The sequence below is a fragment of the Vitis vinifera genome, chromosome 1 (genome assembly GCF_030704535.1).
Source record: "Vitis vinifera cultivar Pinot Noir 40024 chromosome 1, ASM3070453v1".
NCBI lineage: Eukaryota > Viridiplantae > Streptophyta > Magnoliopsida > Vitales > Vitaceae > Vitis > Vitis vinifera.
Window position 1 is genome coordinate 13224719 of NC_081805.1, and position 60296 is coordinate 13285014.

General features: G+C 36.1%; 2 protein-coding genes and 2 long non-coding RNA genes across 4 annotated transcripts; 1 reads left to right on the forward strand and 3 right to left on the reverse strand.

Moving 5' to 3' along the window:
* Positions 1-11576: 11576 nt before the first annotated feature.
* On the forward strand, positions 11577-12568 carry LOC109123573 (uncharacterized). Its single transcript, XR_002031350.2, has 2 exons — positions 11577-11985; positions 12297-12568. It is a non-coding gene; the product is annotated as an uncharacterized LOC109123573 (long non-coding RNA).
* Positions 12569-23692: 11124 nt separating this feature from the next.
* LOC100262561 (phosphate transporter PHO1 homolog 3) lies at positions 23693-27992 on the reverse strand. The gene is made up of 13 exons (XM_002264868.3): positions 27352-27992; positions 26839-27193; positions 26692-26740; positions 26428-26499; positions 26166-26295; positions 25946-26066; positions 25374-25632; positions 25176-25280; positions 25042-25086; positions 24796-24945; positions 24293-24574; positions 24054-24190; positions 23693-23943 (listed from the first exon to the last, which is right to left on the reverse strand). Exons 1-13 carry the CDS (start codon positions 27935-27937, stop codon positions 23844-23846), a joined length of 2391 nt encoding a protein of 796 aa, XP_002264904.1. The 5' UTR covers positions 27938-27992; the 3' UTR covers positions 23693-23843.
* Positions 27993-45170: 17178 nt separating this feature from the next.
* On the reverse strand, positions 45171-49698 carry LOC100257438 (phosphate transporter PHO1 homolog 3). Its single transcript, XM_010655591.3, has 13 exons — positions 48726-49698; positions 48215-48572; positions 48075-48123; positions 47788-47859; positions 47441-47570; positions 47184-47307; positions 46821-47079; positions 46625-46729; positions 46500-46544; positions 46243-46392; positions 45842-46120; positions 45611-45747; positions 45171-45501 (listed from the first exon to the last, which is right to left on the reverse strand). Exons 1-13 carry the CDS (start codon positions 49309-49311, stop codon positions 45402-45404), a joined length of 2394 nt encoding a protein of 797 aa, XP_010653893.1. The 5' UTR covers positions 49312-49698; the 3' UTR covers positions 45171-45401.
* A 4626-nt stretch (positions 49699-54324) lies between these two features.
* Positions 54325-55650, reverse strand: LOC109123578 (uncharacterized). The gene is made up of 2 exons (XR_002031357.2): positions 55620-55650; positions 54325-54576 (listed from the first exon to the last, which is right to left on the reverse strand). It is a non-coding gene; the product is annotated as an uncharacterized LOC109123578 (long non-coding RNA).
* Positions 55651-60296: the final 4646 nt, after the last annotated feature.

The following is a 60296-nucleotide window of genomic DNA, read 5'->3' on the forward strand; positions in this document are numbered from 1 at the left end:
TACTTTGAGAAAAATGTCCGTGCCCGCTTTCTACCCAACCTCGTCAACATCTTTGTGCCCGGGGAAATAAGGAGACATGTGAAATGAGATGACGTTTAAGAAAAATTGGCAGCTATGACAATCCCAAGTACGATATATTTACTTAGTATTTTTATTTATATGATGATAAGTGGATACTAACAAATTGTATCAACATATTCTAGATCCCTATATGGGTTATTAAAAATGGAGATGAAGGTTAAAAATAAAAATAAAAATTTGAGCATGGAGTCATGATAGATAACAATTTATTGAAGAATGAGGACATATAGTGTGTTGGATAGGGGAGAAAGTTTTTTACATTATATAATTATGAATCCTTCTTAATTATGTTGATGTTTTTTAAAGTCGAGAGAACCCTTTTACACCCAGATGGATAATATCTACACAATTGGGTGTGAATCACTACAAATAATAACAGGATCGATTCCTGACCCTGATATGGGGGTTTATTTGACCCCGTTGAGAATGTTTGTCTATTTGACCTTGTAATCTCGTGGGATACAACGAGCATGTTGTATTTACATGGAAGGTATTTATGATATTTCACATCGGATATGAGAAAAAGTTCATAATACTATATAAGGATGAATTTTTTTTATGCGTTTTAAAGTAGTGAACATCTTGTAAACTTAAAATAGACAATATTTATATTGTTATATATATAAATATGCCGCATGTTAACAATGATGGAGTATTATGCCAAAATTTTTTAATTTAAGTTGGGAAAGTTTTATTAAAGTTTCCATTGAAAGGTCTTTTTGGGTTCCATTCCAAGACAATGAGTGAGTTATTATATCTAAGAACATTTTTTTATATACAGTTTACTTATAAATACTAGTCTCAAATAATATTATTTTGTTTTGTAATCTATATTAGGTAGAACTGTGGAATGCATATCATGAAACATATGCGGATGTTGAAACAATTAGAACCTACTTCAACTTGTAGTATGAATTCCTCCATGTTTGTGTCTGAGCTGATGAAAAAAACAAAGAAAAAGAAAGGATATTACTGGCGGGTCTTTGATAAGGATGAAAAATATAGGAACATGTAAGGTATTTGTTTTTCCTTCCTTTTATTTTATACGTACATAGGCATTTTTTGTGTCCCATCCTTTCCTCCAAAACTTTGACATGTAAAAGCCAGCAGAAACTCTACACCCCTTCATGCTTTGTTTGAGATAGATGCATTGCAAAATAAAATGTTATTCAGCTGATAAATTCTCCAAGCATCATAGTATGCATGAACATCAATTCGTCGTGAGTTGGGCACCTCTTCAGACATGCAGTTCCCCGAGTGTGAAGTTTGGAGAGGAAAAGCACAGCAACAAATTCCGAGCACTGGTAATTTTAATGGCAATCCTAAAAAAACACAAGAACAATAGAAAATGTTGGTCCCTTGGTCTAAATATATATACATATATATTTTTAAATTAAAAAACTGTTTTTAACAATTTTTGAACCTATTTGGTCATGCGAGTTTTTTATTTTTTTATTTTTTATTATCTGGATTTAAAAAATATTATTTTTAATAATAAAGTGTAATGAAAAACTGTTTTTAAAAAACAAGTTAAAATTATTTTCACATGGTTTTAAATATGAGAGGAAAATATGGAAATATATATATATATATATATATATATATATATATATATATATATTTAAAAAACTATAAAAATTAAAATAGAATGTAACCTTTTTCTTTCTTTTTTTTTTTTTTCATTTTGTCTATTGTTAAATACTAAACAATTTTAAACATGATCTCTCTTTCAAATATACATGTTTTTCTAAATTTTCTTTAATTTCTCTAAATTTTGCGTTAGAAAAATATATGACAAATCAAACAACACTTGATACATAGAATTTACTAATTAAAAGAATTATTTAGAACTAAAAAGTCATGTAAGAGAGATCAATTCAATTACTAAGAAAGTAAGAAACTAAGACGATGTTTGGTAAATCAACTTAATGACTTAAAGTAATTTAACAACTTAATTTAAGTTATTAAGTAAATCAAGTATATTTAGTAAAATAACTTAATATCACAACATAAAGTTAAAATAGCTTTAAGTATTAAGTTAAAATAGTTATCTTATTCTTAATCCTATTTTTTTTTGTCTTATTTACCCACATGAAAATATATTTAACAACTATGACATCACTTTCATTACTCTCTTTTATGAGAATAAATATTAGTCAAAAGCTTTAATAATAAATATTAATTACAACTAATGAGGATAAATATGTCAATTTAATAACTTAAAATAAATTTTAAATTATTTTTACCAAACAACTTTAATACTTAAAGTAAAAAATAAATAATAAGTTTTAAATTAATAACTTAAGAATAATTTAACCTAAAGTCAACTTAAATTATTAAGTAATAAGTCTTAAGTTTTGCCAAATACTCACTAACACTCATCCTAAACGACTTTGCTAATATTTTTTTCATATATAATTATTGTGTCCCCCTTCCACTTTGGATGGTCTTTGAAAGGTGCAAATATGAACATAGAATGTTGGAAAAGTAGGGGGGCGATTAAGCCTACCTTTCTTCAATGATCAAGTCAACCATGGTTAAGAGAGGAGGATAACAAATAAAGAAAGTGTGAATTTGTTTCACATGTCTAGCTTTGGAATGCAGTCATTCTTTTATAGTTGTTTCATAATGGTGATATTCTTCAGTTACATATAGGTATGTAATTTGATTAGCATGAGTCACTTCGATAGTGGTTACTAATTATATTGACTGCCTTTGGTTGTTACACCCTTTAATGGAAGAGTTGTCTTTTAAACTTTGATGAGGAAAGAAGAAATCAAACTTTGATGGATATATATAGTGAGATCGATGATTGATTTCTCATTATTTCTCACATCCTTTTGAGGATATTATTGGGAATCATTACCTTTATAATAGGATCATTATAAGGTGTTTGTTGATGCAAATGTTAGATTTTTTTATGAAAAAAATATAATGAGAAATGAGGCAAGGAGTGATATAGACTGGAGAACACTACAAGATAGTTCCACATTGCACAAGATACTATAGATCCAAAGGCATAAGCACTTATCATTTCCATTACTTTTAGTACATTAGTATCTCATCATATATAGCAGGATTTGTATTCCACGGATTAGGATGAAGGAATTAGCAGTACTGATGCTCATTCTTGGCAATGAGCTATGAGAGGATAGTTAGAATCCTTGTATTCTAACATAGTCTTGGTTCTCGTAAATGCACTTGAAGCGATAAAACCCATAGTGTAAGTTAGTTTATAAGAGGAATAAAGGAGTAGATGGAAAGTTTGAGATTTATGTGGCTCTACAACTAAAGGTTATAGTTTGAAACATTGTTTCAACTATGGAAAACCTTTTCAATAATAGTCATACTCAAATCCATTGGAGTGCTTCTATCCATTGTGATGCATCTCATTTATGAAATACAACAACTAGATATTTTCATAGCAAAAGGCCTTGTGTGTACAAGAAGGCGTAAGAAAGCATGATAGTCTACTCATTGCGAATGATGTAGGGATATTGTTGTTAGTCAAGATTTGGTTGTTTACTTAGTTCTAGATGAAAATATAGAAGAAGCACAATATATTCTTGAGTTTAAGGTCTTTTGGAATTGCAAGAATAGGAAAATTACGCTATATGACCTACACTAAAAAGCATTTGGTGATCAACTACATAATGAAGGACTCCAAGAAGGGTTTGCTACTTTTAAGTTTGGAGTTGTATTTCTCAGGATCAATGTCTTTGGACATCTAAGGAGAAAAATCACATTAAGGTAGTACTCCATGTCTCTACAATGGGTAACCTTATGTATGTGATGTTATGTGCTAAACTGGATATTTGCTTTGTTGTAGGGATGGTAAGTAAATATCAGTCCAATCTATTATTAGAGTTTTGAGCAGATGTCAAGTATATGCTCAAGTATCTTAGGAGAATAAAAGAATATGTGCTTGTGAGTCTTTGCGATGAGTTGGGACTTCTTAGGTATTGATAATTAGACTTTCAGTCTAATGACCACTCTTGCAAGTCATCCTCTAGGTATATGTATACTCTAAATGGCCTTTTTTTGTTGCTTTTGAAGCAATAAAGGAAACTTTTTGGCTTAGGGGTGGTTCTCTTGATTATATCATCCAAGATGCTATTGTGTGAAAACAGTAAGGTAGTGACACAGTATAAAGAATTAAGGTACCACTAGAAAAGAAAATACATAGAGAAGAATTAATACCTTTTATGTGAGATAGTTTAGAGAGCTGATGTGATTGTGGAGCAAACTCTTTATACGGTGCCTAGTCTGCTTATGGGGCTAGTGGGAGTTTATTGGGATTAAGTCCCTAAAAGCAAGACATGATGTAACAAAATTATACTTTATTGTCCCATTGTTATTCCTTTTTATGCCTTGACATTATTTTGAGCATTCAACCTATATTACTTGCATAAGACATGACTTGGGTACATTAGGAGTTGCACAAAGGATATAAGTCACGAGTTCCTTATAAGATGATAAGTTATTCATAGTCAATTCATGGATTTATGTAATCGAGTAGAGACTATAGTGCACTACCTCATAATTGTTGGAATGGTCCTTGGTTGTTAGGATGAGGTTCCCATTGTGAGTACACTAGTATGTATGATTACACATTGAATAGGACTTATGGTAAATCATGATATAAGGTTATAAAATAATCATGATTCACCATGTTACTATGTTACATGAACTCTCAACCTTAAGAGGTATTGAGTTTGTACTAAAATCAACAATAGGCTTTGACTTATGGGTAGGACCCTAATGTGGTCATATATCCTTACAGATTAAGTTACTATAAATGGAGGCTGGTCACAATAGGTATCCTAAATAGAGATACCATGATATCTCATGAGATTGAGATCATGTGTCTCATTAGGTGATTCAAAAGACATGTGATCATGAATCTATGACCACAATGATTTCTTTAGTGGAATTTGACATATGCTCCTTGGAACCAAAGTATGTTAGTTGATCATTGATTAGAGACACAAATTGTGCTCTAATGGCACATATAGAAAGGGATTATGCAAATATAAAGACTCAATTCACCCAACTTAACTTGAATTGTTGCTAAGACCCTACTCATGAATCTAACATATATCTTGAGCTAAATCTTAGTTTTAAATGATGAAAAGAATGCAAGTTGGAGAAGCCATTTTTAGTCATGGTAGAAGTGAGACTAGATATGATTAGAATGAGCTCCAAGAGTGTGAACCATGAGGAAAATTTTGATAAATAAAAGTGGAGAAATTTATAGCATGAGAGATAAAAAATAAAGGTTATGAAAAGAGTTGGAGAGCAAGCAAACACAAGAAAAAAGGTTGAAGAATATGGCGTAAAGTTCATACATTCCAATTGGAACTCAAATTCTAGAAGCAACATATACTATCAATTTGAGGTGATATTTAGAGTACTTATTGAGGTCATTTTTAGGTATGCTATATATCATTTTGGAGCTCAATAAATCAAGAATCCAACACTATAAACGATGTGCAAATCCGAGTTGAAATGAAGAAGATATGGATGATTGAAGAGAACTACACAAAGAGGAATCTAAGGAGTGTTAGTTTCACATGAATGTGCGAAATTTTTGCATGATCATGAGAAATGGAACATAAAGATTGTTTTTTCAGCAACTTGGAAATAAATTTGGCATGAACATGCGATTTTTTGCTCGACCATGCCTAATGCGCCAAAATGACATTAGAATGTTGCCAATCCATCTATATTTCGCATGACCATGCAAAATGGATCATCCTCATGCGAAATCAACATCTTTTCATTAAAGGCTCTCATGATTCAAATTTTTACAACTTTTATTGAGAGCCATTGATTTGGAAAGAAGATTTTACATGTTCTCTAGGATTTTGTCATGTGTCAACTTAACTTTTAGTTTGTAAATAGGACATTAAAATTCTTTTTTAGGTGTGTTGGAATTATTTGATGTTCCTGGATTCTCTTAGGAAAATAAGATGACATTGAAGATTCTCGGTTTGTTTTCTTTATTTTAATAAATTGTTTCTAATTTCTTTTATTCAATAATGGTTATTTATTATTCTTTTATGGATTGTGTGAATGAAATCGCCACCATGAGAGGCTAAAAAACTATCTTAGGGTGTGAAACATGAAAACCTAAGGTTAGAGTCAAAGGAAAATAATGGGTAAAATCAAACTAAAAATGAAATGAATGAAAGGTTGAGGCATAAAAAAATGAAAATATAAATATGTTCTCGTTTTAGTTTGAATTAGAGGATAATACAATAGTCAATTCCTTGATACTAGGGATTCTTGGTAATTCTTAATCCTTAATTATATGAGGTTTTGCTATTGTTATCTACCTTAAGACAAATCTACACAAAGTGGTAAAGGCTTAACTCCTAGACATAAAACCAATTTTCATACTTATTTATCTATTTGGTATTTTAGTAATGGAATGAAATATTAAAAGTTAGGATATAGATGCAACTCTAAGTTATGGAACTCATGTTGATCTCGTTTGACCCCATATTTTGAATACCCCATATTTTGAGTTTTGCCTGAGACCGCATACCCAAAGTTGGATTGTGGAACCCCCAATCTTGAACCATTTGAATTAGAAATCAATCATTTTTTTACAATTTTTTTGAAGGTTTATTTTATTAAATTCAATTTTTTTCAAATCAAATTTTTATATTTTTCCAATTCAAGAATTTAGCAAAAATCAATCTTTTAGACCTAGTTTGACAACTTCCATAGGTCCTTGAGAACAATACCCAGAGTACTAAAATAATAGTAGTGACTCTTTCTCTTGTTTCCTTAACCAGAGTTGCTAAGTAATTTAGGCTTGGTATTTTAGACAATAGAGAATCGCGGTCAATCACATAGTAGGAGGATTTGTAACTCAAGAATTAGAGAAGTAATCTTGATAGGTTGATAGCACTACCTTGTTAGATTATAAAAACCAATTCATGAGAAGTTTGCATGCAATGAATAGTAAGTAATAGACTCAAGCTTTATCTCGTTGTGATTTCGTAGGATACTAGAGTGCAATTGACTCTGTTTAGTGAGGTGTTGAGTTAACTTCAGAATTTGATTATGAGAGAGCCAATATTTTCCTATGGGTCTAAGTGTTCCTTACTTGAGCTCCTAGTTCATGGTGACATGTTTTAAGGGTATTTTAGGTATGGTATTCATAAGTGTGCATAAGAGCGTTTTGGTAAAAATGCAAGATTGCATTAGATTTTATGAATTGACTTTTTAGAATGGGTTAATTAATTAATTAGAGGTCATTAGGCTAATTAGGACTCAAGTGGACTGGATTATGTGACCCAAACCCAATTTAGGCTTAAATCACTTAAGCTCATAAGGAAAAGTATACAAACCTCCTTAGGGATTAAGACTTTAGTCTTCTTTTTTTTTTTTCAATTTTTTGAAATTCCAAATAAAGGAACCCTAACCACTCTCAAAGAAGGGAGAAGTGAGAGAGAGAGAGAGAGAGAGAGAGAGAGAGAGAGAGAGAGAGAGAGAGAAAGCTCATAATTTTCTTGTGCCAAAAATCCTTGGAGGGAGAAATTAGGTCGAAGAGCACGGGATAGATGAGTTCTACAATGCCTATAACATCTTCATTAGATGGGATTTGATTTAGGAACATCCATATTACAAGGATTGCGATAATATGTCATCTAGGATGATCCAAATGGCATGTGATCAAGAAGACTATATTCATAACAATTCTTTTAATAGAATTTGATGTTCTTTGTGAGCTAGAATAAGTCAGTTGATCACATAATAGGAGTATTTATGACTTAAGGATTTGAAAGGTAATTTTGATAAGTTGATAACACTAGGTTATTAGATTACGAACACCACCTTATAGGGTCTATATGCAATGGATAGTAGGTCATCGACTTGATCAACTTTGCTTGATTGTAATTATATAAGATATTGGAGTGCAATTGATTCTCTTTAGTAGAATGTTGAGTTAACTTTAAAATTGGATTATGAGGGAGTTAGTATTTTCCTATGGGTCCTAATAATCCTTGCTTTTCATGGTGGCACGTTTTGTTTGAGAGATTCTAAGTTTGTAATTCACAAGTGTATGAGGACATTTCAGTAAAAACACAAGTTGCACTAAATCTTGTGAATGAACTTTTTGGATTGGGCTAATTAATTAATTAAAGCCCATAAAGCTAATTCATTAATTAAGACCTAAGTGGGATGGATTAGGTGACCAAACCCAATTTGGGCTTAAGTTACTTAAGTTCACATGGAAGCCTATAAATACCCCTTAAAGGATTAGGATTTTAGACTTTTATAACTCGTTTTCCAAAAAGATATAGCAAACCTAGCCATCCTTAAGAGAAAGAGGGAGAAACCCACCTTTCTCAAGTGCTTCAATTATTATTTAATTTGAATATTTTTTTAAAAAAAATAATCAACCTATTCATCCCAACTCTTGGGTGTTTTCCTTAATCAAGTTAATTTTGTTTCACATGATTATCACCTTGTAAAAAACCCATGACTTGGATTTTCTATACAACTTCTAATGCACCCAAGTCATATACAAATTCAAGTGATATTGTCATGAATACTTAACTAACCAATTAATGCATAAGGGATGATAAAAGGAACCAAAAACATAAATAAATAAGTTTATTAATGAATCTAAATTCTATTACATCATTTCGTGTTTTTTAGGGCTTTATCGTAATAAACAAAAATCTCAACATCACTGTAAGTCCCATCCAATGTGTAACTATACACATTAATACACTTACTACTGAAAATCTATCCCAATGACTAAGACAAGTCGTCCATCCAATTAGGAGGTAATGCGTTATAATCTCATATAGATTGCCTAAGTCCATGAATCGACTATGAGCAACTCATCAACTTACAAAGGAACCCGTGACCTAGATCTTCCGTATTACTCCTAATGAACCTAAGTCATCTATAATGTAAGTGATGTATGCCTAAATGCAAATAAGGACAAAGTAGTTAAAATTAACTTTTTTTACATTATGTCTTGCTTTTAAATGTTTTATTCCAACATTTTCCTGGTTTAGGAAGTTCCTCATGGGACTAGGGGTAGTTACCTTGGTTGTATTGCTCACGATCTTGTTTTGTGATAACAATGAGATGGTGGTACAGTCCAAAGAACTAAGAAACCATTGGAAAAGAAAACACATAGAGAGAAAATACTACTTGATTTGTGATTTAAAATAGATGATATGACTGTGGGATAGGTTCTTTCTATGGTGCCCAATATGCTTTTAGGGCTACTGAGAGATTGTTAAGATATAACCCTTAAAAGCATGGCACGATATAACAACAAATGAATTTCATTAATATTTATATTATAATTCAGGTTCTTCTTTCACTATTCCATTTATGCATTATCTCTGTTGAGCATTCAGGTTTGTATCACTTGCATTACACATAACTTGGTTGAAACATAAAGATTATAGTTTTTTTTTTCAATCACATGAACATTATACAAATTTTCACTATTTGTTTTTATTAAATTCACAACAACCAATACTCTAGAAAAATAATTAGAGATTGATTCCAAATTTTTTATATTCAAACTTCAAATTATCCTTTAAGAGTTTGGGGATGAATTTTTCTTGTTTATCAACTCTTTTATGTATGTTTTAAAATATCTTCTAGGCTTTCTTGACAACAGTTGCACTTGAAATATTTTGAAAAGTATTTTCATTCATTGCTTGATAGATGATGACAAGAGTTTATTGTCTTTTTTTATCATATTTTTTGTTTTATAAAAAAAATCCTTTTGATTTAGGATACAGTGGTTTCATCTTGTGGCTTTGTAACTTTCCTCTATAACCTTTCATGCATCTTGTGAACCAAGTCAAGTCTTGATCATCTTGATACTCCAACTATCGTAATTGTCTTTATTGAGTTGGGGTGCTTGAAACAAATATATCCCACTTGTTATCTTTTTCATGTGGCTTTGATACTAATTTGCTAGAGTAACAAGCTTGATTAAATATACAAATAATTATATAAATGTAGATAAGTAATTGAGTAGAATTAAAAATTTATTATCTTCTATTGCTCTTATTCAAATATTACATTATACTTAACAAAACAAAAACTCCGAAAAAATATATTGAAATTTTGTAGGAATAAATTAAAATTAAATCAATAACTCAAAATAAAATATTTTCTTTGACTTTTAGAAACTAAATCTAATTCTAATTTTTAGAAACTTATTGAAGTTTAAGGGTGATAATTTTGACATGAAATGTTAACATGACTTAAAAACAATACAAATTTTAGTGGTTTGGATTAAGTATATTCACACCGTAATTGTCTTAACCTCTATAACTTGTTTAATAAACGAGATGTGTTCGGGTTTAACTATTCAACCCATTTAACCTAAATATTTAATCATGTTAAAATAACCTATTTATTTAATCATGTCAAATTTACATATTTATGTAAATGGGATGTGTTCTGATTTAACTACTCAACCCGTTTAACCCAAATATTCCAAATGACATATTTATGAGTCAACCCATGTATGGTCAACTCATATAAATTTATTAGTTTCATGTATTTAAAAATTATAAATATTAAAAAAAAATTAATTATAAGTAACATAGAATTAAAAAGTTTAAATAATTAACTAAGTAAAATTTTATATATTTGATTATAAAAATTAAAAATATTTTATAATTAAAAGACTTAACAAGTGTAGAATTAAAATTATAATTTTTTATAATATAAATATATTAGAATTAAACTTATATAATTAAATTAATTAAGATTTATAAAAATTAAAGCAACTAAAAAGTATTATAAAATAATACATTTATAAATTTTAAATTTAAAATCAGTTAAAAAATGTGTTAATAGGTTTAACAAGTTAAAACTGTGTTAATGAGTTTTCCGTATTAATTCTTACTCAGATCAACTTAAACGATTTATTAAACAGGTTGTATCCTATTACTTGTGTAATAAATGGGTCGGCTTGTTAAGAGTAATAAACAAGCATGTGAGCCTATTATTATTGGGAGAATTGTGTTGAGAGGTGAGATGAGCCTCAAAATTGACTAAAGATCCATATATTATGCACATTTAAGCTCAAGACTCAAATAAAGTGTAAAAATTAAGTCGATGAATATTATACTTTATTAATCCCTCAAATACCCTTAACCCCTACTGTAAACCCCAAAATTCGTCTCATACCCATTCTCACTTATTTTATTTTATTTTTATTTAATATTATTTATTTATTTATAGAGCTTATTTTGATTGTGTTTATTTAAGCTCATTCCATTTTAATTTTGGCCCAACCCTAGGCCCAACTTTCTATAACCATATGTGAGAACTAATCCCATTCTTTTTCATTTTTAATCTCCACCATCCATTCCAAAAGTCAAACCCTAAAGGCCATTTTTTTTCCCCATTCTTCCGCCCACTCACAGACTTCATCCATTCCCACTCTTTTTCTCTTTCATTTTTCTTCTATTTTCTTTCTTTCTTTATATTTTCTTTCTTTCTTTATATTTTCTTTTCTCTTCCTTCCCATTTTCATACCCACGACGCTACCCCTCTCACTACAGGCGACACCACTATCGGCGACACCACTGTCTGTGGCATCAGTGCTAATGGCGCCACTGCCAATTGTCAATCTCCTCTAGTCACACTTCTTTCTTTCTTTCTTTCTTTCTTTCTTTCTTTCTCTCTTTCTCTCTCTCTCTCTCTATCTATCTATCTATCTCTCTATTTTCGTACATCTTTTCGCTTTCATTTTCTCAGATTTTCTGATATGAAATATTGCATCCATGGTTTCCGTAAAGAGCGTTCATCCCTTTTTACTTCCAGCCGAGTGACTCATGGCTGCCGTGCCGCTCAACTCTATCGTCATCATTTCTACCATCGTTGTTTGGTTTCAAGGTGAGATTAATGGTAAAAAGGAAATTTCCATCTTGATTTACATAGTAACTGTTTTAGGCTTGAATTCGGGTTTGAGCCTACTTTCAATATTATTTGGGCTTTGGTTTTGTTGATATTTAGATTGCATTTTAGGTTGGACCTATTTTCTTAATTGGACTTGATTTTTTTATTTGAGATGTTGGGCTTGCATAGTTATTGATTTAGGTTGCTAACTTATGTGATTTGGGCTTGTATATTTTGGATATTAAATTGGGCTTGATTAAAATATTTTCAATGGGCTATGACATTTCTTGTATTTCTTTATGTTTTAGCATTGTGTTGAGAGTGGGAAGAGCAAAATGAGAGCAGTTGGGGTGGTTGAAGTAGGGTATGGGCATGTGCCGAAAGTTGGTGGAACCTGATTTGGGATAAAAGGATCACTGGCAACTTGAAAGGAGGTGGGGGGATATGGCTCTAAATTCTCTCGATCTCTTGGTATTTTTTTGAGTTTCTGTGTGTAGTGAGGTTGAGAAATTTTGGTTTGTATTTTTTGAGCTTTGTTTGGGGAGTTATGGAGAGCCAATGCTAATGGGATTGCACTGCACTGTAAAGTTGTATGTTTATCCATATCCTCCTATTTATTTATTAATTTTTGTATATATTGGTTTTATTCTTCTTTTTAGATAAGGTTATGTTTTTAATAAAAAATAAAAAATAAAAAAAATAAAATAAATAAAATAAACACATTTTGGTAAATAAAACATGAAAAATTGGTTTTCTTTAAATAAAATCGGATAAACTCTTATTTATTTATTTATAAAATCCAAATCTTTAAAGACAAATAGAATCAAAGTTTTATTTATTCATTTATTTATTTTTATTTATTTATTTATTATTATTATTGTTTTTAAGTTCTAATAAAATTGAAAAACTTTCCTTTAAATCAAATAAAGATAAAATCTCATCTTCAATCAATCTATTTTTTTTTAATAAAACCAAATAATAATGTTGATAAATAAAAAAGGGATTAAGACATTTCTCTTTTCTATTAAATAATTTTTTATTATTAAAAAGGTTGGATTGAATTTTAACATTTTTGTAAATAAAGCTATAAAAGTCTCTTTTTTTTTAATTAAAAATTCTTTTGCAAATAAATTTATATATATATATATATATATATATATATATATATATATATATATATATATATATGATTTGTATAAGTTACTTTTCTTAAATGAAAATAAATCAAAATAATTTTTTAAATTAAATTGTAAAATTTCATTCCTTTATGGTAAAATCAAGTAAAAATAATTTTTGTTGCCAAATTGAAATTTTGTAATAGATTCTTTTGATACAATAAGTGTAAATAACTTTTTTTTTTAAAAATTAAATACAAATGAAATTGAATCAAATTACTTGAAGAAAATATTTTATAAATAAATAAATTGAAATCACTCATTCAAAATTGTTTTTAATAAAATCCTTTGAAATTTTCAAAAAACTAAATTTTTTCAATTTTTTTATTAATTCAATAAATCAATTTGCATAATTCTATTGTCATTTATTTTGTACATTCTTGTAATTTTGTTTTGTCATCATCTTTGTGTATATTGTTTCGTTTATTCAATCTTGGTATCTATGATCAATTAATTAATTACCACAAATCCCTTAATTTGTTTAGTAGAGGTTGTATGTATACGGGCTTAAAGAGGTGCTCCGACTCACCACCGTACCTTTCCAATAGGTAACCTGATCCCTGGACCCGACTTTGGTTTTGGTTTTTCACAGACTGTCTTTCCGATTAAGGAGTCACAATTAGGGTTTTCTTTCTTATTGTGTTTTCCCTTAAAAAAAATAAAACAAAAATAAGTGGCGACTCCAAGCCTTTTTCAAAAAAATCAAATTTTCACCAAATGAATGAAAAGCGAGTTGCGCCATTAAGTGGGAAACGCATGCGTGCAGAAATACGGGGTCCACAAAATGGCAACTCCACTAGGGAATGTTTAGAGGGTCAAACTTGAACTCAAGTTGAGGAAAATGTGGCGTTTGATTGGTCGATCAGTTGATACCCCTCTCTATATGTTTTTGTATGATTGGGTGTTGATTACATGTTGAGAGTTTTGATATGTTTATCCGTGATGCATGTTTAGTTATTATTGTTCATTGGAGATGTTCACATGTTGATTATATCGATTGATTCTCTTACCTGCTTTTGTATAGTGGCTCTTCTTGTTGTATGATTATCTTGCTTTCCTTGACATGTATATTATCATTTTTGTATATCTCATTCATTTTGGCATGATTGATTCTATTTGTTGTATATTATCTTGTTTGTCTCAACATATTGTCCATTCTGCTATATACCTATCTTGTTTATCCTATCTCTACCTAACTTGTGTGTAGATATGAGTGATATAACTGTTCTTTGCATGACTGCTCTTCTTTTGTGTGATGCATGTGTTTTTTGTCTATGTGGGTCGCATTTCTATCCTCTTACCTACAACCCTCTGGTTTCGGTCATTTTCTTTATTTCAATTCTTACATTTGCAAGTGTGAGACCTTATGTGTACTTGTTCCTTTGACAGAGTTAGCAGTTAGGAGTAGGGTTTAGCGACGGACTATATCGATGTTTGGGAGCATTTTGGAGGAGTTGGACACATTGATGTTGATTAGAGTCCGATCTTTGAAGACCTATATAGCCTAGAGCTAGGTTTCATGGATATTTATGTGACTAGTGTTTTTTTTTTTTTCTGTTTTAGCTTCATAGGATTTTCGAATGTACCCACACCACTCACTGTGCACTTTAGTTGACTACTGAGTGTTGAGAGTTGCGAGAGCTTTCACCATAGGAAACCCCTTGAGATGTCGGGGTAGTGTATGTGTGGAAGTGATGACCACCTTGCATGGAAACGCCCGTTTTTTTGAAGGCGTGCAGAGGGTTGCGTACTGGTGGAGGGTATGATCGTTTTTGTTAGGGATCCTTTAAAGTCCACCCTTATTCTTTTTAGAGCCACCTTAACCTTATAGGTTGAGCCTTAGATCATTCGATTAGGATTTTTTCTCTTACACATGGGTGCATCTGAGGGCCTTCAAAGCCTCTTTAGTTATAGTTCGGATCCAGTACTCCCTCTTTTGATCTCTAGTAGAGAGTCCTCAAAGATCAGTGCAAGCTTAAGTTTCAATTGGACCACTCTTCTGCATTGTGTTGACTTGTTTCTTCTAGTTTAGTCTAGCATATCTCCTGTACTTTTTTCCTGTCGTGCCTTATCTCGTTTCCCCATGCTTTATAGGATTTGCTCTTCGTCTCAGTTTCAGTTTTCCATCTTGAATTAGAGTTGACGATAGGTTGTTTTGCATCATTGATTAGACATATATGGATCCGCAGGCCGTCATAGTTGATTAGTTCACAACCACTATGGTTTCTATTCAGGAGGTCATAGATAGTCTCAATCAAAAGCTTGACACTCAACAAGGTATACACTAATCCCCACCTCCCGGACCATCAGTGCCACATGCCTCGTCTTTCATGCTACATGGTCAGTTTGGGGTTACTCCACCTGTTATAGCACAGACCACAGTCTCTGAGGATGTACATGCTCTCATGGATCGTCTCGAGCAACAGATCAGACAGATTAGGGTGTTAGATAGTTCAGTCTCTTACGACGATTTTGATGGGATACCAGTGGCCAATTTACCTGCCAAGTTCAGGATACCGGATATAGACAGATATATTGGCATCGGTTGTCCTCGCATTCATCTTAGACTCTATAGCAACATTATAAGGGCCTATGGATTGGACGAGACCTAGTTGATTGTTCTATTCCCATTATCTTTGAGTGGCGCAGCTTAATGTTGGTATGCATCATTAGATTCCTCTCGTCGTAGGACTTGGGAGGACTTAGCTCAAGAGTTTATACCACAGTTCGCTTTTAATACTGGTGTAGATGTATCGAAGAATGAGTTAAACACATTGAAATAAGGGTCTGATGAGTCAATTTCTTATTTCATCTCCCGTTGGAGGGAGAAGTTTGTTTAGGTTATTGACCGACCTACTGAGAGAGAGCAGATACAGATGGTTGTGAGGAGATTACAGCCCAAGATTGCCAGACATGTGATTAGAGTACCTTTTACAGATTTTGGATCTTTGGTCATGGCTCTTTTTAGTGTAGAAGACGGTATTGCGAGAAGATTATGGCCAGATTTTTTCCCTATTGACTCTAAGGGGAAGAATCCATCAGAAGAGCAAAGGCCAAATGTCAGTACTATTTCTCCTACCAGACAGAGGACCTTCAGACGTCACTAGTCACCCTCACATGCTGCTATGGGATATTATCCTTACTCCCGATATCAATATAGATAGTCGATTCCACCCCGAATTTTACTCTCCCACGGACAAGCTATGCTACTCGGTTCATAGGAAGACCTTCTACTTCCATTCCCAAAGTCAAACCTCCACAGTCTTGCACTTCTTTTGCTCCGAGGATATCATGATGTTTCTCTTAGTTAGGAATGCTGTTGGACTAGGCTCTTCAAAAGCTCATGAATGTTAGATTATTGACCTCGTTGGAGCCTAAGCCTCTTTCTCAGCCAATCCCACCACAGTTTAGGATGGACCTATATTGTTCCTACCACCAAAGACAAGGACATGACACAAATTGGTGCACTGCTCTTCGACATGCCATTCAAGATGTTATTGATTGGGATTCGATCAATTTGGATCATTTAGGTGTGACTTCCGACCCTGTGATTGCTCATTCTACTCATGTGGTTCCCCCTCTACAGTTAGTATTCCTTCCATTGATCATGTTGATGATGACAATGTACAGATGATGAGATCAAATGATACTGAGTCAGAGCCTATCATACTGGATTAGAAATCTCATGGAGGATACTAGTGTTTTCTCTTAGACTAGAGACATGTAGACCGGGCAATTCTTTATGATGAGTTTGAGGTGGATGCATTAGATGTTAGTTAGATGGTTAGCATTGCTTAGCTAGAGACGATCCATCTTTTTTTATATATGTTTGGAGTCTTTGTCATCAGGAGTTCAGAAGAGATTCAACTTCACCTGATTCAGAGCTGATATATTTTTCTTGCTTATTTTGATTATGTATTTGAGGGCATTGCTAGCCCGGTTATGGTAGAGTCCGACCTTGTAGGCCCACCATTTTCATTAGACATATTACTAGATTTTGTCTCTTGTTTTGACAATGTTCCTAGTTTTTTTTACATATAGATTTGAGTCTTTTTTTTGTACTTGTGTGGCTCTTATGATGACTTTCTTTTTGCACATCTTGTTCATCTTACCTCATAGGTCATTAAGATTCATCTATTCCAGGAGATCCTCGAGGGACATTCAGACCCAATTGGGATGAACCTTATTTCATTAGGGAGTTGGCCTCAGAGGACGCTGCATGGTTGATGGATCTAGATGGAAACCGATTCTCAGAGCCAACTAATGTAGATTAGTTGAAGAAGTATTATCTTTGAGACCATGGTCATAGGATGGGTGACCATCATTTCGGTTAGCCATATACTTGTTATTCTTTTTTGACAAACAGACCTTTGCTAGCCCATTGAGCTTCACATGTGCATCTGAGCATTTCTTTCTTATTGCCTTGCTTGCATTTCTACACTAGGATAAGGGCCCTTTGGTGTATGCATGCTTCATATAGGAGTTTCATGAGCCTTGGGCCTACGGGTGCATCTTTCTCTCATTATTTTTCCTACCATCACACTACTGCATTCCATCATATCTCATTGGTTGTGTTCTTCATCTCTTCTTCTTTATTCTATCTACTACTTGTTTTGCTTAATATTCTCTCCACCCTGAGTAGTGATTCTCCTCAGTTCATTACATAGAGGATAGTCACATTATTTTCACTATCTATCCTACGGACATTGATTTAGAGATCCTTAGTTTGAGAAGGTTATCTCGTCATAAAGAGTTTATGGTACATTTAGCACTTGAGAGTTTGTCTATCCATTATTGATTTTATCATCTTTGGAGCTTATTTTGTTCATGTTCAAGGTATTTGCGTTTGTATATATGTAAAAAAAAATGATGGAAAAAAAAAAGAAAATGAAAATAAGCACATGTGTGTATGTGCATAGTATTCTCCATCGTTGGGTGTGTATATTGATATCCGAGGGTCACTTTATTGAGTATGTTTGTTGTTGAGAGTCCATATGTGAGCTTTCTAAGATCCTCTTTTCTTTATATTCACTTTGTCATATCCCTTTGAGAGTGAGATGAGTGACTTTCTCCTAGGGGCTCTAGGTCATTGTCCTTTCTATCATTACATTTATTGTTGATGTGACTTCACTCCATGATTGATTTGAGTTGTTCATCACTTTTCTTCATATATTCATTGTTTCGCTATCATCCTCGTCATTGCTTGTGATTCATCCTATTCGCTTCACCCCCTTGTTCTTTTCTTACATTAACTTATGCCAGTTTGACATTTCCTTTGCATCATCTTCACATATCTCATTAATCAGTTTGATTTGCTTCATTATTCCATTATTGATATTATATTCACATTGGGCACCCTCAAGTCCATGGCTCATGAGCTTTTCTATACATGTTGCATTTTATACATGAGGGCATGAGTTTTTTATCATTGGGTATTTGGACCTAGTTTCTCTTCATTTCTGTTACCTTATCACCCTAGCCTACATTACGTCTCGTGTCTTAAGACCACTTTGAGGTCATGGGATCAGATGTCATCTTCGACAGCCCCTACTTCGACAAGTGTTTGAGATTTGGTTGATATTTAGATATCATCATGCTTCTTCTTCTGGGAGTCTGTCTCTTTGATATTTGGACCCGATTTAGTTATGGATATAGATGACTGGAATTACACATTTAATGATAGATGATCCGATGTTGTCTGATTTTTCAATCTACCATACATTTGATGCTATACTGGGGCATATTTCCTTTTCGGTTGAGATTTATAGATCTTCATGGAGTCACATGATCCTCATCACTCACGAGATGCATGTCGAGTTGATAGTCTATTGTTATCTTATCATGATACCCTAGTGGAGTCTCTCTTGGACCATTCAGTCAGGCTCACACTTTTTCGCATTTAAATGTCATCACGCTTCTTCTTCGGGGATACGCTCATTTGATCTATAGATCTTATTCAACTGTAAACATGGATGACTAGGATTACACACTTAGTGATGAATGATTTGGTGTCATCCGATTTTCTGATCTACCATACATTTGATGCCATACTGAGGCATATTTCCATTTCAATTGAGATTTATAGATCTTCATAGAGTTGCATGATCATCTCCACTTACAAGATACACACTAAGATGATGACCTGTTTGTTATCTTATCAGGATCCCCTAGTGAAGCCTTTCTTGGGCCATTCAATCAAGCCCACACCTTTTGATATTTAGACTTCCTCATACTTCTCCTTCTGAGAGACGCCTTTTGATGTGTGGATTTGGATGACTGGGATCACGCATTTGATGATGGATGATTTGAGGTTGTCCAATTTTCTAATCTATCACACGTTAAATGTTACACTGGTGTATACCTCCTCTTCGTTGAGATAGTCGATCTTTCATTGATTTGACAACCTGTTTTTATCCTCATTCCCTAGTAGAGCCTCTCTTGAGCTAGTGAGTCGTGCCCATACTTTCTTGATATCACCATGATTCCTAATGGAGTTGTGTTGATGAGATGGAAGTAGTCCTCAATGGAGTATTGTTGGGTTTATTGACAGTTTTCATCATTCCGAGTTCTTCATGTAGAGCACTTTTGAGATGGATCATCCATTTGGATTGTTGTTGAGTTGGAATAGTTCTTAGAGTGATGGGTAGATCCTGTATACTAGGGCATATTTCCCCCACTTCGAGGTTATCATATCCACATTAGATTCAGTTGGGCTCTATCAGAGACATATTTCTATTCTTGAGATTATCAGGCCTCTTATAATTTTGGTTGTCCTTTTGAGATTCGATTTGGAGTATTTTCCTTGGGACATTGATAGATTTATCATTTTGATTTCTTAGTGGATTATCGTTGAGTCGAAGTCATCTCTAATTACCACAGTTCCTCGAGGAGTATTTTGAGCCAATTAGTTGCGCGATGATGTTTATGTTTTTCAGTAGAGTGGATCAGTTTAGTTTTTCTTATCAGTAGATCTTCTTGGACAGTATATCGATATTTCATCAAAGTGTTTAGTTTGATGTCATCTTTATCAGAGTATTTGATTAGAATTCTATTTTTCTCAGTTGGTCATCTCATATGTCATGTTGGCAGTTGCAGTTTGAGTATTGGATAGAGTTTTGGTACAGTTCATGCTTTTATGACCAAGTTCTGAGTGACAGTGATTTTCTTTAGTATTGGGTCATATTTTGGATTTGTTATCAGATACATCTTTGAGACATGCAGACTTTAGACTCATTGATGATTGATCTTTTCAGATGATAGCAGATATGGGCTTATAGCCATTGTTCAGTTGGGTATTTGTGATATAGAGATCTTTCACAAATACCACAAATACCATTATATAAATGTGCAAGCGCGTAAGGCTAATGGAATGTCACACAAGACATGGGCTTATATCATGGTCTTGTGTCAGACAAACACGAAGACACGATTGATCCTTATGACACTAGGGCATACCCCCTTCATCGAGATTATCAGGTCTTTTGTTGACTTCATGGATGCTCGATCTGTCTATTGATCCTTATGAGTCATCACACTAGGGCATACCCCATTCATTGAGATTGTTAGATATTTGTTGACTTCATGTCCGTTCATTCCATTTGCTAATCTTTACGAGTTATCATCTTGGGTGTGTACCATTTCTCATTGAGTTCATTATCCTAGTCATTCCTTCCTTCTAATTCCATTTTAGTTGTTTTGGTTATAGATCATATTCATTTGTTTTCATTTTTGTTTCAAGTGTTCTTGGTTGCAAACCTCATGTTTCTTCTTCATTTAGTTTGTTAGATTATCACTCTCTCCATGAGCATCATCTAAGGCATACCCCCATCCTTAAGTAGTTTAGATCCTCATTTTTAATGAGTTGATCATCCTCATCTTGGTCATCCTTTAGTGGTTTGACTTGGAGTCATAGACTGTGATCTCCCCTTTTGGGTGTACAGTGTCCCTCTTCTTGAGTCGTTCATGACATCCATAACCCTGAGTTGTTCATTGCATCCACAACCCAGAGTTGTTCATTTTATCTTAGTTTTGAGTTTGTTATCGCTTCAGTTTCATTTATGGCATCCTCTCGTTTTAGTTTCATTTGTGTCATCTTTTTATTATTAAGTTTCATTTGGGGCATACCCTCATCCTTTAGTCATTTCGATCTTTCTTGTTAGTGAGTTGATATTTCCTTCATCTTGGTCATCCTTTAGTGGTTTGACTTGAAGTCACAGACCGCGATCTCCTTTTTTGGGCATACAGTGCCCCTCTTCTTGAGTCATTCATGACATCCACAACCTTGAGTTGTTCATTGCATTCACAGCCTAGAGTTGTTCATTTTATCTTAGTTCTGAGTTCGTTATCGCTTCAGTTTCAATTGTGGCATCCTCTCGTTTTAGTTTCATTTGTGTCATCCTTTTATTATTGAGTTTCATTTGGGGCATACCCCCATCCTTTAGCCATTTCGATCATTCTTGTTAGTGAGTTAATATTTTCCTCATCTTGGTCACCTATTGGTGATTTGACTTGGAGTCGTAGACCGCGATCTCCTTCTTTAGGCGTACAATGCCCACATCTTAGAGTTGTTCATTTCATTTCATCCCAGTGTTGTTCATTTCATTTCATCCCAGTGTTGTTCATTTCATCCATAGCCCAGAGTTGTTCATTGCACATTAGTTATGAGTTTGTTATCATTTCAGTTTTATTTAGGGCATTTTCTTGTTTTAGTTTCATTTGTGTCATCCTTTTATCGTTGAGTTTCATTTGGGGCATACCCCCATCCTTTAGTCATTTCAATCCTTCTTGTTAGTGAGTTGATATTTTCCTCATCTTGGTCACCCATTGGTGATTTGACTTGGAGCCATAGACCACGATCTCCCTCCTTAGGGCATATAGTGCCCACATCTTAGAGTTGTTCATTTCATTATAGCCCGGTGCCATTCATTGCATCCACAACCCAGAGCTGTTCATTTCAGTTTAGTTCTGAGTTTGTTATCTTTTCAATTTCAATTGTGGCATCTTTTCAATTTTTTAGTTTCATTAACGCTACTCGTTTCCTTTGAGTTTCATCTGGGGCATCCCCCTCCTTTGAGGCATTTAGATCCTCCTTTTTAGTGAGTTGATCACCCTCATCTTGGTCATCCTTTAGTGATTTGACTTAGAGTCGTAGACCATGATCTCCATTTTTTAGGCATACAGTGCCCCTCTTCTTGAGTTGTTCATGACATCCATAGCCCTGAGTTGTTCATTGCATCCACAGCCCTGAGTTGTTCATTTCATTATAGCCCGGTGCTGTTCATTCCATCACAGCCCAAAGCTATTAATTGAAATTTAGTTCTAAGTTTGTTATCTTTTCAATTTCAGTTGTGGCATCTTTTCATATATTTTTTTTAGTTTCATTATCACTACTCGTTTCCTTTGAGTTTCATTTGGGGCATCCCTCTCTCTTGAGGCATTTAGATCATCCCTTGTAGTGAGTTGATCACCCTCATCTTAGTCATCCTTTAGTGATTTGACTTAGAGTCGTAGACCGCAATCTCCCATTTTGGGTGTACAATGTCCTTCTTCTTGAGTTGTTCATTGCATCCACAACCCTGAGTTGTTCATTGCATCATAGCCCGATGTTGTTCATTTCATATTCATTAGCAATGCACACCTTGTCCTCATAGCTTTGCGCTAGTTGCTCTTTTCCTCACTTTGTTACATTGTGCTTATTGCTTCTTTATCATGCTATTATAGGGTTTCCCCTCTTCCATGGCACATGACATAATCTTTTCAGCTCGTAACACGTGTTTCAGTTATATTGTTGGATACTATATGCATTGTGTCCTCATATGGTTTTTCCCTTTGTACTCATTCCTATGCTCCTTGGTGGTTCAACTGCTACTCGACTTCGACATCGATTTTTGAGTCACTTTTGGAGACTTTTATGAGGGAGTTTGGATCCATAGTGTAACTTTAAGGGCACCTTAGGAGTTTTTCGTTCTTGCCATTTCATTTTTGTAGGGTTTTAGAGCCTCTTTGTTCATTGAAAACTTTTATAAATTTCTCAATGCTTGAGGTGGGAATCCATCACCCCAAATAACAATGAATAGAAAGAAATCAAGGAGAAAACATACCACAAAAATCCCCCAGAAAGGTTGATCAAGAAACTTGTAACTTTACCCTTCAACCCTATAATACTGCCCAAAAAAACAACCCTGGTTTTCTTTCCTTTTTTCAATCAAATCCCCTACTCTCATAATACTAAAGACCTAATGCTACTCATATATCTATATTTGGGCTTAGGAAATACCCAAATATAAAATAGCCTAATACATGGGCTCATGGCCAGGCAAACTTAGCCCAATAGTTCATTTAAGATTAAGCTTCTTGAAATTCTTGATTTTCAACGAAGAAAGAATAGAGGACATAATAGGAATTGTACCTGCATCATTCTTTAAATTAATAACATTTCAGTTTGATAAAAAATATGTTTCTCGAAGAGAAGTTGGAACTTTTTTGCTTCCCATTTCCTTTTTTGTATTCCAGAGTTAAGAAGGTGATGGTGGCATAGGACAAAAGAACTGCGATTATGAGTCAATTGAATAGAATTACATTCACAAGGAATTGACATTTTTGTGCTGCTTCTACCCACTTGGACATTTGCTGAACATTCTTCTATTTTTTTATACGCTCTTTGGAAACTATTTCTATAGCCTAATCATCTTTGTCATCATCCTCATCATGGTTGAAGGGTAATGGTACTGACTTGAATGCGCGGTATGCACCCACATTGTTCAAATGTTCGTTCTCCAACCTGATCATTCAACAGAAGGAATAATTATTAGAAATTGGTGACTATCTTGCAGGGTAAATATCACTCACAGTATGCATCACAAATGAATTTTCTCATATCCTGACAAGTACCTGAAGAAATTCCATATGCCACGACGGATGATCTCCAAGCTAGCAAAAATTGCAATCATGGCTTCCCTATGTAGGAAAGAGACCTGGAAATTCAACACTGTCTGTAACCAGGCAAATCTCAACAAAACATTCAGCACCTGCGTATTTCATGAGATTTGTCTAAGATTGTCAGGGTTGGATTTTAACTGAAATACTTTCTCTAAGTGCTGAGAATTTCATAATTTCCAGTACTTGCTCACCATAGCTCCAAAATATACGCTTTTGTAGGGGATGAGGAGTTTGTCTCTCAACCAGCGGTTCTTGGATTGCCTTTGCAGAAGCCCCCAGTCAACTACCAGGTCCCAGTATGTACCACAGATTGCTGCAATGACCGAGAAAATCCAGGCCATAATGTTCCAGTTTATTTTCCCCCTGTCAAGGCTGTAAGCTGTCCTCACACTAATGGCAACCAGGGTCGAGAAATATTTCAGCCCATTGTATCCTTGCATCGGATCCTTCTCCTCAAACAGCCTTCGCAGGCACTGAAAAATTGAAGTATCATTCTTTCAGTAACAATTGCTAATATGAAGGGACTGATGAAGGTTTCAGAGAACCTTTTTTTATTTTCTTTTTCTTTTTGTAAGCTACATGGCAGGGTTGATATAAATCAATGTTTTTTCATGTTCAATTTTCAATTGAAATGGCAATCTGAAGAATGCGACCAAGTTCAGTTTACAATTAATTCATTTGATAGAGCTCGTACCTGAAAGAGGCGACACCAGTATGGAATTGCAACTACAATGAAAGAGAAGGCTTTGAAGACATCATTTGTGCTGCAAGTGTTCTGTCTGAGTTTGTAGTCTCCCCAACCATAGTAGCAAACATAGAACTCCAGGCTCCTAAAGGCTTGCAACTGCAACACAGACATTATTATTATTATTTTTATTATTTCAGGCAACAGAAAAAGGTGTTGTATGGTCAACCCTATGGCACAAGGCATTGTATGTACCTGGCTAGTGAGTTGATCTGCCAAGAAGAAATCTGGGAGTGTGACCTGCAGAAACACATCACAGGTAAACAAACCCATGTCCTTTCAAGTTTTTTTCAACCTTTTTATGAGTACATCATAATTTTTCATTTTACCTTGTAAAGAGGAGCACAGAGACAGTGAAATAAGCATGTGAGGAAGAAGAATCGACTTGAGCGAAGGATGATGTTGAATGGGCAGAGGAGTATGATAAGTACAAGCTACATAGAGAATGAAAGGAATCGGTTTAACGAGTGTATCTGCAGAAATCAAAGGGGGCTAAAGGAATTGGGGGGTTCAATTTAATATCTTACCACAACTAGTACCAGAGGGATAAGTTCAGTGACTGCTTTATAGTCCTTCGTTTTGGGGTCCATTTCCATGTCGAGGTTTGAGACCACACTAGCCAGGGCTAGCGTTGCCAGACAAAAGCTGAGGAGGAGAACTTCTCGGTAGCCCATCTCTGTTCCTTGCTTGAAACCAAATATGAATGAATAATTGACTCGGTACCGCCTCCAGAAGTAAATATTAGCAGCATACACAAGCATGTGTAGGACAAAAAATCCAAACAGGCTGCACAAAATTTAAAATGACTTGTCAATCAATTGCAGATTTTATTGGGCTTTGAGAGGTTAAAAAACGAGGCTTAAGATTTAAAGATTCGTTTTTACTGGACAAGCACTGGGCCAAGTGACTCGGTATCCAGCAAGCATTGGGCCGGATTTGTTTAACTAGGTCTCTAGGCTGACAGCAACCTAGCCTTATATATATCTATAAATCATACCGTCCAACAAATTGAAAGGGATAAGATTTTTCTTTGGGTTGAGATGACCGGAGTGCAGAGGTGCCGATACAATATAATAAGCTGAAGAGTGAGCGTCCGTACCTGTAAAGGGGAAACATGGTTTCCATGTACTGGGTTGCCCCTGGATGATCTATGAAGTTGCGAGCCCGTGCAATCAAAACAAGAGCCACTATCAGAGCTGCTGTGCATCCAGAAAAGAAACCTGAAAATTTTCCAACGAACAAAGCGAATTCAAGATGGGCTATGTAGGTGTAATCCTTTCATAAGACGTTTACAACATGTTGAAGGTTGTAAAAATTACCCATGAAAAATGTTACTCTGTGCCTTTCTCTCTTTGCTTTTGGTCTCAATATGCTCATGCCTTTACTGCGGTTTGCATTTGAGAAATGTTTGATGAATGTGGCTTCCACTCTTTCCATGAGTTTGGTTACCTGTAATACCACACGCCTAATCAACTTAACCATCACTGGAAACATTTCCGGTTCATAAGCAACTCAACTTTTTCAAGAGAAGTGTAAAGCAAATTCTTCCTAGTGTAAATTATTAATATTTATGATCTGCACCTCATCAGAGCTACCAAGGTAGGAGCTATCCACCATTTTCAAGTAAGCTTTTGATGCATTTCTTGACGTGATCTGCAACAATGAGGCAAGAAATTAATATAAAAGTCTAATAGCCAACCCTATGCAACAAGAGAACGAAAGGAATTGGAACCGCTCTCAAATTGATTTGCACTTCTTACACACAGCCCATTGGATGACATACAAAGATCTAGAGAAACTTAAATGCTTCTATTGACATTTGAACCATTAGGAGGGAAGACATACCTTGTCGTATTTCTTCATGATCTTGGACAATGCCATGGTATTCAAGAAGCTGATTTATTCATTGGTAAAGAGAAATATTAGACAGAAATTGATGGAAATAAGGGAGGCCTACCAAATTTAGTGATTAACACAGTTAGCATTCATTACCTGTAGCTCTTTAGAAGCCGCAGCTTGTTATAAAATACAACCAAAGCCTGCTTAAGCCGTTGTTCAACTTTCTTCAGACACTCTGTATTGAAGTTTGGCTCTGTCCACTTGGGAATATTGAGGAGGCCTTTAATGGTTGATCGAGGAGTCTCAAGAGTGTTGTTGATTTTCAAACGTTCGAGTATTTGTAACGGAGCAGGTCTAGCTGCCCTGAAGTTATTTGGCTTCTGTTTCTCAATGTTTTGGTGGATAGCATTGTCCTCCTTGGTTTCATCCTTTCCATCGCTCGATTCATCTGGTTGCCTCCTCCTGCTGGTGGGTTCGACATCTAGTAGAAAGTCCTTGAAAACTCTTCCTGCACATTAAGCATATATATAAGGCATCCATCCCAACATCTCATTTGCATGGCCAACGAAGTTGTTTGTCGGCCATATATCAATTAGCCAAAGAGCACTACACACACAACACTTGTGGGGATTTCACATTGTTATTAGCTTCGTTAGAAATGCTTACTGCTTGCTGCTCTGGCCCCAGATGGAGCGGAGGCTGACAATGCAGCCGATGAAGCTGCAACATCAGAAGAAAGGCGAGTAATCTCATTTGACCTATCAGCCCAACCATTTGGATTCTCCACTTTTATCCGAAAAGCAATCAAGGCATTCATTTGCTTGGTCAGCACGTCAGCCTCCTTCAAGACCTCCTCCACCTTAGACCTGTAAAACTTATTAACTTTATTGAACTCATCATCTAGCCTTCTGAAAAACACCAGCTCGTATTCTCCTCCTTCTTCTCCCGACATAAAAAACCTAGTCTCGTAGCCCTGTGAGCCATCTTGGGCCACAGAATTCACCACAATGACTTGGCTCTCCGCGTCTGGCGAGGTTAAGTTTGTGGGTTGGTTTTGTGACTTCTGTCTCTGTATTAGACCACTGAAAGCTCTGTAAAGCGATGACGTTCGCTTCACCAACCGAGCCGGTGCCCTATCCCTTGCATGAAAACGCTGGATTTCTTTCAGCTGTGTCTTGAGATAATTGTAATCCATATATGCTGCCTGCCATTCCGGCACCATCTGTGCCGTGAACTCCTTCCCGAACTTCATCTTCTTGCTGCCCGAATAAAAGCACAGTATGAAATGCTAGCGCATCAATGTCAAGCAGCCCATTATATAATGCAGAGTGGTTTTCTCTGAAAAGTTAATGAGACAGTGAGAGGGAAGGCGGATTGGGAATGGCAGGCGGGAGGTTGTCGTTGAATGTGCATGGTAATTGAAAAAACATTATTTTGACCCAAAAAAAGGAAAGCAGTCACAGTTGACAAGCTCAACACCCTCGGGGACTCAACCACACGCCTTTTGCTTTTTCAGATCCTTTGAATTCTAGTGCGTGAACTGATGTCTCCTCGTGGATTTATTTGTTTGTTAGCTTCTCCTCTATTACTACCAGCTACAAGCTTAGCTTCCAACCTCTTTCTTCTCATTGTTATGGCTAACATTCTTTTCCTCTGCCACAGTGGTTGACGCCTTTATATCATTATTTAATTTGTTTAGTGGTTGAATTATTACACGTGATAGGCTCCGTATTTATCGTGAGCCGAGACAAAAAGCTACAATAATATTCACTATAATAAAAAATTTTGTGACCACCCACAATGATTATTATAATATATACTCCTTTCTTCGTGCCTTTTCTGGTTTCGAGGAGTTTTTGGGCGATTCAAATTTATTGAACCTCATGGCTTGAAGCTCAATCCATTGTTTATTTATAATTTTATACACGCCATAAAGTTCAAATGACATGTTTAATCTTCATGATTATAAAAAAAAAAAAAAAAAAAGAGTTGTGAAGGGTACGTGGAAAGAAATAATTGTTTTGGAAAACATTATCAAACGGGTGTTTGTTTGAGGGTTAGGGTGTGAGTAATTAAGAAAATAAGGGTTTTCTTATTACAAATTGTCCAGTCTCGCAAAGAGAGGAAGAGATAGAGCAAGAATGGCATGAAAGCGAGTAGAGGAATTGATAGGGTGCAATTGACAGCTCAATGTTGATGTTGAATATGGATGGTTGAATCTCCTCCGTTTACAAAACCTGACATTACCACTGAGGTGGACTTGGTTGACAAGGACCGTTGATGGAAAGCTTGTTTCAACAGAAGGGAAGGGAAAAGACTCTTTTAACCTCCACACCCATGAATAGGATGGGGGATATGAATTGCTTTATCATGATTTCTCCGACTTAGCACTGGTGATTATCTAGCATATATACATGGTTTTTTTTTTAACTTCTACAGCAACTTGAAATTTGCTTTTTTAGAAAATGGTTTTGCCAAAAATATTGATAAATTTACGGGATTTTTTTTTATATCAGAAACGTTGAAAAGTGTCTCAAATTTCAAATTAGTAAATATTTCTTTTTGTAAAAAATATTATATAATTTTTTTTAAGTTGATATATTATTATAATATTATATTTTCTCGTAGAATAAGAAAAATTATTGAAATATTTGTATAAATATTATAGGTTGAGAGGAAAAAGTTATAAAATGGAGATAGACTATAGAGATTATAGAAACTATGAGGTAAATACAGATGTGAGAAAAAACAGAAGATTCCCAATAAATTAAGAGAGATAGCTCGTGGTTTAAGATTTGGATACAAGGAACAGATAAATATAAGATGTTTCAAGAACCCAAATAGTGGAATGATTTTCTCTTATCATAGATATGAGCATGGTTGGTTGAACCACCTTAAAATCTGATATACCATGTGTGATTATTTTATCTTTCTTAATTAAGAACCCAAATACTTCTTAATTTGCACTTACATTATTAAAGCTCTTCCTTTATCTTTGATAGGTTCAAATTCCTTGAGGTTTTTAAAGTCCTTTTAAGTTTAAAAGTTCTTTAAGCAAGGCTTGGCAAAAAATAATGATTAGGCTTAGAAAATGTACGTTTTCATGATTTAAATTAAGGCGCCTTTCTTTGAGAAGAAATTTTGTTGAGGGTACAATTTTTGGAAATAACATACATGAAACTACTTTGATTACTAGTAAATCTAGCTTGCAATCAAATGATATACTCTCATTTAATCATTCATTTCTACTTTCCTTATTAAAATTCTTCCTTTATCTTTGATAGTTATTAGTTGTTCATTATGCTCCATATTCCCTACATTTGCTTAGTAAAAACCATCAAATTCCAATATTCTATTTTGTTATCATCAAAATTCAATATACAATGATAATAGTAGTAGTAGTAGTAGTAGTAGTAGTAGTAGTAGTAGCCTAGGGTATGTTGGAAATTATACTTGGGGTTTTGATTGTTCCCAAACCCAAATCATTTCATAGAAGAGGGGGTTTTGATTGTTCCCAAACCCAAATAATGGCCTAGGGTATGTTGGAAATTATACTTGGGGTTTTGATATCTCATGGAAGTTGAGATAGTGTGTCTCGTTGGGTAATCTAAAGGATATGTGATCATGAAATTTGCGACCACAGTAATTCTTTTAGTGGATTTTAATATATACTTCTTAAAGTTAGAGTATATCATTTGATCACATAATAAGTGAAATTTATAACTCAAGGATTTGGGAGGTAATTTTGATAGTTGATAACACTACTTTGTTAAATTACGAACACTAGTTCATAGGGAGTCTGCATGTAGTGGATAGTAAGTCACGAACCCAAACACGTAATGTCTTGTTGTTATTTATATAGGATACTGGAGTTTAATTGATTCTCTATAGTTGAATATTGAATCAACTTCAAAATTGGATTTTGAGGGAACTAGTACTCCTATGGGTCCTAGTGGTCCCCACTTTGAGCTCATATACCTTGTTGGCATGAATTATGAGAGATGGATTGGCTCTAGGTTCACTTTTGTGCATAAGGACGTTTTGGTAATTACGTATGGTTACACATGGGTAAGTGAAAGGTCTTTATATTAGGCTAATTGATTAATGAGTATGTCCTATTGTATTAATTAATCAATTAGGACCCATTTTGGGCTAGATTAAGTGACCTAAGCCCATGTAGGCTCAAGTCACTCAAGCCTAGTTAGAAACCCTATAAATACCCCATAGGGGTTAGGGTTTCTATAACTTTTTGTTTTCCACCATTCAGAGAAAAGGGGAGTCATAGCCTCCACCCTTATTCCTTCCACACCGAAAGTGTGTCAAGAACAAAATTGAGTCATCGGGCGAAAGATCATGGGTTTATGAGATTTCCAACAACTTTAGGGTTGTCTTCGATAATTGGAATTTAAGGTTTGGGAACATCCAAACCAAAAGGTTAGTACTTTAACCCTAAATATCAATTTTTTAAAAATTGGTATTACTTTTGTTGCTTAGGTCTAAGATGCCAACAACTGATATTAGAGCATAATGTTATAAGCATGCTTAGATATTTATTTAAGGTGTGTTAACATTTTTTTTCCAGCTTTGATATTATCCCATGGCTAAGGGATGCATGAATGTTCTTTTTTTTATTATTGTTTGTGATGATTGCATGGGATATTTTTTTTTCCTTTGTTTCTTCATAGACTGGTTATAAAGTCCATTATAGGAACATAAGATTTCTTTTATGATTTAAAGTTTTGTTTTTTTATCATCTATGGAGGACTACAAGAGAAAAATTCCTCAAAGGTGTCAATAAAGATTGGATCTTTATTGGAGCATCATATATGAAGATTCAAGGTAATGGCTACGGATTCTTTCTCAACAACAAAAGTGCTTATCAAAGAAACTAACTACAAAAGTACAACAATGCAAAGGATTTACACCAAAAAAAAAAAAGGTCTATAAAGAAGTTTGAGCTCCCTATGGATATTGAAACTATGAATCTGTTAACTTTGCACTTTACAATTTTTTACAATGACATTTCTAATATATTTATCATATTATTCTATTCTTATTTTACTAACTTTCCAATTTTGATTATTTTTTCCTTTTTTTAATGTTTTTCATTGATGAACCAGATAATAGAGGTTTTATACCTATAAGCACACTTGAACCTTTCAAAAGGGATTGGACTATAAAGGCATGTGTACTTCTGTTGTCGCCTCGCGTATCCGGTGATCCACGTTGCTGTTAGAGGGATGGACACGTGATTCTCAACACACAAGGGGTTCTTGATTTAGTGATTACACCTGCAAAAGGCATCCGGACAGGGTGTCCGGACGCACCCTCCGATGGTTTTGTTAGCCATGGTGAAAGAGAGATATATAAATCAGTTGGCCTTTTATTAGGTATCAAGAGGTTACCAGGGGATCCCCTTTCTTCTTCGTGCGAAGGTATATATATCCAGCTTCAGGGGTACTGTTCCTCTCATTAATGGTGAGGAGATCTTTTCTGTTGTGATGATGACAATAGGTGTTAGTAGGAGCACTATCATCCTACGAATGGCTGTCAGAGACCATGGTAGGTGATGCGGCTATCAGAGATCGTGGGAAGCGATTATACAGAATGATCGTGGGAAGTGACTTGCTGTCACTTCCTCTTGTCTTCTCATTCTGCAAGTGATGGGATGTGGGTCATGGCTGCTTGTTGTGATTGCGTGTAAGACTCGCTTTACTTTAATTGACCATCCAGAAGATTTATATCCGGATGGCTCATGCTGATTATCCGGATGTGTTGTGGAGACTATCCGGATGTGTACGCTCTGCCAGCGTCGTTTGCTCTTCCTTGGATAGGAGAAGACGAAACGTCGTTTGCCTTTCCTTGAGGCGGTCCGGATAGGATACTTGCACCATGCGTATCCTTAGGGGAATCCGGATGATGATGGTCCAGCTGATAACACGTGCCACGCGTCACTATGAGCTGCGTGCCACGTGTTTCCCAAGGGGAGGGGTCCCTACATTGCCCCCCTTTTTAACTTGCCTATTTTGCCCAAAAAATGGGCGGGTTAAAAATAACTGGCTTTTGAAAACTGAAGAAGTCCCTTCGTCTGACTGGGCCACGTGGCGAGTGGGGGTGCGGAAGCCAAAAAGGCATTTATGACGAGCCGCCGACCTTGCGTATCCCCAGACAATATGTCGTTTCAATGATAACATGGCTGTTGTTTGGCTTTCCGAGGGGCTGTCCTGCTATAAATAGGGCACTGTACCTCTTTTTGTATTTTTTCTACTGCATTCTCTTGAGAGCCTTCCTTCTTCTTACTTTTTCCTGCGTCCTTTGCTTTTCTGAGAAAAAACTTCGAACGACCTCGCTTGTTTGTTGCCGGTGATTTTATACCGAGAGAGTAACCGTTCTTCTTCTTCAGAGCTCTATTTGGTACGTACCTCTTTGCTACTGACATTCCTTTGGTTGCATTTGCTGGTCTTTAAATTTGTTTTCAGGCTTGCTTGGGCGTTGTTTTTGACGAGTCGTTTCCAATTGTTGTTGAATGTTGGTATTTTGTTGTTGTTTGGAGGGGTTTTTGAGGGGGTTTTTTCTGACTGTTTTGGGTTAGGGTTTGCGTATTTTCTGACTGCTTGGTTTGATTCGTTGTATTGCTTTTGTATGTAGATTTTGATCTAGCTTTGTGGTGAAAAATGACTCCAAAAAAGGCTGTTTCATCTGTCCGGGTTAGCGAAGCTAGCGAAAAGGCGATAGACAAATTAAATGCGAAGGAGTTCCGGGAGCGATTCCTGATCCCCCATGACGTATTGATAGACCTGGTGAACGAGGAGGCGGCTATGCCTACTGAGAAAGGTGGAAAAAACGCTATCCTCTTCACAAAGGAACAATTCAACGCGGGGCTCCGGTTCCCTCTGCCAGCCTTATTCAAGGAATTCCTCCACTTCTCTCAGATTCCACCCATCTTCATTCATCCCAACCTTGTCCGGGTGCTGATGGGATGCAGCATTATCAACATGCTGTACAGCCTCGACCTTACGCTACTGGAATTGTTCTTTGTCTATTCCCTGAAGAAAGCAAAGAATGATATCTTCAGTGTGTCCGCTCACCTGCCCTCCCTTCAAATGGTGACAGAACTGCCAGATTCGACAAAGGGAGGGGCGAAGGGGCTGGTGGCAGTCTGGGGTGGATGGGCGGGGCTATCGCAACATCCGTCGAGGCCTTTTTCTCCGAATTATACCTTAAAAATTCCGGGTAATCTTGTTTTGCGATTTTTTTTATCCGGATTTTGCTTTGCTGATTTTTTCTAATTTTTTCGGACGGAATTCTCACCTTTTGTTGCTGACAATGCAGGTTTGGAATTGAGGGGCCACCTTGTGGATTGGGTGGAAAAGGCGTCCTTTGTCTGTGTCTGCAAATTATTTGAAATAGATCCCAAGGAGAGGGCCTACAAAACATTGCTTTCCGCGCGGAACTTGACAGAGGTCGTCCGGGAGCCCCAGGAATATGTTATCAATATTCTTCCTAGGAAACTGGCAAAAGATGAGATAGTGCCTGGGGAGCATTATACTGTGAAGGAGCTCCCCCTCTATCAGGAAGCTAAAGAGGCTGACGCTGAAAGGCGGCGAAAGCTCCTGGAGGATAGAGATCAGAAAAAGACTAAAGGCACTATCCGGAAGGCTCCCGGACAGAAGCGGGGTCCGGACTCTCCTCCGAAGAAAACTTCAGGAAAAAGGGGGAAGCTGGTGAAGAAGCATGGGAAGGATGCGAAGGAACCCACTCCTCCCAAGGAGTTTCCTCCTCCACAAACTACCTATGAGGGGGAAGTAATGATAGAGGAGCCAGTAAATGCTGCTCCGCACTCTATCTCAAGTGGCCCCGGACGCATGTCGGGGTTGAATCACTCAGGTCCCTCCTTAGTCGCGGCTGCGCGTCTGGCCAACGTGGCTGAGGAAGCTGCATCCATCAACCGTCCGGGCAACCTTAATCCGGATGATGATGCAGCTGAAACGGCCCCATTGGAGGAAGCGGGGGCAGAAAGCCAAAGTCAGCCTTCCGACGACCCGGATCGCTTGGCCATAGTCCTGGTGAAAGGGCCTCCCCTCAAGAAGCCGCGTTTGACGCGCGATCTACAGTCCGGACTCTTTAAGCGGCTTCAAGAGCGGCAGCAAGAGATTGAAATTAGCTGCGCTTCTGCCCATGACGCTCATCCGGATGGAGGCGAGGTGGAGATGGCTACTGAGACCTCAGCCGCTCCGGCAATAATTCCGGCTGAGGATGCATCCGGACCTATGTGCCCGGACGAAAATATGGGGGCTCCGATTCCGGGACACGAGCTACCCTCTCCTTCCTCATCCGAGGAGGAATCTGCTGACGATGCCGCTCCCGCTAGCCCTTTCAGCTACGCGGAGTTGGAAGTTAAGTTAAAGCAGATTACTCCTGACTGGAAAGCCATCAAGCCCTCTGCTAAGATGTTTGATATGATAGAAACGGTACACCGTTGTCTTGTGTTTTTGTTTTTTGACTTTTTGTTGCATTGATGTGTTTGTTGTAGTATGATTTATGTTTTTGCTTTTCTTGTTTGTGTGTCAGTTGGTGAGGGGCCTCCGCAGCATGTCTCAACAACACGATCTTTTTACTCAGCTGCTGCAGACTGCAGACTATATGAGGACCTTCTCCTCTCGGCGCCAAGAGATTGAAAATCAGCTGCGTCTGAGAATGGAGGAGGCTGAGGCCAATTTATCCACCATGCGAGAGGAAAATGAAGCCCTCCGAGCGGAGCTGGCTGAGGCGAAGAATCGCGAAGAATCGACTGCGGGTCGCCTACATGAGGCGGAGGGTGAGCCAGCCCGGCTGAGGGATGAAGTGAGTCAACTCCGGACCGAGGTTTCGAATGAAAAGAAACAGAAGGAAGACTTGCAGCTGCGTCTGGAAGTGCAAAAAGAGGAACTTGAACGGGAGTTTGCTGTGGAAAGAGAGGAACTTGCAGCGGATTACCAGCAACAAGTGGATGATACGTTTATCTTTGGGTATCGCTGCTGCATGAAGAAGAACGGCATTAAGCGAGATACCCCTTCAATTCCTCCGGGTGAAGAAAAGAAGCTCCATGAGAAGCCCGCTCCCTGATAGTTTATCCCTTTTTGCAACTTTTCTGCTGTAATTTTTCCTTCTGTATTTTTTTGTGGTCCGGAGATCTCTTTGTAATTACATTTATTCATATCAATAAAACATACTTCTTTCTCATTTGCACTTGTGTATACTTTTTACTGATAGTACTGCTTTAAATTGGACACATTCCATGGTCTGAGTAACGGAGTGCCATCTAGCTTTTGTAAATGATAGGATCCATTTTCGTTTGCCTTAGACACTATGTAAGGTCCTTCCCAATTGGCTTGGAACTTTCCCGTGCCTACTTCAGCAGTATTTTCAAAAACTTTTCTAAGTACTAGCGTACCATTTTTGAAGTTTCTGGGCCTGACTTTTCGATTGTAATGCGCTGATGCCCTTTGTTGATAATCTGCCATCCGGATGGACGAGCTTTCTCTGACTTCATCTGCCCAGTCCAAATTTCTTCCTAGTTCCGTGTTGGCGTCTTTTTGCTTTGCTGCATCAGTCCGGATAGTAGGAAGACCTATTTCGGTGGGAATGACTGCATCCATTCCATATGTGAGGGCAAAAGGAGTATTTCCTGTTGGTCGTCCGGGTGTGGTTCGATAGGCCCACAGGACGCCGGGTAGTTCCTCCACCCACTTCCCTTTGGCTTGCTCCAGCCTTTTCTTTAAGGCATTGACTAGAGTTTTGTTTGTGGCTTCCGCCTGGCCATTGCTTTGAGGATAACGTGGCGTGGAGTATGAATTCCGGATATTCAATTCCGAACAGAAATTCCTGAATGCAATGCTATCAAATTGTGGACCATTGTTAGCTATGATGATTTGGGGAATCCCAAAGCGGCAAACAATGTTCTTCCATACGAACTTGGTAACATCTTTATCTTTGATGCTTGCATATGCTTCAGCTTCTACCCATTTACTGAAGTAATCAGTGGCGACAAGGAGGAATTTCTTCTGGGCAGGTGCTGCTGGGAGGGGTCCCACAATGTCCATGCCCCATTGCGCGAAAGGCCATGGGCCTGAGACCGATTTTAATGCGGCTGATGGCATATGTGGAATGGGAGCGTATCTTTGACATTTATCACAATTTTGGACATATGCTGCCGCGTCTTTCTTCATTGTTGGCCAATAGTATCCTTGTGAATGAGCTCTATGTGCTAGGGATCGTCCTCCCGTATGATTTCCGCATATTCCTTCATGTAACTCAGCTAGCACATACAGGGCCTCTGAATGCCCAAGACAGCGAAGATAAGGCCCTGTGAAGGATCGCTTGTACAGGTGCCCCCCAATCAGGGTGAAACGGGCAGCTTGCACCCGGATTTTGTGCGCTCGTTTAGGATCTTCGGGTAAAGTTCCTGTCCGGAGATATTCTGCAATATTATGCGTCCATTCTTGATCATCCGCTTGGTCTGCCTCAATGGTGTTGCAAGTGGAATTTTCTGCGACAGAGGGACTGGCTTGTACATGGATAGGCAATAGAATGGCTTCTCTGATGGGGAGGGAAGCAGCTATACCAGCCAAGGCGTCAGCGCGCCCGTTGTCAGCTCGCTTAATTTTTTCAATTGTCCACTCGGTGAATTGCTGTAAGGTGCTTCTTACTTTGGCCAAGTATCGCGCCATGCGTGAGTCCTTAGCCTCATATTCTTTCTGGACATGCCTTACCACTAGTTGGGAGTCGCTGTAGATTCGGAGTTTGGAGACGGATAGCGCAAGAGCGAGGTCCAATCCGGACAGGATGGCCTCGTATTCTGCTTCATTGTTAGACGCGGAGAATCCCAGCCGGATGGCCTGCTCCAGATGTTCCCCAGTTGGGGACTGCAATAAGAGCCCAACTCCAGAGCCTGGTGAGCGTGAGGCTCCGTCAACTCGTAGAGTCCACCACTCCTATTCACCTGATTCGTGGCGCTGGTCGGGTCTTCGTGAATATTCGAGCACGAAGTCGGCCATTACTTGGCCTTTTTTGGATAATCTGGGTTGGAATTCGATTCCAAATTCGCTCAATTCGATGGCCCATTGTAGCATTCGCCCAGTTAAATCTGGTTTGTGCAGAATGCTACGAAGGGGCTGGTCGGTCAGTACAATCACTGGGTGGGCTTGAAAATAGGGGCGGAGCTTTTGAGCAGCACTTCGAAGAGCCAAGGCTGTTAGCTCCATTTTTGAATACCTGGTTTCTACATCTGCCAAAGCTCTGCTGACATAGTAGACAGGTTTCTGCTCCTTTGGCGAAGGGCAGCGGAATAGAACGGCGCTGATTGCCCATTCTGAGACAGCCAGATACATGTATAGCTTCTCTTTTGGGATGGGGCTGCACAAGATGGGTGGATGCATAAGATAATGTTTAATTCTTTCTAACGCGTTTTGGCAATTGTCCGTCCATCCCTGCGTTCCAGCTTTTCGTATCGCTAAGAAGAAGGGTCGCAACTCATCAGTGAAGCGGGCTATAAAACGTCCTAACGCAACGAGCTTGCCTGTGAGGCGTTGTAACTCCTTTTTGTTCCTGGGAGGAGGTGTCTCCATGACTGCTTTGACTTGATCCGGGCTGACTTCTATGCCTCTTTGGCTGACCATAAATCCCAGAAACTTGCCAGCACTCACGCCAAAGGCACATTTGGAAGGATTTAGCTTCATGTCATACTTTCGCAAGAGGTAAAATACTTCTTGTAAATGGAGGATATGCTGCTCTCGAGTTTTGCTTTTAACCACGATATCGTCAATGTATACCTCGACCGAGCGGCCTATCAGAGGTTTGAAGATTTTAGTCATCAACCTTTGATACGTGGCGCCAGCGTTTTTGAGTCCGAATGGCATGACTTTGTAGCAATAGAGGCCGTGTGGCGTTATGAATGCTGTTTTTTCTTCGTCACCCGGAGACATGGGAATTTGGTGATATCCGGAGAAGGCATCCAAGAAAGAGAGCATCCCTTGCCCGGAAGTGGAATCCACAATTTGATCTATCCGTGGTAAGGGAAAACTGTCTTTTGGACATGCATTATTGAGATTGGTGTAATCAACACAGACTCGCCATTTGCCCTCTTTCTTTGGTACCACTACTACATTTGCCAACCAATCCGGATAAGATACCTCTCTGATGAATCCGGCTTCCAACAATTTGTTAATTTCATCTTGGATAACTCTTTGTCTATCCGGGTGAAAGCGTCTAATCTTCTGTCGAATGGGTCTGACTGCTGGAAAGACGTTAAGCTTGTGAGAGGCGATAGAGGGATGAATTCCCTTCATATCCGAATGTGTCCATGCGAAGATGTCATGGTTGCTTCGAAGGATATTTTGTATGCTCTGGGTTTCTTCTTGTGTCATGAGGGAACTGATGTTTGTGAGGTGATCATTCTCTTCTGAGATTTGGATTGTTTGTAAGGGATCTGCTACCGGGGGATCCTTGTCCACCGGACCCAATAATTGCTATTGGTCGCGCGCAATGCTAGGTTCAGGGGAAGATGCATCCTTCTGGTTAGCGACTGCTTCACGTGCTATTTGGTAGCACTGGCGAGCGGCTAACTGGCTGCCATACAAGTCAGTTTGCCCTTCATTGGTGAGGAAACTCACCATTTGATGATATGTGGAAGGGATGGCTTTCATGTAGTGAAGCCATGTGCGTCCCAAGATGACATTGAAGGGTGACAACTCTTGTACCACCGAGAATTGTACGTTGAGAGTGACTGGGCCAGCTCGAACCGGCAGTATAATGTCTCCTAAGGATGTTGTTGATGACCCGTTGAATCCGGATAAGATTCGTCCGGGGTTTTCGAGACCCGCGAGGCTATGTCCCATATGGCCAATGACTGATGCTTGTACTAGATCGGCTGCCTGGATCAACCAAGATACGTCTTACATCAAAATCTCCTATTTCTAGAGAGAGGATGAGGGCGTCGCGATGTGGCTGTAGCGTCCGGGTGGGATCTACTGGTGGGAAAATGATTGTCCCATCTATGGGGCGAGGGCCCTCTCCAGTAAGACCCGGCCGGATGGAATTAATGCGCTCGCGTATTGACGCGGCCCGCAGCAATTTCTGCCTTTTACGCCTGGAATCGTATTCCTCGTCAGACGGGCCCCCATTGATATAGTTTATGACAGCCTTGGGGGCGACTGGGGCCCTCGGGGCCTCAGAGTTATGATGCTGAGATACGTCCCTTCCTCCAGTATCTGAGCGGAGGTACTGTTTTAAATGTCCTGCTTTGATGAGCCTTTCAACTAGATACTGGAGGGATCGACATGTCTCTGTTGTATGACCATGGTCTTTGTGGAAGGCGCATTTCTTGCTGCGGTCTCTTATGGATGGGTCCGTTTCGAGGGGTCTAGGCCACCTGAAGTCGGACAACCCTTGGATCATTGGGAGAAGTTTTTCGTATGATACGGATAGGGGTGTGACGGGCGGCCTATCCGGACGACTCGGCCCGTCCTGTCTCCGGTCAACTGGTTTTGGACGGTCCGGAGGTTTGGCATGTCTGTCCGCGTTATCTCTAGAAGCCCGTCCGGCAACCAAAACTTGCTGAGTGGCTGCACGCACGTCATCTTCGAGCATTGAATATTTGTTAGCACGTCTGAACAAATCGTCCATCGTTGTAGGATGCTTTTTTGCCAGTGATTCAAAAAATGGAGTGCCTGGACAAATGCTTCTCTTGAAGATTTGTAGGACAGCATCCATGCTGCAAACCTCTATTTGGAGTACGGCTTGGCCAAATCGTTTCACAAATTCCCTCAAGGATTCGTTGTCTCTCATTTTTATGTTCTGGAGGGTGCTGATATTTTGCTTGTGTCGAGCAGAGCACAAGTACTGTCCCACGAATGCTTCAGAGAGGTCCCTGAAATTGTCAATAGAGTTAGGAGGTAGGCGATGAAACCATGAGAGGGCCTGCCCTTGAAGGCTGGCGGGGAATACTTTGCATAACAATGCATCGTTGCCAATATCGAGCGTCATAAGCTGTCGATAGTGCATGATGTGATCGAAGGGGTCGTTGGTCCCATCATATGTGGAAAACTTTGGTACGAGGAATCCCCTTGGGGGTTCGTAATGAGTGATATGAGAGCAAAAGGGCGTGGAGAGCATGTCATCCAGCCTTTTGCTGATGGAGCTAATGGGTGGCTCGTTTGGGAGGTTTCTCCCAGCTGGTCGTTCCGCTAGGTGTGAGTGAACGTTCCGCATCGCTGGGGTGACCATGGGGTCACGATACGGAGGTACGTTCTGCACCATGGGAGCGATCATAGGATCGGGGCGTGGCGCCCGGGTTGTGGCTGTTGGTGGCCTTGATCTCCCAGGCTCTTGTGGGCCTAGTCTTGCGCGCATAGAACTTGACAACTGTGATTTTCTATCACGTTGTCTTTTTGCTGAGAAATGAGTGGAATCTGAGCTTTCCTCACGGGGAGCTCGAGGCATGGGTGTGCGTGGCTCATGGGGCCTTGCGTTGTATGTTCCTGGGACAGCTCCTGTTGACCCAGGATATATTGATTCTGGCTCTGGCCTTGAATTTGCCACCTGACCTTTTGAGCGCTGACGACGAGGAGGTCCTGATGTTGAGGCTTGAATGCGTAACACAGCGTTTTCTTCCCTTAACCTCTCCGTCTCCTGGAGGAGAGCTCTTAGCTGTTTTTCGCTCGCCAACTGTCTTTTTTCGATGGCTTGACGCCATTCGTGATTATCTTCTTCCTCTCTACCATATGATCGACTTTGGGAAGGTGTGGCCATCTTTGCTAGTGACTGAATCAAAATAAAAAGTAAAAGTTTCCCACAGACGGCGCCAATGTTGTCGCCTCGCGTATCCGGTGATCCACGTTGCTGTTAGAGGGATGGACACGTGATTCTCAACACACAAGGGGTTCTTGATTCAGTGATTACACCTGCAAAAGGCATCCGGACAGGGTGTCCGGACGCACCCTCCGATGGTTTTGTTAGCCATGGTGAAAGAGAGATATATAAATCAGTTGGCCTTTTATTAGGTATCAAGAGGTTACCAGGGGATCCCCTTTCTTCTTCGTGCGAAGGTATATATATCCAGCTTCAGGGGTATTGTTCCTCTCATTAATGGTGAGGAGATCTTTTCTGTTGTGATGATAACAATAGGTGTTAGTAGGAGCACTATCATCCTACGAATGGCTGTCAGAGACCATGGTAGGTGATGCGGCTGTCAGAGATCGTGGGAAGCGATTATGCAGAATGATCGTGGGAAGTGACTTGCTGTCACTTCCTCTTGTCTTCTCATTCTGCAAGTGATGGGATGTGGGCCATGGCTGCTTGTTGTGATTGCGTGTAAGACTCGCTTTACTTTAATTGACCATCCAGAAGATTTATATCCGGATGGCTCATGCTGATTATCCGGATGTGTTGTGGAGACTATCCGGATGTGTACGCTCTGCCAGCGTCGTTTGCTCTTCCTTGGATAGGAGAAGACGAAACGTCGTTTGCCTTTCCTTGAGGCGGTCCGGATAGGATACTTGCACCATGCGTATCCTTAGGGGAATCCGGATGATGATGGTCCGGCTGATAACACGTGCCACGCGTCACTATGAGCTGCGTGCCACGTGTTTCCCAAGGGGAGGGGTCCCTACAACTTCGACGGCGTGGATCCATACAGGGCTACAAAAATTCTAAATGCTTGAGGAAAATATGAAAGATAATACTCATGGATGATTAGGTTAGCTAAGTTATGTATCAAACCACTTTATTATTTTAATTTTTTTTTTTGATTTTACGCTTAAAATCAAATTAGTACAACTTTTTAAAATTAAATCTAAGTAAACTACACAAAGCTTTAAAATGAAAATAAGATAAATGAATGATTTTTAATATCTTTCATACTCAAAATGAGAGATAAACATTTTGTTACATAAAATTTTCTTTTGATCTTGCAAGAAATTTCATTTGATTGGACTTTTTGTTTGTTTTCTAGGAATATTATAGTATATTGTGATAAGGATATGTATTGGTGATATTTGAAAAATAATTTTTTAGAAAGTTATTCTTAATATTGTCATCTCACACAAAAGGAAAAATGAAATAGTTCTCATATCATGTTAGAGTTGATTTGGAATGTTGGAATCAACAATGAAAAATTAAAATTATTTTTTATTTATTAATGTAAATGAATTGGTTTTTAAAATTTAAATATGAATGAAAATTTTTATAATTAAAAAAATGATCAAGTCTTATATTTTGATTTTTTTTATTCTTTTACATGGTATTATGGTTAATATCTCATCTTGTTTAATAGTATGTTGTGATGAAGATATTGGTTGGTTAGACTTGAAAAATAATTTTTGAGAAAATTATTCTCAATATTGTCATTTCCCGCATAAGGATTCTAAAAATATGTTTTATTTTTGCCTTCTTTTCTTATTGTTTTTATATGCATTAACCAAACTTTGGAGTAATTTGAAATTGATGATGAAATTTTCCTTTCAAGGTTAGGAAATTTCTATAAAATCCTTTTATTGCAAATTTTTTTCTAATTCCTTCCATAAAACTCTTCATTTTCTTCATTTTTTCTAAAAAAGATATTTGATAATTTATTGATTTAAAGAATATTAAAAGTAAAAAATTTAAAATATTGAATATCTTTTTCTTTGTTGTTTTTATTTTTTTATTTTTTTTGCTTGAACATATTTCTCATATCCAATTTTTTATTAATTATTTTAATTAGAAAAAAGAAATATTAATTGGAGTTATGAATGAAAAATCAATGATTTTTATGAAAAGTTCTTTAATTCTTTCTCATACTATTTTTTCTCTTAACATTTTTTAATAATGAATTAGGTTTTTTTGTCTTATTTACACAATTTTCATGCTTATTATAATATCATGTCCTATCATATTAGACGTTGAAAACATTTTTATATTTTGTTACTAAAATTTTATTTTATATAATTGAGATGAAATTTAATAGATATTGTTATTTCACAAAATGAACATTTAAAAAAAAATATTGAAATTAAGAAAATCATTCCAAGAAATTAAAAAAAACATATATAAAAAGGACTGAATGTTAAAATGATTTTTAAAAGCATAAAGAATTATAAAAAAATAAATTTAAAAAGTGCAGATTTTAAGTGGAAGATAAATATTTTCTAAAATTTTAGATTTATATTTTGATTTTGTAGTTTTGATTTATTTTTTATTTTCTTGAATTGTTTTTATTTGAGTTTAAATGTGACTACTTTTGTTATGAGATTTATTAAAGAGATAATTGTTGATTCTATAGTTATTGCATTAAAGGTTTTACTCATTTAACGAATTGTACATAATTTCATACTTCCAATTATTATGATATTAATGTTATTCTCATTTGATTTCAGTTTGATGATAAAAAAATTTTAAAAAAAATAAAAAAACATATTCTTCAATAGAATTTGATGAAATTAGAGGGGAATTGACTACTTTTGTGTTATAACAAATCATGAATCATGTTGATGTATCGTGGCCATGTATGGTGAATCCCTTAGTTGTCATATGAATTTTCCATTGGTATTGTATATCATTACTTATTCTTTATGAACTATTTTTATATCAAAATGGGAAAAAGAAAACATTAGTACTTAGATTTGTTTATTTTTTATAACATTAATTAATTTTTATTTTCAATAAGAACTCTCAAACTCATTAAATTATTAAATGTAGGTATACACTCTTAGGAGGACAGTATGAAAAATAAGAAAAAATGAGAAAGAGGTAACAAGATTTTAGGTTTTTAGATGTGACTCTTATACCATACATTATAGGACATAAACATTACTTTATTTGGTATTGAGAATTTTGGGTTTTTGGATGCAATTCTTGTGTCATTTTATGGTTAGTCGATATTATGCATATGAATTGCAAGTATGCATGAATGTTGGGATGCTTAACATTTATAAATCAAGTTTTAATATGCATTCACTTTTCTTTTCTAGTTTTGGTGGGTTTGATATACTATCGTTTTGTGAAAATTTGATATACAAATATTACTGGATAATGTGATGTATTATAGGTTAATCCATAAGCATTATGAAAATATAATTTAAATGTGATATGTTTATTATATTTTTGGACAAAATATACAGGTTAATCTTATTTATTAATAAGCATTAAAAAAATCTACAGGTTAATCAACCAAAAACAACCATATCTTTCATAATCATTTATATAATGATATAACACCATAACTCAAATATGATGCATTTAATATAACACCTTATATATCTCACACAACCTATATCAAATTAATCATCATTAAAAATATATGGTGTCGCTTCTTAATGTGTCACCATTCATCTGTTTTGGTGTCGCTTCCAAATACGTCACCAATTGGTATCCTCTATAGTGTCAGTGGATAAGGTAACACTATGTTGTAATGACACCCTCTGTTAATAGTGACTCGTTATAAATGTCACCGTAAATCTTTTTCCTTGTAGTGAAAGGGAAAGGAAATTGCCCAAGTGTTATGCATTATTAACTGACTATACAACACGAGACCAACATCCACTGCGATTAGAGAACATGTTGAGTGGAATAAGAAAGTGAGAGAGAATAAAAAGGACTAATGCTGACAAAAAAGAAATTAAATCAAAAGAAGAAAAAATTAAGCGGAAAAATTGGGCTTCTTATGAACAGAACATCGTCGGTTTAATGTTGTCTATGCACAGCTACTCATCCTTTTCTTGCTCTTCATCGTAGTTGAAAGGTAAAGGTACTGACTTGAATGCACGGTACTTGCCAACATTATTCAAATGCTCGTTCTCAAGCCTGATTCAAGTAATTGAAAATGGAATATTTTAACCAACCCTGGCTATCACAACCTACTAAATTAATTTGCTTATGAACTTCAAATTTATACCTAAATGAATGAAATTACCTGAAGAAATTCCATATGCCACGGCGAATAATTTCTAGGCCGGCAACAATTGCAATCAGGGCCTGTCTATGTAAGAAGGAAAACTGGAAATTCAACACGGTTTGCATCCAGGCGAGTCTCAGCAACACGTTCAAGGCCTGCATATGTCGCCAACATTATTAGAAATTATTGATCTAGTAGTCGATTAACAGTAATAGAAAGTGTTGGATCTTATGTTCACTCCCTTCTTACCATAGCTCCAAAGTATACACTCTTGTGGGGGACAAGGAGTTTGTCCCTCAACCAACGGTTCCTGGAGTTCTTTTGCAGTAGGCCCCAGTCAATAACAAGATCCCAATATGTACTCGATATTGCTGCAATTATGGAGGAAACCCACGCTATGACTCTCCACCCCATTCCCTTGTCAAGACTGTAAGCTGTTCTCACACAAACTGCCACAATTGTTGCAAAATATTTCAGCCCATTGTATCCTTGCATTGGATCTTTCTCTTCAAACAGGCGTCTGAGGCACTGGGAAAAAAACATGGAGGAATTCTTTCTAAGAGCATGTTTTATTTAGTAGTCTCTAATAGCGTTCTTCAAGTCCTCTCAAACCACAAAGTTAGTTTAGAGGAAAAAAGAAATGGGCATACCTGAAGGAGGCGAGACCAGTAGGGAATCACAGCGACAATGAAGTAGAAAGTATTGTATACACCACTTGATTTACAGGTGTTTTGTCTATGTTTATAATCTCCCCAACCATAATAGCAGACATAAAACTCCAGACTTCTAATTGCTTGCACCTGCAACAGAATAATAATAACAATAGGTACTCCAAATTATTTCAAACAGAACAAAGTCATTTAATTTGTAGGCATGCTCCATTCATGGGCCGACAGATTATACATACCTGGCTAGTTAGTTGGTCTGCCAAGAAAAAGTCTGGGAGTGTGACCTGCAGAGGAAATTAAGAAACTAGTAAGAAAATAAAGCCTTATTCATTCAAATTATGCCAACCTTGCCACAATACACTACCTTGTAGAGAGGTGCGCAGAGACAATGAAGTAAACATGTGAGTAAGAAGAATCGACTGGAGCGATAAGCTATGTTAAAGGGGCAGATTAATATGACAACTACTAGCTGCATAGAAAGAAGAAAGAAGCCAGTAAGGTGCCTGCATATACCAGAAGTTGGAGGGGACCAAGAAATAGGGTGGATTAGATAATCATACCATAACTAGACCCAGGGGAAGAAGTTCAGTGAGAGCTTCATATTCCATTGTTTTTGGGTCCATCTCCATATCGAGGTTTAAGAGCACACAGGCTTGTGCTAATACTGCTAGACCAAAAGCAAGAAGGAAAACTTCCCTGTAGCCCAACTCCCTTCCACGCTTGAATCCAAATATAAATGAATAATTGACTCTGTAGCGTCTCCAGAAGAATATATTTGCAGCATACATAAGCATGTGCAGAACAACTAGCCCGAACAAGCTGAGATTTAGAGCAACTCGTTAAGCAGATTGTCTCTGTTTTTCTGTAATAAACTGAAAGTACGAGTGGCTTCCTAACTTTCACTAGAGGCCGATGTCAATTACCTGTAAAGAGGGAACATGTTTTCCATGTACTGGTCATTCTCTTTCTTGTAATCTAGGAGACGGCGGGTGCGAGCGATCAAAATAATGGCCAGAATGAGAGCAGCTGTGCAGCCAGCAAAGAAACCTGAAAATATTCCAATAAGCAAATTTCGGTAAACAATATAAGACCCATGTATATAATTCAAATGGTAAGGGAAAAAAAATTATTCCCCTCACTAATAATATGAAGAGCCACTATATGATTGTACAAATCTTACCCAAAGAAAATGTTAGTCTATGCCTTTCTTTCCTTGCTTGCGGTCGCAAAATTTTCATTCCTTTAGTTCGATTTGAGTTGGAGAAATGCTTGATGAAGGTAGCTTCTACCCTCTCCATAAGTTTAGTAACCTTTACAAACATATATGCCAAAACAAATCCATAATGAGGAAAACAATGCGTTGGGTGAGCCATTAGGCCCTAGATGATCAAAAGGATCATTAATTAATCATATAAATTAAAGAGTAAAGTCTATTTCTTTAAGTTGTAAAGATTAATGAGGCTCTTTTATAACAGCCTAGAGAAGATTTTAAGTCGTGGCGTCATCCTGCACATTGAGTAAGCCCACCTGGTCAGAGCTGCCAAGGAAGGAGTTATCCACCATCTTCAAATAAGATTTTGACGCATTTCTAGAAGTGATCTGCAAAAATGACGCAAAACATGACATATATAGAAGGTAAAATAGACTAGAATAATGTCCATCCCAAAGAAATACCAGAGTAAATTCAATAAAGAATTAAGGTTTTAAAGGCTTTCCATTTGAAATGAATTAACAGAAATCTTGCCTTAAATTTGACCTTAATTTAGAAAGATGAACCTAAATATAAAATGAAATCAGGGTTTTCAGAGGGCTACCTTATCATATTTCTTCATGATCTTCGAGAACGCCAACGTATTCATGAAGCTGTTTTATTGGTGATCATTGAAAGGGTTAATAACAAGAATTTTGAAGGATAGAAAGCCACCAAATTTAGTGAGAAAATAGCAATTCTTACCTGTAGCTCTTAAGGAGCCGAAGCTTGTGGTAAAATTCGACAAAAGCGCACTTAAGTTGATCTTCAACTTTCCTTAGATTCTTTCGAGTAAAATTCAGCTCTTCTGGCTTAGGAACATTAAGGATTTCTTTAATGGTGGAACGAGGAGTCTCCACGGTGTTGTTTATCCTCACACGCTTAAGTACTTCTAATGGAGCTGGTCTTGTTGCCTTGATGCTACTTGGCTTCTGTTCTTGGACACTTGTGTTTACAGGTTTGATTATGTTCACATCTTTATGTTCATCACTTGATTCATCCGACTGTTCATGATTACTGATCGATCCTCCTTCTTCTATTACATCCATATGAGCTACTCTCCCTGTGCATCAATTATAAGATATGCAAATTAATCTATAAATTTTTTGACAAGGTTGAATCCAAATCATGGACTAGCTTAAGAGAAAAAAAAAAGAGAAGTCTGGTTGTTCAAGGAAAACTAGTACTAGCTTAGGCTTCGATTAAACAAACTTACGGCTTGCTCGGACTCCAGATGGAGTAGTAGCTGCTAACGTGGCGGTTGAAGTGGCGACATCGTTAGAGATACGAGTTAACTCGGCTGATCTATCAAACCAACCCTGCGGATTCTCCACTTTTAATCGAAACGCAATGAAAGCATCCATTTGCTTATTCAACAAGGCTGCCTCCTTCATCACCTCTTCCACCTTAGACCTATAAAACTTGTCCACTTTATTGAACTCATCATCGAGCCTTCTAAAGTAGACAAGCTCGTATTCTCCTCCCTCGTCTGCTGACATGAGAAACTTGGTCTCGTAGCTCTCAGACCCGTCCCCGTCCCTCCTCACCGAATTCACCAGAATGACTTGGCTTTCAATGTCGGATTCGGAAGGGCTCGGGGGGCTGTTGTGTCGTGTTAGGCCACTGAAGGCTCTGTATAATGTCATCTTCCGCTTCAGGCCACGGTTGGGTGTGACTGGTGGCCTGTTTCTTTGCTTGAAACGCTGCACTTCTTTTAGGAGGGTCTTAAGAAAACTGTAGTCCATGTATGCGTCTTGCCATTCCGGCACCATTTGTGCCCTGAACTCCTTCCCGAACTTCATGTTCTAGCTGCGGTGGTATGAATTGCTGATGAAGGGAGGTTTTATCAAGGAGTGTTTGTGCTGCGATTCTTCTATAATTGCCTCGACAGGGAAGAGCACTGAGGGAAGGCAGCACAAAGAGAGAGACGCTTCCTTGGATGACAATGAATGAGTTGAAAAGGTGCTTGTGGTGGTGCAAATTTCTCAACAATTTTTAAGTGAAAATTCAAACCGTACGGGTCAACTATAGCACACCTCAATAGCCACCGATAACTGTGCGTTGTCCTACTGCGACTCTTTCAGTTGAAACAACGCCCATAGTTTTACTGGCTCAAAGGTCAAGGGGTGAATTTCGAAATGAGAGGGCGCAGACACGTTCACTGCTGCTTCGCATGGGAAGAAGACACCCAAAAGCTCCAAAACTGTTGTTTTATATTGCATTAACAATTTAACAGTTTTATATTGCATTTTTTTTTTATTTGGAAATGTGGCATTGAAAAGTTTATTTCAAAGAGTTGAAGCGGTCACGGTTGATTAACTGGGGCATCATTACAAAATAGAAATGGACGATTGTCGACTCATCACTTGTTTATTCTATCTTTCTTAAAACTCCTCTAAAGCCCTACCCAGACCCTTTAAACGATGAATTTCATACTAATTCCTCTTTTCATCAGTGTATTTAATATACATCTCTAAAAGGAACTTCATATTATAGTTGGGTGCGAAAGAGGATTTGGTAATCCTCTCTGTTTCTTCTACAGAAGTTTCAAAGGCGACTACCAAATCCATTGAATAATCTCAACCAGCCCAGCCCTCGACTTTTGAATGATATCACCAGCCTTTTTGTGTAAAGGCGTGCTTTAATTTTCCAAAGCCATGTATCTAGTTAGCGGAACCACCGACAAAAAAAACCTGCTTTTTTGAATAGACGAGGAAGAAATCGCATGAGCAGAGAAAGCATTTTAGTTCCATTGAATAATCTTCAATCAAACTCTTCATTTTTCCAATAATAACGCAGGAGAGAGAACAATGTGGTCATCCACCTCCACCCCAACTGAAAAATTACCTTGGCATATCATGTCGCCCTCCTTATCCTTATCGATCACAACGGGGTGTGTTTAGAATGCGTCGCGTTCATCCTAATCCCATCATATTTATTTAAAATATTTTTTATTTTTATCCCATTAAAAAGTTTAAATAGGGAAGAGCAAAGAGAGATGGTTAAAAGAAATATTCATACATCGTCCAACTATGCCCTATTTAATTGTTTTTTTTTATTTTTTCAAAGATTATTTAATTTTTTTAATTATATTAAAATAAATATATTTTATAAATAATTAAAATATTATAATTTTTATAATTTATTTTAAAAATATTTTAATATATATATATATTAAAAATAAAAAAATAAAAAATAAATTAAATTTTGTAATTAAATTTTATATATAAACGAGCCGTGCGACAATACAAGACAATACATTGACCCATTTTGGATTTTAAAAAAAAAATTAAAGTCTATTTATTTAAATTTCAAATTTATTTTATTAAGGGCAAAACGGATCAAGTAATTGGAGGAAAACCACCCCATTCTTATCCCTACTCCAAAATTTTAAAATATTTTCTGTTTTAATTATTATGCTCATTGATGTAGTAACGTGGAGCACATGCCTGTTAAAAATTGAATTTCCCTTGTTTCAATCATAGATCACGGCAATATAATAAAAACTTGCATAGCACTCTTTTCATTTTTATATGTTTCTGATCACTTGGTCAAAGTATAACAAATATTTACCTTAATATATAAAATGTAGGCCCCATGGAAAGATAATAATTTTCAATCATCCAAAATGGTAAGGACTAATGATCAAAACAAGCTATCTAAGTCAAGTTTCCTGTCAATTTCAGATAAATTAAAAATTATAGAATGTCATTAGTTATAGATAACTACCATAATTATTACAGATATAGTATTAACAAAAGGTTTATGAAATAATATTAGTTACAAGAGCGGTTGGCCTAGACTACTGTAACACGCACCAAACATCTCACTATGAAAGGATGAACTCAAAATGAAGGACCAAATCACGTGACCCCCTAATGAAATGCATGTTGTACGATTTTGATCAATTAGCCTGCCGCAAATTGGCAGGATCTGTCCTCTTGACCAGCCGCGCAGCGCTCTTATCTCCTCTCCCATCACATCTTTCACTATCGTCCACTTCCTTTAATTTCACCATACAGCTGGTCCTCAAAACAAACAAAAGCATCTGTTCCATGTGATTCGCCCCTTGCGTTTTATCTTACTTCAACATTTAGTGTCATGAAGAACTGTAAAGAAGAAAGAGGAGGATGAGGGTCGGTATACCAGCTCTGCCCATCCTTTCAGAATTTCATTATTCATTTGAGAGGGATTTTAACTAAGGTATTGAAAGGGAATACCCAGGAACCTCTCAGATCTTCCTAGGTATTATAGACAACAAAGGGAAAAACAAGTGTGAAGACGGACGTTAATTATTGAGTGGAGATCTATTTAGAGAGTTGCCCAATATGGTCACACCTAAGTTGTACCATAATTAGTCTCATCTATGGGAAGAAGAAGGTGAACAAAAAGTTTCAAGCTATACCGACGATGATGATTATGAGCAGTAACACCAACACAGAAGAGACCAAAGTCCCTCTGGTGCTATCACTTGAGAATGATTTTTTACCCTATGAGTCAAGTTAGAACCTGGCAAGCTGAGATGGTTAATAATTAGAGGGCCTACTTCCCATAAAAAATTTTGTTTTCAAGCTGAGATGGTTAATAATTAGAGGGCCTACTTCCCATAAAAAATTTTGTTTTGTGATGTGACACCATTTTATGTGAGATATTTGTTTGTTGGCAAATGCCTATATCATATGTGCCATTAGAGGAAAGGGAAGGCAGAAATGATATTTGCATATAATATTGGAATGTGTCGAGAGTCATAGTTGGCATCATAGTTTGAATTATCAATATTTTTATAAATAGATGATCATTCAACTAGAAAAGTTATTGATTCATAGTCCACTAATCGAATTGGGGATCGAATCGATGATGTTATTAATTTATAATTTATATATTATTTAATAATTAAAATTTTATTTAAAAATCATAAAATTATTTGAAAATTAGAAAACTAGTTCCAAATTAGAAATTTAAATTAAAATTAAAAATTAAAAATAAAATCAGAACTTTAAATTAAAATCAGAATTTTAATTTAAAATTAGAAATTTTAAAATTTATTTTGAAATAAAAACTTATTTTAAAATAAAAAATTTATTTAAAATTATATTTAAATTAAAATCACAAGTTTTAAAAATCGTAAAATATAAAAAAAAAAATATAAAATAATAATGGAGATGATTCCAGAAAACGGGAGAGAGAGGGGATGGCACGGGAGGGAAGACTCTTGGTGCTCTACATGGGTGGGAGGAGGGGGCACAGACTATTGGTGCTCTGTGTGGGGATGAGTCTCGTCGGTAGTAGGCATGGGCAGTGCTTTGTGTGGGGGTGTGGGCTCGCCAACAATAGTTGTTAGAGTTGGGGAGGTGGTGGGGAGGGGGTGGAATTGGGAAAAAAATGCTTTTACAATCATCAAAATGATGTCGTTTTGATTCTAAAAGCATCAAAATGATGTCGTTTTGATGCTGTAATAATTAAATAAATAAAATAAAATAAAAATAGTTGAATTGTCCAATTATGAGGGAATCGGTCAATTCGTCCGATTCGTTGGTCGAATTGTAGGTTCACCCGGTCCGATTCCGATTCAACCATCTTCTGATCCAATTCATCAGATTGGATCGGAACCATGACTGACCAATGGTCAAACCAGTCGAACCCGTTAGTCCGATCCGATTTTTAAAACCATGTGAATTTTGCATGTGTTTGATTGACCATATATCGTGTTATACGATGTTGTATGCCTATTTGATTGTTATACTATATATTATTTATGATGCGTTATGAAGCTCTCCTATTTTGAAGAGACCATCCTAAAAACTTGCATTATATTATCATTTATTGAGTTATACTCACTTTATGGTTTTTTTAGTCTTTTTAGATGAGAACTTTGTAGAAGCAAATATTGAACAAGTTCTAGAGGATGAACAACAAGGCATATAGACATTGTTGCCCTTTCTTTTATGTTTTTTTTTTTTATGGAATGATGGAATGTAGACATCTCCTCACGCATGTATAGGGCTTGTAACTAGGCTTTGATTCCAACTTTTGTGTACTCATAAAAATAATAATGGTAGGATTGAGCTCTTAAAAACAAGACATAATATAACAAAGTTAAATTTGAGTTTCTACTAATCTATCCTTTATTTGCATTGATATTGATTTAAACATTTAGGTATGCATAAACTTGCATTGTATAGGACATGGGTTTATTAGGAGTTAAATAGAAAATAAAACTCACGAGTTCTTTGCAACAATGATGAATTATTCATAGTCAACTCATGGACTTAGACAATGCATCTAAGGTTATAGTACATTACCTCTTAATTAAAACAATGATTTGTCTTGGTTATTAGGATGAGTTTTCTTTAGTGAGTGTACTAGTTTATATGGTTACACATTAAACAGGAATATAGTGAATCGTAACACACTATAAGAAAAAAGGGTAATAATGAAGCTTTTTAGGCGTCAATAAATGTATATGATGACGCTTCTCGAAAGCGTCCTTTTCGCCTCTGTCAAGGAATGGGTGTAGGCAACCATGTCGCTTCTAGAAAGCGTCATTGTTGATTGATCTATATTAACACGTTAAAAAACGTCATTATTGATCTACCTATGTTAACACTTACACTAGCGCCAAGGAATGACCAAAATATCATTTGTCTATTTCGACACTAAAAAAAGTGTCATCTTTTGTGGATAATAATATTGAAAATCCCCTTATTGAAATGATATATTTTGTATGTCCTATTATATATAATTTTTGCTACATGATTATTTATAAAGTACAAAACAATAACTTCAATATTAATAACTACATCTTCCAAAATAAATTGAATAAATTTGGGAATAATATCATGATAAAGAACTAATGTCTACATAGTTAATTAATACGCAAATTTGTAAATGTATCAAAATATTTACAAGCATATTTTCCAACTTCAACATATATAAAACAAGTACACATGTACCAAAAAACAAGGTCTCTAAATTCCTTATCAAAAATAATATTACAAGAAGAAGAAGAAGAAGCCAAAAGTGTTTCTGTTGGTTGCATATCCACTCCTGAACTTGAAATCTTTTACCTGTATACATTTAAAAAAAAATTAATAGAAGAAACAAATTATGTTTAGTTAATATACATGCAATGAAAGTTAAATTTAAATCTATAAATGGTCCATGAAAGAAGTGAAAATGAGAATAACTAGGTATTTAATGAGATGTTATGCTTCAATGAAGATGAAAAATTGTTTAATTTGATACTTGTTCATAAAATATTAATAGAATTTTTAGTTCATTATTAAGTTAGAGGAAACAAGTTAGGCTTTCAATGGTATAAATTCTACAATATGGAATGTAATATAATATTTTCTTATCTATGTCTAACATATGAAACTCATTTCTCATAAATAAATATATGAAGATACCAATAAATATGGTTTATAATTAGTTTCAATCATAAATCATCATATCTAGTAATATAAGACATTTAATATTAACCACTTGCAAATGCCTTAATTTCTTCTTACAACTTTCCTATATTGCCAAATTTAGTTAACTAATAACATTCCATAAGGAAAAAAAGAGTATTAAACTAAAAATTAATAGAGCATAACCAAGGAAATAGAAACCTACAAATCATTGGTTAAATGTCATAATAACAACAATTCTAAAACTTGCCTTTATTTTCGATTCCAAAATTATAACCCAAATATAATAATTAACCCTACTCAAAAAAAGCTCTCTACCATCCCTCCATCCAACAACAACCTTTTGATGCAACAACAACCTTTCCAACAACAATAACAATTTCTCCATGTAACAACAACAACAACAATAACAATAATAATAACATTGATGATCGATGGTGATGATTATATTAGTAATAATTTGATTTTTTTAGTCCAAACATATAACAATAACAACTTCTCTATGCAACAACAACAATAATAATGGCAACATTGATGATAATGATATAATAATTTGATTTATTGAGTTCACAAATTATATGCTTCTTCTTCATACAACAATAACAAAAATAACTTCTCCATGTAACAACATTGATGATGATGTAATAATTTGATGTATAAAACTATTATCTTCTATTACTATGGAGGAAAAAAATTACTTATCATGAGATGAGAACATATGAGAATCGTCAAAATGTGATCTACAATTCTTACTGGACTGAAATGAGGGCATCTGCATACATAAGATGGTAAATTAAAAAAATTAGTCCATTCAAGACTTCATTAATAATGAAAATCAAGCATTGTAGATGTTAATTTATACCTTCAGGCATGGGTAAGAATTAATTGAGTTACCAACATAACCCACTCAGATTGTACTTCATTAAGCTCAACTTCACTATACAATTTTTTTTTCCTTTAAACTAATAATTAATTGTACATACATGATGATTGGTTAAGTTAACAAAAAATTACTAAAGTATAGAAACTAATAAAATTTATTAATGAGTACATACCTTTGTGGATAGGAGGCTTGGATCAACAATTATATCTTTCATGTATCTCATTACATAATAGCCACACTCTACACTACCTAGTTGTCTTGGGCACTATAGGCACACATATGAATTATGGTACCATAAAAACATTAATATCATGATGTTTTATGTCATTATTATCTAAGTGACAAAACATAAAACCATATTCAAATTTTATGGGTTGATAGAAGTGGTCATATGATATGTCTTACTCTAAATAAGTAACTTACCACTACTTTTACCCATGTCGGCTCCCTCTTTGATGATCTTTGTTTCTCTGGTGGATGAATTCATAGTGCCCTACATGGAAAAAAAAAATTAACATTTTAGATACTATGCACTATATTCAAGTATGGAAATGAAGACACTTACATGTAAACAATTTCCTTAAGATCATCACATGGTTGCTTTTGCATCGGATCAAGGTAGTACGCATTCATTGTCCTGATATCCAATGCCACCAAGACCCAATGGAAACTACAATAGTACATTAGATATTATTTACTAATTAGCATTGATTAAGCTATTTAACATAAAAAAACTTAATATTTTTCATAACTTACTCAGGGTTATATGGAATAAAAATGTAGTTAGCACGTTTTGCATGTATTAAACGATTTACAATCATCCTTGACCTATTTTCCTTTGTTGTCTCACCCATTCTAGCTTTAGAGACTAAAGCTAGATTGATAAAAGCAAATCGTTCGGTGAGTGTAGCATCACTTAGCTTTTTCTGCAGGTGCCTGTTTAAATTCCACAAACCTTGATAAGAAATGAATATTTTACTTTTATATATATATAAAAAAAAATTAAAACACATTAGCAAGTTATAAAATTATTTATCATATATAATATATGACACTATTAACTGACACTTCCTTAAATGAAATTATCATATCCATGTCTTCTTTCATAAGGAAGGTCTTAAAACTCTTGCCAAATACATCATTTGGGACCTCCACACCTTGTGCTTTCCCTTCATTTAGCATGAGACCTACTAATGCATCAAAATTGTTGATATCTTGAGGGTTTTCACCAATTTTCAATTCATTTTCTGTTGTTTTTTGTATTTTCCCTTTTTGAGATCCCTATAAAAGAAAGCACCATGTTTTCAAATGATATAGGTCTCTTTATAAACTATTGCAAATGAAAATAACACACCTTGATGAATTTAGTACTCAAATTGACTAAATGGGTTGGCCATAAAACTTGGTAGCCCACTGCTGCTCCAACTGTTGTAGCTTGACCAGGAATGGGAATAGGAAGTGGTGTATTTGATTCATAGGGAGCATCCAAAACAACTAGGTATTTGGGACCACAATCCATTACAATTGTTTCACCAACCACTGTATTTTCTCTAGTCCCTACCGCCAACTCACATTTTCTTGCCTTCAAAAGTAAATTAAATTGTTAATTTCAATATATAAAAAATTATCAATAAATGAAGTTTAAAGTGCATTGACTATGTTAGGGCTATATTTAAGACATAAAGTTACATCTTTTATAAGTACTAGTTGTAATGGAATAGAATATTACTAGTATTAATTATACTGTAATAGAATCTACCTAAAATGCAAGTATCAATCTAACAAAAATAAAAGCAATTGGAAGAAATTATTTATGAAAATTATCTAGGAATTTGTTACAATTACGTCATTAAACTAGGAAATGTAAACTGAAAATAACACATCTTCATGTGTGGTTCTATTTTCATAGGTAAGGTCTCCTCCTCAACTTTACAAATTGGTTTCTCCACTACTTCTAGTAGAAGCAATAGTTTTGATTTCATGTTGGAACTACTCACATCGGATTGTGGTGTAGCAACTCCTATCTGAGATAGTCTCGCTAACACATCAACCTCAAACTTAACTTGATGTTCTTGAGTTGCTTTTAAAATATCCCTCACAACACATCCTGACATACTATTGAAATATTGTGTAGGCGTGTAGTGCTTCCCTTTAGCCCGAACCCGACCAGTATACTCAGGAGTACCTAGTGCTTGAGAAAGTATGTCATTGCTCTCACTATAACTTATGCCACTCTCTTGAGACTCTTTCATCAATTCATCCTAAAACAAGAGGAAGTTATGAAGTTAACTTTGAAATAGGTAAAACCAAATAAGGTGTTTAAAGATGTGATTTTTGGGTACAAAATGTCTACTTACTATCTTTTCCACTACCGGTATGACCACATCATCATAGCTGCCATCTTTTTTTTGCATTGCCCTCTTCCAAAGTAAACTCCTATCAATGCTTATGTGGAGCCGGCTTCAATCATCTAATAGAAATGGAAAATTAAAGATAGTTATTAGATGACACATGTGTTTTTATTATTATTTTTTTGTCAGAAAAGAAACAATTAAGAAACCCATATAAACTATTCCTTCATTACTTATACAATCATATAAAATTAAACCACAATAAGAACTAACAAACACTTACCATCTCTTCCTCAAGTCCATCATACCCCTTTCTACTTAGATGATGATTATATGTATGCTTCTTCCTTCTCTATTTTTGTCCTTCCCTATATTCCTAAAAATTAAAATGGATGCTTAATATATATATATATATATATATATATGTGTGTGTGTGTGTGTGTGTGTGTGTGTGTGTGTGTGTGTGTGTGGATGCATGTAGTATGTTTACTGTTAATTGTATTTATACCTGGAATTTTTTAGACAACCTATTTCTCACAAAAATATTCCAATCTTCATCATCGATAAAATGATATTCAGCTAGTGGTTTCTTAAGAAGCTATGGCTCATCTTTGAAAGAAAGAATATGTTTCACAGTCAACATGTTCATAAATGATCGAAAACACTTTCCCAATGTAAGCATACAATTCCTTTTGCTTTTTTTTTTTTTTTTTTGTCTAATGTAAAAGCAATCTACAAATTGCAAAGTCATTAGTACCTCCAAATTTTAAAGAAATATAGAGATTGTAGAAAACTTATTTATGTTAAAAAAAAAAAAATTAAGTAACCTCAATAGAGTCCCACAACTTATCCTTCAATTGTTTAGGGACATCTCGCCATGTGTTATATCTGATTGGTACCATCGTACGTGCCAATACACCTAAGTAGCTTGTTAGGTGCACAGAAGATTCTCCTACATAGATACCATTAGCATTGTACTTTATAACCAACTTTATCCCTCTATTCCTATTGCTTATAATCATGGATTTCCTTGTTGTCCCTTTATATATATATTTTTTTGTAGGGGTTTTCTCTTCCTTTGAACCCATGCCTATAATACATCAATGAGAAATGATAAGTAAACCCATTAATTGCAAGTAAAATTGAATTTTTTATGTTATGCACTCATATTAGTAGCATGAACATACTAGGAATATTTTACATGTTAGATAACAACATTCACATGTGGTCATGAAATATTTAAAAAAAAAATAATAAAAACTTACTAGAAGATCCTCACCAAACTTTTTTCTTATGGAACTAGAAATCATAAACTTTGAGCTAAGACAAATTGATATCCTTGTATTACCCTTTAGATCACTATGAGATATGTGTATAATAATAATCATGAAATAGGGAATCAATAAATTTATAGACATGATGAATTTAATGACCTTAGAAAATAAATAAACTATTTACAGAAATGCAGAATTTCAATATTAACAAGTTATTGGAATAGTTACAACCTTCACAACAAAATAACAAGGTCCTAAATTTAGTTACATAGAAGATTTGTTATCAATCTAGAATCCCTCACAGTCTCCTCGAATGCAAATGACATCAGAGTCATCCATTGTATCAAATGATTCAACTTGTGGCAATGTGGTAATGAGAGGATGGTGTTCAATAGAATTATCCATGAAGTCATCAGAATCCTTTGTTGAAATGGAGAAGTCCCTTTGAGGAGTTGACAAAACAACTGACCATCTTGGATCAAGTTGGTCTTGTACATAGAATACTTGCTTGGCTTGGGAGGCTAAAATGAATGGATCTGATTTATGAGCCATCTTAGTGAAGTCAGCTAATGTCAACCCAAACTCATCAACTTTGATGTTGCTCTTATTATCAACCCAATTTCATTTGAAAACTGGAATCCTAAACATGGTATAATCAAGATCCCATATCTCAGTAATAATACCATAGAAACATAGCTCACCAAATACTAGATTCTTATCCTTGGCACTAGAAATTTGCATTGTTGTTGCTACAATGCTGACTGCACTATTCTGGGTAACTCGTAATTCATCACGGTATTTTGTATTGTAGTGAGACCCATTTATAACATCACCATGATACTTAGACACGTAGTGGGTAGGACCATG

What these genes read in the sequence shown, in the direction of transcription:
- LOC100262561 (XM_002264868.3), bottom strand. Translation starts at nt 27,937, where the DNA reads ATGAAGTTCGGGAAGGAGTTCACGGCACAGATGGTGCCGGAATGGCAG. An exon ending in CAGAGTAACATTTTTCATGG is followed by an intron (nt 26,067 to 26,165) that starts GTAATTTTTACA and finishes GAAAATTTTCAG; the next exon opens with GTTTCTTTTCTGGATGCACA. An exon ending in TCTGTGCTCCTCTTTACAAG is followed by an intron (nt 25,087 to 25,175) that starts GTAAAATGAAAA and finishes GTGTTTCTGCAG; the next exon opens with GTCACACTCCCAGATTTCTT.
- LOC100257438 (XM_010655591.3), bottom strand. Translation starts at nt 49,311, where the DNA reads ATGAAGTTCGGGAAGGAGTTCAGGGCACAAATGGTGCCGGAATGGCAA. An exon ending in CGGCTCCTTAAGAGCTACAG is followed by an intron (nt 48,124 to 48,214) that starts GTAAGAATTGCT and finishes CCAATAAAACAG; the next exon opens with CTTCATGAATACGTTGGCGT. An exon ending in TCATGAAGAAATATGATAAG is followed by an intron (nt 47,860 to 48,074) that starts GTAGCCCTCTGA and finishes TCATTTTTGCAG; the next exon opens with ATCACTTCTAGAAATGCGTC.